Consider the following 70,439-nt stretch of genomic DNA (forward strand, 5'->3'; position numbering starts at 1 on the left):
CGATAAGGGCCAGGTGTGGTGATTCATTCCTATAATCCCAGCGCTTTGGGAGGCTGAGGCAGGAGCATAGTGTGAGGCCGGGAATCAGACCTGCCTGGACTGATAGTGAGACCTCATTTCCACAAAAAATTGAAAAATTACCCAGGCATGACAGTGCATGTCTATAGGTCCAGCTACTTGGGAGGGTGAGGTGGGAGGATCACTTGAGCCCAGGAGTCTGAGGCTGCAGTGAGTTATGATCATCCCATTGCTCTTCAGCTTGGGTAACAGATGGAGACCCTGTCTCTAAAAACAAAAACAAAGAAATGATAAATGTTTGAGGCAGTAAATATACTATAATAATTACCCTGATTTGATCATTACATGTTGTACACATGTATGAAAATATCACAATGTACCCCATAAATATGTATAATTACTGTGTGTCAATTAAAAACAATAATAAAATGGATTGTTTGTTTGTTTGTTTGTTTGAGATGGAGTCTCATTCTGTTGCCCAGCCTGGAGTGCAGTGGCACCATCTCAGCTCACTGCAAGCTCCACCTCCCCAGTTCACACCATTCTCCTGTCTCAGCCTCCTGAGTAGCTGAGACTACAGGTGCCCACCACCACGCCCGGCTAATTTTTTTTTTTGTATTTTTAGTAGAGACAGGGTTTCACCGTAGTAGCCAGGATGCTCTCGATCTCCTGACCTCATGAGCTGCCCGCCTCGGCCTCCCAAAGTGCTGGGATTACAGGCATGAGCCACCGCATCCAGCCATAAAACGGATTTTTAAAAAAGCATTTGAATCTGTTTAACAAACTTGAAATAAACTAGAGCCGGGCGCTGTGGCTCACGCCTGTAATCCCAGCACTTTGGGAGGCCGAGGCGGGCGGATCACGAGGTCAGGAGATCGAGACCATCCTGGCTAACACGGTGAAACCCCGTCTCTACTAAAAATACAAAAAATTAGCCTGGCGTGGTGGCGGGCGCCTGTAATCCCAGCTACTCCGGAGGCTGAGGCAGGAGAATGGTGTGAACCCGGGAGGTGGAGCTTGTAGTGAGCCGAGATCGCGCCACTGCACTCCAGCCTGGGCGACAGGGCGAGACTGTCTCAAAAAGAAAGAAAAGAAAGAAAGAAAGAAAGGAGAGAGAGAGAGAGAGAGAGAGAGAGAGAGAGAGAGAGAGAGAGAGAGAGAGAGAGAGAAAGAAACTAGAGACAAAGGGCTGCCCCAGTAGTTGTACAGATTGTAGTCTCTGAGAGGGGCACTTGAGAAAGGACAAGAATTGGGCTGAACTAAAGCTCAGGAGCCATTTGCCAAGCCCTGTGACCTCACTCACAAATTGCAACAGCCTGGAGGAAGTGGTAACTTTTTTCTAATTGGTGCGCTTAAGTCTTTTTGCAATTTGTCAGCCCCAAAGTGTTATTTTTTTTTTAAATGTATACAAAATTTCATATGTGCTAGTGATAGCCCTAGGACACAGAATTCATTTGGCACTTAGCATAGGAAGAGAGTTAAAAAGTGAAAACCTAATAACCGAGAAATGATCCTGCTGGAGCACAATTAATTGGGGGTTGGGAGCGTGGAACTAGTAGCGGAAGAAAAAGGAAAGCATATTAGGGGGATTTCCTGGATGTATTACTGTTTTTTGTTTTGTTTTGAGAGGGAGTCTGGCTCTTTCACCTAGATTGGAGTATTGCACAATCTGAGTTCACCGCAATCTCTGCCTCCCAGGTTCAAGCAATTCTCCGGCTTCCTGAGTAGCAGAGATGACAGGTGTGCGCCACCACGCCAGGCTAATTTTTGAATTTTTAGTAGGGACGGGGTTTCACCATGTTAGCCAGGCTGGTCTCAAACTCCTGACCTCAAGTGATCCGCCTGCTTGGGCCAACCAAAGTCCTGGGATTACAGGCGTGAGCCACCACACCCAGCCTATGTTACTGTTTTAAAGGAACATTTCAAAGTGTAAGCATTGTCACTGAAGCCGATCTGTGGAGTCTGAAGGTTATACAATTCTGGTGGTCCCTCTATAAGAAAAAAATAGATATATGTAATTATGAATGCAAGTTTGCCAGGGCCCTGACAGCAACTTGGAATGGGCCAGTGCAAGTAAAGGACCTGAAACTTAATTAGCTTCACGGTAAATCTGTCCCCTGGTTAGAAAGTCCGGTTCTTTAAAGTAAATGTCTAAACAGGATGTGGTGGTGCACACCTGTAACTACTCAGAAGGCTAAAGCGGGAGGATCTTTTGATCCCTAGAGTTCAGGAGTTTGAGACCAGCCTGAGGAATGTAAGGAGACCAACCCACCCACCTCCAATATTTTATTTTATTTTTCAAAAAGAGGATGCCGAAAGAAAACAAGTATTTGAGTCAATGATACTGTTTACTGGCATTTTCATGGTAATTAAGGACCAAAGCCACCTTTTTTTAAATGGAGTCTCACTCTGTCCCCCAGGCTGGAGTCCAATGGCGCGATCTTGGCTCACCTCAACTCCGCCTCCCAGGTTCAAGCAATTCTCCTGCCTCAGCCTCCGGAGTAGCTGGGATTCCAGGAACGTGCTACCACGCCCGGCTGTTTTTTTGTATTTTTAGTTGAGACGGAGTTTTGCCATGTCGGCCAGGCTGGTCTCAAACTCCTGACCTCCTCACCGTGAGCCTGCGGTGGCTCAGGCCTGTAATCCCAGCACTTTGGGAAGCTGAGGCGGGCGGGTCACTTGAGGTCGGGAGATGGAGACCACCCTAGCTAACAGAGTGAAACCCCGTCTCTACTAAAAATACAAAAAATTAGCCGGGCGTGGTGGCGCATGCCTGTAATCCCAGCTACTTGGGAGGGTGAAGCAGGAGAATCGCTTGAACCAGGGAGGCGGAGGTTACGGTGAGCCGGTATCTTGCCAGTGCACTCCAGCATGAGCAACAAGAGCGAAACTCCGTCTCAAAACATTAAAAAAATATATATATTAGCCGGGCGTGGTGGCTGGCGCCTGTAATCCCAGCTATTTGGGAAGCTGAGGCACGAGAATCGCTTAACCCCAGGAGGCAGAGGCTGCAGTGAGCTGAGGTCGCGCCACTGCACTCCAGCCTGGGCTGTATAGAGTGAGACTCTGTCTCAAAAAAAAAAATAAATAAATAAAAATAAGATATGAAGGAAGGGAGGAAGGGAGGGAGGGAAATTGTTTATAAACAAATAAGTTTGGCCGGGCACGGTGGCTCAAGCCTGTAATCCCAGCACTTTGGGAGGCCGAGACGGGCGGATCACGAGGTCAGGAGATCGAGACCATCCTGGCTAACACAGTGAAACCCCGTCTCTACTAAAAAATACAAAAAACTAGCCGGGCGAGGTGGCGGGCGTCTGTGTTCCCAGCTACTCGGGAGGCTGAGGCAGGAGAATGGCTTAAACCCGGAAGGCAGAGCTTGCAGTGAGCTGAGATCTGGCCACTGCACTCCAGCCTGGGCGACAGAGCCAGACTCCTTCTCAAAAAACAAAAACAAAAACAAGTAAGTTTGGGTTTTCTTGTTTTTGATGATACCAGCTCTATCATCTATCTACAACTTTTCCCTTTTTAAACAAAAGTTACGGCCGGGCGCGGTGGCTCAAGCCTGTAATCCCAGCACTTTGGGAGGCCGAGACGGGCGGATCACGAGGTCAGGAGATCGAGACCATCCTGGTTAACACGGTGAAACCCCGTCTCTACTAAAAAACTACAAAAAAAATTAGCCGGGCGCGGTGGTGGGTGCCTGTAGTTCCAGCTACTCGGGAGGCTGAGGCAGGAGAATGGCGTGAACCCAGGAGGCGGAGCTTGCAGTGAGCTGAGATCCGGCCACTGCACTCCAGCCCGGGCGACAGAGCGAGACTCTGTCTCAAAAAAACAAACAAACAAACAAACAAAAGTTACTAACTAACCTCATGGTCTGTCTTACTCCCTAAATTTAATTTTAACTGACTCACCTATTTCCTAAAGTAAAATTACCACTAAAACAGCAATGATTATCCACTATAGGAGATACTACAAGGTGGAATTATTATAAATTAGGTGTGTCAAGTTCTAGTGTACTTGTTAAAATACTAGTCTCCTGGACATGGGAAAAGAGGTATTTTCATGCACTGTTATCAATTGGTGAACTCTAATATTTAATAAATATTAAATAAACCCAGCTTTTGACTCAGTGCTTCTGGAATACACAGCAGAGAGATACAGACAAGGGTTCCCTCCTTCCTCACAGCCACACCTCCTGCCCCCTCTCTCCATTCGGTCAGACAGGAAACAGTGTTACATATGAATCAATGCTGGTTTATTTTCTGTAGATGCAGATTAATGACTTTGGAAGACTCACTGCCTCTGGGTAAACTAAAGGACTCATTAATTCAGCTCATTTTATTCAATTAAAACTTTTTTTTTTTTTTTGAGACGGAGTCTCCCTCTGTTGCCCAGGCTGGAGTGCAGTGGCCGGATCTCAGCTCACTGCAAGCTCCGCCTCCCGGGTTCACGCCATTCTCCTGCCTCAGCCTCCCGAGTAGCTGGGACTACAGGAGCCTGTCACCTCGACCGGCTAGTTTTTTGTATTTTTTAGTAGAGATGGTGTTTCACCGTGTTAGCCAGGATGGTCTCAATCTCCTGACCTCGTGATCCACCCGTCTCGGCCTCCCAAAGTGCTGGGATTACAGGCTTGAGCCACCGCGCCCGGCCAATTAAAACTTTTTTTACAAAAAAAAAAGCAAAACGAAAAAGCTGGGTTTAGGGGTGTTGGCCTTTAATCCCAGCTACTCAGGAGGCTAAAGCGGGAGGATCACGTGAGACCAGGAGTTTCACCTGGGACAAGCAGTTTCACCTGGGACCAGCCTGGGCAATATAGGGAGACCTCTTAAAAAAAATAAAAATAAGGAAAAGGAAAAATGAAAGAAAACCCAGCCACAATACCCCTACATCTCTCAAATTCATTCCTCTCCAAATTTCTCTCTCTCTCTCTTTTTTTTGGTCCTCTTTTTTTTGAAACAGGGTCTCACTATGTCACCCAGACTGGAGTACAGTGGCATGATCTCGGCTCACTGCAAACTCCACCTCTTGGACTCAAGCCATACTCCCACTTCAGCCTCTGGAGGAGCTGGCACCCTTGCGTGCGCCACCATGCCTGGTAAGTTTTGTATTTTTGGTAGAAATGGGGTTTCACTATATTGCCTGAGCTCAAGCGATTCTCCTCCCTCCCAAAGTGCCGGGATTACTGACATAAGCCACCGGAGCCACCACGCCCCGCTCTTCTGATCCCAACATGTGCTCTGCCAGACACTGTGTTCTCCAGACACGCCCACAACCCTCTAAGTAAAAGCTATTATTTTCATCAGCCTCATTTTACAGATGAGAAAAGAAAGAGACTTAAAGTTATTGCCCAGGTCACACAGCTAGTGAAGGGGAGATTGGGGTTTAAATCCTGTCTGGCTAGCTGCTAAAGCCTTACATTTAAAAATCAGTCAGTCTGGCCTGGATTTGGTGTCTGTGCTTTTTGTTTTATTTCTTATTTTTATTTTTATTTTTTTGAGATAGAGTCTCGCTCTGTTGCCCAGGCTGGAGCGCAGTGGCCGGATCTCGGCCCACTACAAACCCCGCCTCCCGGATTCATGCCATTCTCCTGCCTCAGCCTCCCGAGTAGCTGGGACTACAGGCGCCCACTACCACGCCCGACTAATTTTTTGTATTTTTAACAGAGACGGGGGGGTTTCACCGTGTTAGCCAGGATGGCCTCGATCTCCTGACCTCGTGATCCGCGCGCCTCGGCCTCTCAAAGTGCTGGGATTACAGGCGTGAGCCACTGCGCCCGGCTATGTTTTATTTTTATTTTTTATTTTGAGATGGAGTCTCACACTGTCGCCCAGGCTGGAGTACAATGGCGCAATCTCTGCTCACTGTAACCTCCGCCTCCTGGGCTCAAGCAATTCTCTTGCCTCAGCCTCCCGAGTAGCTGGGATTACAGACATGTGCCACCACGCCCAGCTAATTTTTGTATTTTTAGTAGAGACGGGGCTTCACCATATGGGCCAGGCTGGTCTTGAACTCCTGACCTCGTGATCCACCTGCCTTGGCCTCCCAAAGTGCTGGGATTACAGGCGTGAGCCACCATGCCTGGCCCTGGGGTCTGTGCTCTTAAACACAGTCCATACTTCCTCTCCAGTCTCAAGGCTGCTCAGTAGCCTCCTAACTCACATCTGTGCTGTCTCTGATCATCCCCACTTCTTTCTCATTGAAGTTGAAAGGGCTTTACAAAATGCTCATCAGAGTCAGCCCATCCTTACCCACACCTTGAATATTTCAGTAGCTTCCCCGTGGTCCTCAACCTAAAGATCAGAAGGCCTACCTATCCCACTCAGCTCACACTTAACCCCTCCCTCTCTGAGCTCCAGCCCCACTGCTCTTCTTTCAGTCCCTGACCATGCTGAGCTGTCTCAGGAGTGGGGTGCCTTCTTCCCAGAGCTCATCCTTCCCTTCCCCTATTCATTAGTTCAGTTCCCCACCTCCTCTAGATCTGATACTTTTCTGACTTCAAAACCCCTGTTGCAGGGCAGGGCAAGGGGCTCATGCCTATAATACAAGAACTTTGGGAGGCCAAGGAGGGAGGCTCACTTAAACCTAGGGATTTGAGACCAGCCTGGGCAACAGTGAGATCTCATCTCTATAAACAAAACAAAATAAAAACCTCTATTGTAGGCTGTCATACACAGGGAATTATCCTGCTTTGCAAGGGTCATAATTGAACAGTTTGCATTTGTTTTGATTATACATATAAATAAAATATATTTTGAAAGCATGTGAGCCGGGCGTGGTGGCTCATGCCTGTAATCCCAGCACTTTGGGAGGCTGAGGCAGACGGAACATCTGAGGCCAGGAGTTCAAGTGCTTGGTTAACATGGGGAAACCCCATCTCCACTAAAAATACAAAAATTAGATGGGTGTGGTGGCATGAGCCAGTTGTCCCAGCTACTCTGGAGGCTGAGGCATGAGAATCGCTTAAATACAGGAGGTGGAGGCTGCACTCCAGCCTGGGTGACAAAGTGAGACTTCCTCTCGGAAAAAAAAAATAAAAAAAAGCACTTAATACATTTTTATTCAATAAGTGAATGGGAGATTCGGTTGTTCAATTATGAATACTTTTTGAAATCAAAATAGAAGTGTAGGCACTGGAATTATAACATTAAAAATAGCAGTAAAGTTTTTCTTTTGACTACCAAATATTTGTAGGAAATTTTACACACAAAATTAGTTATTTCTCAGAAAACACAATAAACTTGCAGTTATTCCTACTTTACATTTGAGAAACCAATGCACAAATAGGTTGTACTCTGCTCCAAACTGCCTATAAATTACAACTCCAACAAACCTGACAAAAAGATATTTGACTTTTTTTTTTTTTTTTTTTTCTTTTTCATGAGGAGAGGGGACAGGGTCTGGCTCTATTGCCCAGGCTAGGGTACAGTGGCATGATCACAGCTCACTGCAGTCTCAAATTCCTGGGTTCAAGTGATCCTCCTACCTTAGCCTCCTGATGGAACTACAGGCACGTGCCACCACACCCAGCTAATTTCTTTTTCTATTTTTTGTAGAGACAGGATTTCACTAAATTGCCCAGGCTGGTCTTAAACTCCCGGGTTCTGGCAATCCTTCTACCTCAGCCCCCCTAAATGCTGAGATTACAGGCAGGAGCCGACCATATTTGGCTTTTTGCTTATTTCCAGAACTCAGTAATATTATTTCCAAACATTTTAAATTAAATTGTACTAATTTATTTTATGTATAGGATGTCAGCTAACCCATGTTTTAAATGGTTGGTGCAATTCTTTTAGAATTGTGTTCCCAGAAATAGTAGTGGACCCAATAATTTATAAATGATTAATCCCAGTATACAATCCATCTGTTCATACCAAATTAGTTTGTACCTTGCCCAGAATTAGATGTTTCAGTGCCTCAGTTTATATTTAATTCAGAACTCCAATTATTCTGTTTGTTTGTTTGTTTTGAGACGGAGTGTCCCTCTGTCACCCAAGCTGGAGTGTGGGGGCACCATCTCGACTCACTGCAACCTCTGCCTCTCCGGCTCAAGCAATTCTCCTGCCTCAGCCTCCTCAATAGCTGGGATTACAGGCACGCACCACCATGCCCGGCTAATTTTTGTATTTTTAGTAGAGAAGGGGTTCTGCATTGTTGGCCAGGCTGGTCTCAAACTCCTGAACTCAAGTGACTTGCCCACCTCAGCCGCCCAAAGTGCTGGGATTACAGAGTGAGCCACCACGCCCAGCCCAGAACTCCAATTATTCTGAATGTTACATTCAATTACACTGAGAAAAGAAAGATGATTCAATTATACACTCTATACACAAACCTTAACTAGTAAGTCATACTGGTGGTTATCAAAGGCTGTAGTAAAGAATTGTTAAATCAAAGCCCTAATATCTCCCAGATGACCTCAACTCACCTGGTTTCCTCTTTGCCACCTTGGGGGTTGCCCAGTCCACAACCTGCACTTCCTTCTCCATTCCTAGGCTCCGTTTAGTTACTTTCTCTGTCCGTGGATTTCTAGCCTGTGAGCAGATTACTAACACCATTTGGATTAAAGATGGTCTCTTATTTATCATTTTAGGACAAGCGAAAAAAATACAACAAAGTAAACCAAAGAACGAAGGAGACTTTGGACCCTGACAAGGGAGGGTTTCAGTCGCACAGCCACTGCTTCCTTCACTTCACATCTCTTGACAACCTGACAGGGAACATTGATCTGAGGAAGGATTTTTCAAATTATTTTAAGGAGAAAAACTTGAACTTCTTTGGGAGTCAGTAGGTTAGGGGTTCACTTACTGTGCTATTGGAAAAGTTACCAATAAAATTTTATACCAAACTTTAGTCATATATAAAATGGGGAACAATAATGACTGAGTTTTAAACCCTCAATTTGAGATATAAAAAAATACTTGGGCTGGGAGTGGTGGCTCACGCCTGTAATCCCAACACTTTGGGAGGACAAGGCTGGAGAATCACTTGAGGGCAGGAGTTCGAGACCAGCCTGGTCAAAATAGCGAGATCCCCACCCACACCCAACTTGCCCTCTACAAAATAAATAAATAACAAATATTCTATAGACTTTAAGAGCTACTATTATTAGTTCGTTGGCAGATGAAATGATGCTGGGTATTAGTACAGAGAAACCTGGAATTTTAGTTGAGTGAGTAACTTAGGAAATGGAATGTATTTGGTACGAGAAAATAGCTTTCTTCAAGCCGCCAGTCTGGTCCCTGAAGTCTACTGTTTACACAAGTCCCATTATTAAATCCCTTCACACATCCTGCTCAAGTCTCTGGCCACATTTTTTTTTTCTCTCTCTGTAGAATCGTTCTGAAGGAGTCCTGAATCTCCCAAAGTCTCCGGAACCATACTTTGGATAATTACATTTAAAGTGCACAGAAAAGGGCCAGGAATGGTATTAGTAATTCAACCCAGACAAAGGTCACCCCATGAATAAGAAAGAATGCAATTTTAGCATTTACAAATTGTGGGGGAGGGAACAGACGGGGAGAAGAAAATAAGAGGTGAGGAGGGGAGAAAAAGGGTCTTCGGGCGGCAGGAAGTGGGAGGAGACTTTGCAAACAGCAATCTTAGGGCTGGGGCCATTTTGGAAGCATTTGCGAGGCTCCGCTTCTACAAGTATGGAGAAGGCAAAAGGCAAGGAGGTCAGTACAGTTTTAGTGGATTTGTTTTCTGTCTTCGTCTTCGTGTTTCTGTCTTCCCTGGGCACTCTTGATTTTTCTATTGAGGAGAAAAGAATGCGCCTTCGAATTTTCTCCTCTTGACTTTTTTTTTTTTTTTTTTAAGAGTAAAGCCCAAGAACATGATTGCAGCCTGGTATATTGGAGTGAGGAGACAAGAAATGAGGTTTTCTAGGGTTAGTTGAGGAGGTTGAGGGTGTCAAAAGATAGGGGGAAAGAAAGAGGCCGGGCGCGGTGGCTCACGCCTGTAATCCCAGCACTTTGGGCGGCCGAGGCGGACGGATCACCTGAGGTCGGGAGTTCGAGACCAGCCTGACCACCATGGAGAAACCCCGTCTCTACTAAAAATACAAAATTAGCTGGGTGTGGTGGCGCACACCTGTAATCCCAGCTACTCGGGAGGCTGAAGCAGGAGAATCGCTTGAACCCGGGAGGCGGAGGTTGTGGTTTGCCGAGAAGGCGCCATTGCACCCCCAGCTTGGGCAACAAGAGCGAAACTCCATCCCAAAAGAAAAAGTTAAAAAATCAGGCTTTCAGGTTAGTTTTGGAACAGGGTCTCTCACTTTGTCTCCCGGGCTGGAGTGCAGTGGCACCATCACTGCTCACTGCAACCTCGACCTCCCAGGCTCAAGCGATCCTCCCACCTCGGCCTTCCAAAGTGCTGCTGGGACCACAGGCGCGCGCTGCTGCTGCCCGCCGGTTTTTCTGTTTTGAAGAGGTGCTTTGTCCTGTCAGAAAGAATTAACCGAATATCGGGGCTAGAGGGAAATGGTAACAGGAGAAAAGGGTGGTAGGAAGAAGTAATTGAGATTATTATTTTTTTTAATGAATCGAGTTTCACTCTGTCGCCCAGGCTGGAGTGCAGTAGCCGATCTCGGCTCACTGCAGCCTCTGCCTCCCGGTTCAAGCGATTCTCCTGACTCAGCCTGGGACTGCAGGCGCGCACCACCACGCCCAGGTAGTTTTGGTATTTTTGGTAGTGATTGAGTTTCGATATGTTGACCAGGCTGGTCTCGAACTCCTGACCTCCATTAGCCCACCTCGGCCTCCCCAAAGTGCTGGGATTACAGGTTTGAGCCACGGAGCCCAGCCTTGATATTTAAATTTTAATTTATATCTAACGTACTCTTAATCTGTGTGTCTTTATGTTACCTCTGATCCTCAGCTTCTGTGTCTGAGAAGTAAATTGTTGCCAGATTGCTATGAGAATTAAATGAATGAAAATAAGGAAGGCCAAGACCAGGCACAGTGGCACATGCCTGTAATCCCAGCACTTTGGGAGGCCGAGGTGGGCGGATCACTTGAGGCCAGGAGTTTGAGACCAGCCTGGCCAGCATGGTGAAACCACGAAAACCAGCTGGGCGTCATGGCGAGCGCCAGTAATTCCAGCTAGTCGGGAGGCTGAGGCAGAGAACTGCTTGAACCCGGGAGGTGGAGGTTGCAGTGAGCTGAGATTGTGCCACTGCGCTCCAGCCTGGACGACAGAGCGAGACTCCTCTCAAATAAAAAGAATATAGGGAGCCCTTGGGCGCTGTGGCTCACGCCTTTAATCCCAACACCTCATCTCTACGAAACATTAGCCAGGCGTGGTGGTACCTGTAGTCCCAGCTACTCAGGAGACTGAGGCAAAGGATCACTTGAGGAGGTAGAGATTGGAGTGAGTTACCGTCCTGCCACTGCATTCCAGCCTGGGTGAAAGAGCAAGCCCTTTTCTTTAATAAATGATTTATTTTTTTTGATACGGAGTCTCGCTCTGTCGCCCAGGCTGGAGTGCAGTGGCTGGATCTCAGCTCACTGAAAGCTCCGCCTCCCGGGTTCACGCCATTCTCCTGCCTCAGCCTCTCGAGTAGCTGGGACTACAGGCGTCCGCCACCTCGCCCGGCTAGTTTTTTTGTATTTTTTTAAGTAGAGACGGGGTTTCACCGTGTTAGCCAGGATGGTCTCGATCTCCTGACCTCGTGATCCGCCCGTCTCGGCCTCCCAAAGTGCTGGGATTACAAGCTTGAGCCACCGCGCCCGGCTAATAAATAAATATTTTTTAAAAAAGAATGAAAATAAGGAACATATCAAAGCGAATGCCTGGTATGAGACAGGGGATCAATATATCTTACTGTCTCTGGATTAAACAACTTTTCTCCACTCCCACTTTGCTTCCTTTGATTCAATTAACCAATATTTATGAGTGCCTATGATGAAAAGGAAAGAAATGCTATCCTCATGGAGCTTATAGTCAAGAGGAGTGTCAATCATTAATCAAATCACACAAACAAATTTAATTGCAATTAACAAGTAGTAGAAATGAGACAGTATGTAGTAGATTTGTCTGAAAGGACTAGAAGGGGTTCCCAGGTTAAATAACACTTAAAAGAGGAAGATTTTTAAGGTATAAGATTTTGAAGTGTAAATAGAAGTAGGGTGGAGGTTGGGGCTGAGGAATGTGTAACAACTTTGGAAAGGAAAGGAAAGGAATTACGCGGCTGGAGCTTGGGTAGGGAGAGCAGTGTGAAATAGAAGGTAAGAGTCTGGTAGGTAATGTTAAAGACAATTATTTTTATGCTGAGAGCAATAAACCACTGAAAGGATGTGTCACTCTGCCAACAGTGTTAGAAAATAATTTATTTGGAAGGGGTCAAGAATGAAGGATTGGGGGAAAAAAATTCTTCAGGTGAGAGATGATGGAATACAGTAGGTGAGTTAAGGGCCTTTCTTTTTTTTTTTTTTTTTTTGAGACAGTCTCATTCTGTCACCCAGGTTGGAGTGCAGCGATGCAGCCTCTACCTACCTCCCTGGCTCAAGTGATTCTCCTACCTCAGTCTCTTGAGTAGCTCGGGCTACAGGCATGTACCACCATGCTCAGCTAATCTTGTTTCCTTTTTGTAGAGGCAAGGTTTCACTTGTTGTTGCTCAGGCTGGTATCCAACTACTGGACTCAAGCGATCCTCTTGCCTTGTCCTCCTAAAGCACTTGGATTACAGGCGTGAGCCACAACGCCTGGCCTGCATGACAGTGTGTATTAAGATGATACCCAGAGGAGAATCCACACTGCCAGTGGAGTCCAGTGACTGCCTTGGTGCCTTAGAAGTGAGTTATCTTGAGGCAGGTAGTGTATGTGTGGTTTGGACACTGGAGGAATGACTGACCAGCTCCTCTGTTCCCAGTAGACCTCCACAGAGAAGTCGAGGGAAGAGGATCAGCAAACTTCTAATCAACCAAACATGATTGCTTTGCCAGGAACATCAGCAAAGGGAACCAAAGAAAAAAAGTCTGTCAAAGGCAATAAAGGTAAGAGGTCTTCAAATCCTCAAATTCCACTTTCTCAGGTCTTAGAAGCCAGAGGAATTTTTCTGAAGAAGAAAAGCCAGGGAAGAAATTTCCGTCATATATTTTGCAAATCCTACAGTTCATGGGAGTCTAGCTTAAACTGCACCTTCCTGAAGCATCTTTTGGTCACCATTGCCCTAACCGATCCCTTCCTATCTTCAGACTTCCACAGCATATTTGGTTCTGTTGATCATTTTTTCCTTCACTTGCTACTTGGAGTTAAGAATTTCAATGTGCAATGATTTGGGAACAGACAGCTGTAAATTTGAAGACCCATTCTTGAAACCGGACTACCTATTCTAAAAATAAGTTTGAACAATATCTACCTTTATTCGGGTGTGGGAATGGAGTGTTAAAATTTACATAGAATAATTAAGTGAAGTACTTACACTATGCCTAAGAAGTAATGGCCGGGCGCGGTGGCTCAAGCCTGTAATCCCAGCACTTTGGGAGGCCGAGACGGGCGGATCACGAGGTCAGGAGATCGAGACCATCCTGGCTAACACAGTGAAACCCCGTCTCTACTAAAAAATACAAAAAAAAAAAAACTAGCCGGGCGAGGTGGCGGGCAACTGTAGTCCCAGCTACTCGGGAGGCTGAGGCAGGAGAATGGCGTAAACCCGGGAGGCGGAGCTTGCAATGGGCCGAGATCCGGCCACTGCGCTCCAGCCTGGGCGACAGAGCAAGACTCTGTCTCAAAAAAAAAAAAAAAAAAAGAAGTAATATGTACACAGTAAACCCTACTAACTCTAAGTGTCATTACAGGCTGTGTCTTTTTTTTTGAGACACCAAGACAGGGTGTTGGTCTGTCATCCAGGCTAGAGTGTGGTGGCACCATCTCAGTTCCCTGCAACCTCTGCCTCCCTGGTTCAAGCGATTGTCCTGTCTTAGCCTCCCAAGTTAGCTAGGATTGCAGGCGTGTGCCACCATGCCTGGCTGATTTTTGTATTTTTAGTAGAGACGGGATTTTACCATATTGGCCAGGCTGGTTGTGAACTCTTGGCCTCAAGTGACCCATCTGCCTTGGCCTCCTAAAGTGCTGGGATTACAGGTGTAAGCCACCAGACCCAGCCTTAGACATTTTTTTGGCATGATCCTGGCCCACTAAAACCTCTGCCTCCCGGATTCAAACAGTTATCCAGCCTCAGCCTCCCAAGTAACTGAGATTACAGGCATGTGCCATCATGCCCAGCGAATTTTTTTTTTTTTTTTAGTAGAGACAGCATTTCACCATGTTGGCCATGCTGGTCTCAAACTCCTGACCTCAGGTTATCCCCCCACCTCGGCCTCCCAAAGTGCTGGGATTACAGTGTGAGCCACTGTGCCTAGCCAAATATCTTTACTGAATGAAGACAAGGTATGTGAGGTGCAGAAGCAGGATGAACAGAAACACAGCTCAGCTAAGGAAGCATACCTGCTATGAAACCAGAGTGCTGCCCTGACTAGGGTGGGCTGGCAGAATTAGGAATATTAGTGGTTGCCTGTGTAGTATTGTCAGGTGTTGAGTTTGCTCTGTGTGTAGAGGACACCACTGAGTATGATCTCAAGTCTAAGACAGCGGTAATTCCCCTCGGGTGGAAGTGCCATCTCTGGTGCCACCACCTGGGTTCTGTGGATTAAGGGGTTCACAAAGGTATGATCTCAAGTCTAAGACAGTGATAATTCCCCTGGGATGGAAGTGGCATCTCCGGTGCCACCACCTGGGTTCTGTGGACTAAAGGGTTCACAAAGGAGCACGTGTACCTGAGTAGTGGGGAGATTGAGGAATAAAACTGGGATTTAGAAGTGGTAAGTCCTAGGTTTGAGAGGGATTGAACTATTAATAACTAAAACTGATTTTAGGCCGGGCGCGGTGGCTTAGGCCTGTAATCCTAGCACTTTGGGAGGCCTAGGTGGGCAGATCACAAGTTCAGGAGTTCGAGACCAGCTTGGCCAACATGGTGAAACTTCACCTCCACTAAAAATAGAAAAAAAATTAGCCGGGCGTGGTGGTGGGCATCTGTAATCCCAGCTTCTCAGGAGGCTGAGGCAGGAGAATCGCTTGAACCCAGGAGGCGGAGGTTACAGGGAGCCAAGATTGCGCCACTGCGCTCCAGCCGGGCGACAAAGCAAGACTCTCAGAAAAAAAAAAAAAAACAGTGATTTTACTTTTGAAATTCTGAAAAGGTACACAAAGTTAATTACTACTAATTTGATTCCATTCTCCTTCAGTGCTCTGTCCTAAGAAGAAGGCAGAGTGCAGTGACAACCCCAGACCTCAGAGGAAGATACCAATCCCTCCATTACCCTCTAAACTGCCACCTGTTAATCTGATTCACCGGGACATTCTGCGGGCCTGGTGCCAACAATTGAAGCTGAGCTCCAAAGGCCAGGTGAGGGCCTAGGCTGGGGATGGTACTGCTGGGAGGAAGGGTAGGAACCTTACTTGCCTTACTAACTCAGTTTTCTGTTGTCTTAGAAATTGGATGCATATAAGCGCCTGTGTGCCTTTGCCTACCCAAATCAAAAGGTAACTTTTTAAAGGATGTACGTTTCAGTGCTTATCCTAATTACCTATTGTAGCCTCAAAAGTGAGTAAAGGAGCTGTCTTAGCCTCCGCTTGTCCCTCCACCCCTAGTTCTAAGAAAGAACAGTATTTTCCATGCCTGCTTTCCTTTTTTTTTTTTTGAGATGGAGTCTCACACTGTCACCCAGACTGGAGTGCTGTGGCACCATCTCAGCTCACTGCAACCTCCACCTCCCGAATTCAAGCAATTCTCCTGCCTCAGCCTCCTAAGTAGCTGAGATTACAAGCACCCGCCACCACGCCCAGCTAATTTTTTGTATTTTTAGTAGAGGTGGGGTTTCACTATTTTGGTCAGGCTGGTCTTGAACTCCTGACCTCGTGGTCTGCCCACCTCGGCCTCCCAAGGTGCTGGGATTACAGGTGTGAGCCACCGTGCCTGGCCTTCCATCCCTACTTCTCACCAAGTCTGCAAAGAATAATAAAAATGAGGCAGCCCAGCCTGGCCAACATGGTGAAATCCTGTCTCTACTAAAAATACAAAAATTAGCCAGGTGTGGTGGTGCATGTGTGTAATCCCAGCTATTCAGGAGGCTGAGGCAGTAGAATTGCTTGAAACCAGGAGGCAGAGGTTGCCGTGAGCTGAGATGCACCATTGCACTCCAGCCTGGGCACAAGAGTGAAACGCTGTCTCAAAAATAAAAAGAGGCAGCACTTAAATTTTTTTAATTGACAAAAATTGTATATTTTTATCATGTACAGCACATGGCTTTGAAATACGTATACATTGTGGAATGGCTAACTCAAGCTAATTAATACATACATCACTTTACATACTATATTATTATTATTATTATTATAATTATTGAGACAGAATTTCGCTCCATGCATCCGCTGCCTCCTGGATTCAGATGATTCTCCCGCCTTAGCCTCCCGAGTAGCTGAGATTACAGGTATGCGCCACCACACCTGGCTAATTTGGATTTTTAATAGAGACGGCATTTCTCCATGTTGGTCAGGCTGGTCTCAAACTCCCGACCTCAGGTGATCTGCCCACCTCAGCCTCCCAAAGTGCTGGGATTACAGGCGTGAGCCCCACCGTGCCCAGGTTTTCTTTCTTTCTTTTTTTTTTTTTTTTAAGACAAAGTTTCGCTCTTGTTGCTCAGGCTGGAGTGCAGTGCGCAATCTCAGCTCACTGCAACCTCCACCTCCTGGGTTCAAGCGATTCTCCTGCCTCAGCCTCCAGAGTAGCTGGGATTACAGCACCTGCCACCACGCCTGGCTGATGTTTGTATTTTTAGTAGAGACAGGGTTTCACCATGTTGGCCAGGCTGGTCTAGAACTCCTGACCTCGTGATCCGCTCACCTCGGTCTCCCAAAGTGCTGGGATTACAGGCGTGAGCCACTGTGCCCGGCCAGCAATTTTCTTTCTTTCTTTTTTTTTTAAAGACAGAGTCTCCCTCTGTCACCTAGGCTGGAGTGCAGGCTCACTGCAACTTCCGCCTCCCTGGTTCAAGTGATACCCCAGTCTCAGCCCCCTGAGTAGCTGGGATTGCAGGCATGAACCACCACGCCTGGATAATTTTTGTATTTTTAGTAGAGATGCGGTTTCACCACGTTGGCCAGGGCTGTTCTTGAACTCCTGACCTCAAGTGTTTCACCAACCTTGGCCTCCCAAAGTGCTGGGATTACAGACCTGAGCCATGTGCAGCCAACTGTGCAATTTTCAAGAAGACAGTACATTGTAATTAACTATGTATAGTTACCAAGTTGTACAGTGGATCTCTTGAACCTAGACCTCCTGTCTAAGTGAAACTTTGCATTTGATCAAGAACTTCTTAACTCTGAGGCCATTTATTTTTGTTAGAATTTTAATCTTTATTTTTATCTTTATTATCTAACCCTTTCTGTAGGATTTTCCTAGCACAGCAAAAGAGGCCAAAATCCGGAAATCATTGAAAAAAAAATTAAAGGTGGAAAAAGGGGAAACGTCCCTGCAAAGTTCTGAGACACATCCTCCTGAAGTGGCCCTTCCCCCTGCGGAGGGGCCGCCTGCCCTGGAAGATTCCACTGCTCTCCTTGAGGGAGTTAATACAGTTGTGGTGACAACTTCTGCCCCAGAGGCTTTGCTGGCCTCCTGGGCGAGAATTTCGGCCAGGGCGAGGACGCCAGAGGCAGTGGAATCTCCACAAGAGGCCTGTGGTAAGCCCAACACGAAGAGCTTATTCTGGTCCAGTGGGGAAATAAGCTTAGTAGAGATTAATGCCTGATATATTTTTAGGGTATATCAAAATGCCTTTGAGGGCCGGCGATTCCTGGACCCTGCCCACAGAGTTTCTAATTCAGGTCTAGGACAGGACCTGAGCATTTGCATTTCTTTCTTTTTTTTTTTGAGTCAGAGTTTCGTTCTTGTTGCCCAGGCTAGAGTGCAGTGGTGCGATCTTGGCTCACCACAACCTCAACCTCCCGGGTTCCAGCAATTCGCCTGCTTCAGCCTTCCTGAGTAGCTGGGATTACAGGCAGGCGCAACCATGCCCGGCTAATTTTGTATTTTTAGTAGAGACGGGTTTTCTCCATGTTGGTCAGGCTGGTCTCAAACTCCTGACCTCAGATGATCCGCCTGCCTCGGCCTCCCAGAATGCTGGGATTACAGGTGTGAGCCACTGCACCCAGCGAGAGTTTGCATTTCTCAGTTTTCCGGGCAGCAGTAAGGATGCTGGTCTGGGGACCACAGTTTGAGAACCACTGCTTTAAATGATTGATGGCATCAGAAGAGGATAGCAGTTTGGTTTTCTTTCTTTCCCCTTTAAGCAATTTAAAAGTAAGATCTAAAATTAATTGCCTGCAGCTGAGCCCCAGAATGGCATTAATAAGTTATTTAAAATATTTCCCAGTGTTTTCATTGTAAAATGGGCGATACCTAGCTTATATGTTGTAAGAATTACAGAAAATACAACAAAAGAAGACAATAAACTGTTTAGCACAATCCAATGTGTGTTCAGAGCTGGGGCCCCTGAGCTTGTTTCATGAAGCCCTTTCCAGACACTCTGGGTTAGTCTTTCTACCATCTGCCCACCTACAACTATACTACTTCCAACTAGATTTATTTATTTGTTTGTTTGTTTGTTTATTTGAGACGGAGTCTTGCTCTGTCGCCCAGGCTGTAGTACAGTGGTGTGATCATGGCTCACTGCGAGCTCCGCCTCCCAGGTTCACGCCATTCTCCTGCCTCATTCTCCCAAGTAGCTGGGACTACAGGCGCCCGCCGCCACGCCCGGCTAATTTGTATTTTTAGTAGAGACGGGGTTTCACAGTGTTAGCCAGGATGGTCTCGATATCCTGACCTCATGATCCGCCCGCCTTGGCCTCCCAAACTGCTGGGATTACAGGCATGAGCCACCGTGCCCCGCCTAGATTTTTAAGTTTTAACAGGAACTGTCTTGTATGCTTTTCTAAAGGAGAACAGAATAGAGAAGAGGTTAAGTTAGGATTTCAGGGTTCACGTCTTGGAGTTGGTCAATCAAGGGTGATGGGCCATAATGCAGCCTTACATCGGTATGTCATCCTGGTGTGTGGGTGCCTGTCTCTCTCCTTCGCCAGGTGTCAGGTGGTGTGTGGTCCATGGGAAAAGTCTCCCTGCAGACACAGATGGTTGGGTTCACCTGCAGTTTCATGCTGGTCAAGCCTGGGTTCCAGAAAAGCAAGAAGGGAGAGTGAGTGCACTCTTCTTGCTTCCTGCCTCCAATTTTCCACCCCCGCATCTTGAAGACAATATGTTGTGCCCCAAATGTGTTCACAGGTAATTACCTGATGCTTTTCTACAAACTAAAAGTGGGTGCTGGATTTTCAATTGCAGAAAGTCAAGATACACATTAATCTTATATAGCCATGTATTTCAAGCTCAAATTGTCAGTAAAGAGTTTCAAGAAAATCATTACTCAGTTAAGTTTATCCCCAGGAAACAGAAAGCATTTCTGTGTCAGGGTTTAACGCTTCTACCTGGAGACACAGAATTCTGGGAGCAACAAACATTGTATAATTACTATATTCAAAGTGTATGCCCTACACAGAAATAATGACTAGTAGAAAAGCTCTTCCTTTAAGTAGCCTACAGTCTAAACAGGGATGGTGCACATACAAACACCTGGAATAACGTGAATATCAAAGAAGAGATTCCTTAAGTTAAGGGAAGAATTGACTAGATCGGTAATTTCTCAGCCAGGGAAACATAGCAAGACCATCTCCCACAGGAGGAAGTGTGTGAATGTGTGATTGGCTTTTCCTTTGGGATATCCTGCTTTTTGCTGTATTTTGATAATCTCTCTATGCCAAGCAAGTTGAATAGAAGTGAGGAGGTCACTTTGGGTAGTCCTTTAATGACATACTTGGGTTTTTGGGAAAGTGATGCAAAGAGCCCCTCCAAGGTCTCTTGTCCATGGTTCGCACAAGTCGGGGAACATATTTCAGAGGCATGCTAACTTGGCTAATGATCTTCATTCTCGAATGACAGCGTCATAGGCTTGTTACCTATGATCCTAAAGTTGTAAGGGCAATTTCAACAGCATTCCAGCAACGGGTTTCTTGGCTATTTTTGATATTTCTTGATTCTTAACTTTTTGAAAACAAACATTTTATTTGCTTTATAGGAACAAGGTCTTAATAAAAAGCCTCCAATGGGAATAGAATATCAGGAAAAAGGCCACATCTATGGTAATTAATGGCAGAAAGTCTGGAGAGTCGGATTCCGCGGGGCTGCTGACAGGTGAACTCTGGTTCTCTGCACACCTGTTTATGGACCATGCAGACTGGTGGGGTGGCAGATGTTAGCCTAAGAGCCCTAGCAGTGCCTGTTGCTTTGTGAGTGGAGATAGAGACTCTCAGATTTAAAAACGGAAAAACATTTCGCAAATTACCATAAATTGTAGCTAATATATAGAAAAACTCATTCGTACTACTTTTCTAAAATAGACATGACTTCAGCAGCAGCTCTGTTTTGTTTTGTCTTTTGAGACAGTGTCTCACTCTGTTGCCCAGGCTGGAGTGCACTTGTTCAATCTCAGTTCAGTGCAATCTCTGCCTCCTGAGTTCAAGTGATTCTCCTGCCTCAGCCTCCTGAGTAGCTGGGATTACAGGCACCAGCCACCACACCCAGCTTTTTTTTTTTTTTTTTTTTTTTTAAGTAGAGATGGGGTTTCCCTATGTTGGCCAGGTTAGTCTCGAACTCCTGGACTCAAGTGATCACCCGCCTCGGCCTTCCAAAATACTGGGATTATGGGCATGAGCCACTGTGCCTGATCTTCAACAGGTCTTTTAAGTGAGAAGTTCTTCAGCTGAGCATTGTGAAGGAGTTGAGTAAAACTCAACTGGCTCTTGTGCTCAATTTTCTTTTCCTCTGAACACTGACTACTTTAGGAGCTGCTTCATTCCAATTGCAATTTCATAAAACATAAAGTATTTTAAGGCAAATAAAGGCTGTTAATTCTCTCCTTCCCTCAAACACATGATTTTTAATATTCGAAACAATATTTTTCAAAGTTCTCTTAACCTGAGATTTCTGTGGTTTGACTCCAGGATCAAAACACAAGGACTTTGTATTATTTCACTTATAATTGTTTTGTATATTTCTGGTGTTAAAAATGTTTAAGGTTGCTTTCCACTCATAAATACATAATATGTTGAACTTAAAATGTGTTTATTAACCGATTCTCCATAAATAAAAATAAGATGTGTATATAAAATAATTCATCTGTTGTATTTAGGGAACCGTATTCGTTGCATGCAAATTTTATTGTTAGTGTTCTTAAAAGTAGGAGTAGGCCGGGCACGGTGGCTCAAGCCTGTAATCCCAGCACTTTGGGAGGCCGAGACGGGCGGATCACGAGGTTGGGAGATCGAGACCATCCTGGCTAACACGGTGAAACCCCGTCTCTACTAAAAAAATACAAAAAACTAGGGTGAGGTGGTGGGCGCCTGTAGTCCCAGCTACTCGGGAGGCTGAGGCAGTAGAATGGCGTGAACCCGGGAGGCGGAGCTTGCAGTGAGCTGAGATCCGGCCACTGCACTCCAGCCTGGGCGACAGAGCGAGACTCCGTCTCAAAAAAAAAAAAAAAAAAGTAGGAGTAAACCAAAATGTGTGATTTTTCTTTTGTATGACTCATTTGTTTGTTCTTTATTAGTTGGCGGTATGGGTCGGATCATTTGTTTTTAAAACTACTTAGGTATGATTGACATACAAAAACTGTACATATTTAATGTATCCTATTGAGTGTAATTAATTTTTAATTTTTTTGTGTACTTCCTAAATTTATAGTCCTGTGAGTCTGGGAACAGATCTGTTTTTCACTTGTCCTGATTTAATGACAGTTTCCAACATTGTTTTGTTATTACAAGTACGGAATTTCTATTATTTTTATTTTATTTTATTTTGCACCTTTAATGAAGATACTAAAAATAATGCACTGGAAGGAGTGGCAGAGTTGGAAAATTTGTAACCATCATAATTCAGATGTAATAGGTTTGGGAAAGAATCCTCAAAAATGTTAAAGCAAAGGAGGAAAGTTTGTTGAGAAGCAAGATGTTCTTCTCTCCTGGACCCCATTGGTTGTTGGTGGTCAGAATTGTTCAGTGTAATAAATAATAAGACATTTTTTTCTTATACTATGTGTATTGTTCGTTTTAATTTTGTTTCCTTTTTAAACTTCTATCCTGCTTTCTTTGGATGGGTCAAGTTTCTATTCCGTTTCCTTCCTTTCTATTAATTTGGAAATTTCCTTTGCTTTATTATTCTGCTGGTAGATACCTCCCTGGTTCTAACATATTTCAATAAACTTAAATTTCTCTCTATACAAAATAAATTAATAATTGGAGTCTACCAGTAAGACAGTTTATTTACTCATCCTTCTTGCCCCGGCAAGATAAAATTTTAAAGTTACATAACTCACCACATCACCCTAATTTTCACAGGCCTCCCCCAAAGTTCCTATCACCACATTCAGTCCCCCACTCCCTGTCTGCCGGCTATACTCCCAGAATACTAAGAGGAAGACAGTTGGAGCTATAAACTCCCTGAGTCTCAGATGAGTTCCCTGGCAGAGGCATGACATCTTGCTGTTTTGTGGGGGAGCTGAGAGAAGAGGTTTGTATTCCCAATATCCCATCTGGATGTTAAGGTAACATTTGTACAAATAGGTCTGTGCCCACGTTGTAACTGGTGTGGGAAACCTGGAGCCAGCCTTCCAAATTTCTCTTGGCACCAAAGGGACATGGCAGCTTCCAAGGGTAAATGTTGGTCAGGGCCTCTGACAACATTGCTGATGGAAATAAAATTTCTGTATTTTGGCATGATGGAGTTTATGGACACAAAAATTGGAGTTTAGCTACAGCCACCTAAACCAAGGATTCCAACTTAGCACCACCAAGAATGTTACAAACTAAAATGTCTTTTCTGATAAACGATGGGAAGTACACAATATCATTGCCAAAAAGATAATGTAAATCTAATCATGAGGGAACAATTAGTCCAGATTACACCTGTTGTCTCAGGCTAATTGAGTCTACCTTGCTTTGAATGACACTTAGACATAGCCATTTGTGAAGGGCCACAGAGGCCAGGGGCAGTGGCTCATACCTGTAATCCCAACACTTGGGAGACTGAGGCTGGCAGATGACTTGAGCCCAGGAGTTCGAGACCAGCCTGGGCAACACGTTGAAACCCTTTCACCAAAATACAAAAATTAGCCAGCTGTGGTGGCCTGTGGCTAGTAGTCCTAGCTACTGGGGTGGCCAAAATGGCAGGATTGCTTGAGCTGGAGGTCGAGGCTGTAGTGAGCCGTGATTGCACCACTGCCCTTCCAGCCTGGGCAACAGAGCAGAGACCCTGCCTCAAGAAAAAAAAAAAAAAGTCTGGAAAGAAAAGTAACAAAAGGACAATCTCTGTATTCAAATAAAGTTAAAATTGGCCGGGTGTGGTGGCTCACGCCTGTAATCCCAGCACTTTGAAAGGCCAGGCGGGTGGATCACCTGAGGTCAGGAAGAGTTTGAGACCAGCCTGAGCAACATGGTGAAACCCTGTCTCTATTAAAAATACAAAATTAGGCCAGGCACAGTGGCTAACGCCTGTAATCTCAGTATTTTGGGAGGCCGAGGGGGGCAGACCACCTGAGGTTGGGAGTTTGAGGACAGCCTGACCAACATGGAGAAACCCTGTCTCTACTAAAAACACAAAAATTAGCTGGGTGTGGTGGCACATGCCTGTAATTCCAGCTACTCGGGAGGCAGAGGTTGTGGTGAGCCAAGATCACGCCATTGCACTCCATCCTGGGCAACAAAAGCAAAACTCCACCTCAAAAGCAAAAAACAAAAAACATTAGCTGGGCGTGGTAGCACATGCCTATAATCCCAGCTACTTAGGAGGCTGAGGCAGGAGAATCGCTTGAACCTAGGAGGTGAAGGTTGCAGTGAGCCAAGATTGTGCCTCTGCACTCCAGCCTGGACAATAGAGTGAGACTCCGTCCCACACACACACAAAAAGGGCCAGGTGCAGTGGCACACACCTGTAATCCCAGTAATTTGGGAGGCCCAGGGGGTCGGATCACCTGAGATCCAGAGTTTGAGACCAGCCTAGCCAACATGGTGAAACTCTGTCTCTACCAAAAATACAAACTAGCCGGGTATGGTGGCACACACCGGTAATCCCAGCTACTTGGGAGGTTGAGGCAGGAGACTTGCTTGAACCCAGGAGGTGGAGGTTGCAGTTAGCCAAGATCCCACCATTGCACTCTAGCCTGGGCAAAAAAAAAAAAAAAGGTTAAGTTTTCCATAAAATGTGAGTGATTCTCATTTAGTTCCCAAACCAGGAGCATCCATATTAGTGTGGAACTTTGAAATGCATGTTACTTCATCTCAGACCTACTGAATGACACAGGGTGTGGTTCAGCAATGTGTTATCACGAATCCTGCAGAAGAGTATAAGAATTGCTAATCTTGGTGATAAAAAGCAAAACAGGTTTTCTAAAGGGTGGAAGTAATGGGAATTGACTGGAAGAGCCCCAAAGGAATTTTTCTAGTTATAGAAATATTTTCTATATTGATTGGAGGAATTGGCTAATCATTTATTTTTCATCTTATTCTATTTTATTTTATTTTATTTTATTTTATTTTTGAGATAGAGTTTCACTCCTGTTGCCCAGGCTGGAGTGCAATGGTGTGATCTTGGCTCACCACAACCTCTGCCTTCCAGGTTCAAGTGATTCTCCTGCCTCAGCCTCCTGAGTAGCTGGGATTACAGGTATGTGCCACCACCCCTTGCTAATTTTTTGTAGTTTTAGTAGAGACAGTTTCTCCATGTTGGTCAGGCTGGTCTCGAACTGTCAACCTCAGGTGATCCACCCACCTCGGCCTCCCAAAGTGCTAGGATTACAGGCGTGAGCCACCACACCCAGCCTGGCTACTCATTTTTTAAAGCTCATTACAGTGTACACTCAAGATCTGTGCATTTCACTCTAAATTTTATCTCAAAGGAGAAAAAATGGTTAGTTTGGAAATTAAAGAGGAAATAGTTTGTGTCACATAACTGTACCCCTAATATTTCTGTACACGTCAGAGCTAGAGATTGAGAGAAGTCTTGTTTATCTCCTTGGTAGACGACAAGGAGGAGGACCACAATACATCAGGGGGTTTATAACACCAAGGAGGGTTCTAAAGAGGTACACAGACTGGACAAGAATTCCTCACCATTCCAGAACTCATGCAGCTCTAAGTAGAATGCAAACGTTAAGAACTTTCTACATTCTGCTCTTCCTTCAAACTCCTGTTTCAGGCCAGGCTCATGCCTGTAATGATTCTCCTTCCTCAGCCTCCCAAGTAGCTGCGATTACAGGCACCTGCCACCACACGCAGCTAATTTTTTGTATTTTTAGTAGAGATGGGGTTTCACTGTGTTAGCCAGGATGGTCTCGATCTCCTGACCTCATAATCTGTCCGCTTTGGCCTCCCAAAGTGCTGGGATCACAGGCATGAGCCACCAAACCTGGCCTTTTTCGTTTTGAAACGGAGTCTCACTCTGTTGCCCTGGCCTGGCTGGAGTGCAGTGGCGAGGTCTTGGCTCATCACAACCTCAGCCTCCCAGGTTCAAGCCATTCTCCTGTCTCAGCCTCCTGAGTAGCTGGGATTACAGGCATGCACCACCGGGCCCGGCTTTTTTTTTTTTTTTTCTTGAGACGGAGTCTTGCTCTGTTGCCCAAGCTGGAGTGCAATGGCATGATCTTGGCTCACCACAACCTCCGCCTCCCGGGATCAAGTGATTCTCCTGACTCCAGCCTCCCGAGTTGCTGGGACTACAGGTGTGCACCACTAGCCCCAGCTAATTCTTGTATTTTTAGTAGAGATGGGGTTTCACTATGTTGGCCAGGCTGGTCTCGAACTCCTGACCTTGTCATCCGCCAGCCTCAGCCTCCCAAAGTGTTGGGATTACAGGCCTGAGCCACCACGCCCAGCTAGTTTTTGTATTTTTAGTAGAAATGGGGTGCCACCTTCTTGGCCAGGCTGGTCTTGAACTCCTGACCTCGTGATCCATCCACCTCGGCCTGAAGTGCTGGGATTACAGGCTTTAGCCACCGCGCCCGGCCCCACTGATCTATTTTTCACTTTAATTATTTGGCTTTTCTGGGATGTTGTAAAAATGTAATGAGTCTGAGTTATGCATCTGAGTTATTTAATTTAACGTAATGTATTTGAGACTGATACATGTTTTTGCATGTATCATTAGTTTGCTCCTTTTCATTAATTAATAGTGCTATTCCATTTTGTGGGAGTACCACGGTTTGTGAACCATTCACCACTTGAGGGATATTTAGTTATTTTTAGGTTTTCATGATTACAAATAAGTCTTCTATAAACCTCTTTATGTAATTTTTTGTTTGAATATTGAAGTTTCACTCATTTGGGCTAAATACTCAAGGAAGGAGATTGCTGGACCATATATTAAGTGTACGTTTAGCTTGACAAGACACTGCCAAACTGTTTTCCAAACTGACTGTGCCATACTGTATTTTCACCGAAATATATGAGATGCGACCAGGCGCGGTCGCTCATGCCTATAATCCCAGCACTTTGGGAGGCCGAGGCAGGTGGATCACCTGAGGTCAAGAGTTCAAGACCAGCCTGACCAACATGGAGAAATCCTGTCTCTACTAAAAATGCAAAATTAGCCAGTCGTAGTGGCGCATGCCTGTAATCCCAGCTACTAAGGAGGCTGAGGCAGGAGAATCGCTTGAACCTGGGAGATGGAGGTTGCGGTGAACTGAGATCACACCATTGCATTCCAGCCTAGGCAAGAAAAATGAAACTCCACGTCCAAAAAAAAAAACTCAAACCAGAATTGCTCCACTTTTATCTATTATATATTGGTGTTCCACAAACATCTATTTTTGTAGAACATATTTCTCTGATTTAAAAGAATAAAAGTGTTAGCTGGGTGTGTTGGCATAAGCCTGTTGTCCCAGCTCTTGGGGAGGCTGAGGCAAGAGAATCACTTGAGCCCAGGAGTGAGAGGCTGCAGTGAGCCCTGATCATACCATTGTACCCCAGCCTGAGCAACAGAGTGAGATCCTGTATCAAAATAAACAAATAAATAAAAGCGATTTTGAAAAAAGATAAGATTAAATTTAAAAAATAAAAACGATTTTGAAAGCACTTATCTAAATAAGAAATACAATGCATTTATATTTATCTTACAATATAGAAAATAAAATATATATTTGAAAAAAGTAATGCATTTTAATTTCAGAACTATTGTCTATTATTGGAATAAATAACAGAAAAAAAGTATTCAGAAAAGATTTTTTTGAAGGTTGTTTTTAATAGTTTGGCGTCCTGTTAGTGGCTACTTTTTAGCTTTGAAGTACACGTACACTAATTCCTAAACTAAAATTGGTGCTGTTTTAGAGTTATTTTGGGGACCTAATTAGGAGCCTTCTATGAACTGGACACTACTGAGCCCCATGGGAATAAGGATGTGTCTGAGAACTTCAGATTGCCACAGTCTAGTAGAAATAGTCACATCTGTCTGTGAAAAGTATTTACACCAAATCCTTTAGCAGCAGCACAGAAACAGACATCTGCTATACAATGGAGTTGGGTGAAAGGGGTGGAAATGTGGAGGTTCAGGTAATATTAATAACCCTAGCATTGGCTGGGTGTGGTGGCTCACACCTGTAATCCCAGCACTTTGGGAGGCCGAGGCAGGCGGATCACCTGAGGTCAGGAGTTCGAGACCAGCCTAGCCAGCATGGTGAAACCCCATCTCTACTTAAAATACAAAAATTAGTTGGGCGTGGTGACAGGCGCCTGTAATCCCAGCTACTCAGGAAGGTGAGGCGGGAGAATCGCTTGAACGCGGGAGGCGGAGGTTGTGGTGAGCCAAGATCACACCAATGCACTCCAGCCTGGGCAACACACTGAGACTCCGTCTCAAAAAATAAAAAAATAAATAGGCCGGGCGCGGTGGCTCAGGCTTGTAATCTCAGCACTTTGGGAGGCCAAGGCGGGCGTATGACCAGGTTAGGAGCTTGAGGCCAGCCTGGCCAACACGGTGGAACCCCGTCTCTACCAAAAATACAAATATTAGCTGAGTATGGTGGCAGGCGCCTGTAACCCCAGCTATTCGGGAGGCTGAGGCACAAGAATCACTTGAACCCGGGTGTGGAGTTTGCAGTGAGCCGAGATCATGTCACTGTACTCCAGCCTGGGCGACAGAGCTAGACTCAGTCTCGAGAAAACAACAACAACAAAACCTTTAGCATTGATTGAGCTTCTCTTATGAGCCAGATAGAGTGCAAGGCTCTGGGAGACCAAAGGTGATTGAAACCTACCTGGCCATTGCTGTCATAGAACCTGCTAATTGAGGAGATGAAATTACCCTAAGATTCCAAATATGTACAGAATTACAGATTCCAAATATGTACAGAATTACAGATTCCAATGATTTTTCTTAAAAGGACTAGAGTGAGAGAATGACAAGAGGAATCGCTTTTAGGGTTACTCTTAAGAAATGCATTTAAGCGGCGGGGCGCAGTGGCTCAAGCCTGTAATCCCAGCACTTCGGGAGGCCGAGACGGGCGGATCACAAGGTCAGGAGATCGAGACCATCCTGGCTAACACGCGAAACCCCGTCTCTACTAAAAATACAAAAAATTAGCCGGGCGAGGTGGCGGCGCCTGTGGTCCCAGCTACTGGGGAGGCTGAGACAGGAGAATGGCGGGAACCCGGGAGGCGGAGCTTGCAGTGAGCTGAGATCTGGCCACTGCACTCCAGCCTGGGCGACAGAGCGAGACTCCGTCTCAAAAAAAAAAAAAAAAAAAAAAAAGAAATGCATTTAAGCTTGGCTGGGCGCGGTGGCTCACACCTGTAATCCCAGCACTTTGGGAGGCCGAGGCGGGCGGATCACGAGGTCAGGAGATCGAGACCATCCTGGCTAACACGGTGAAACCTCGTCTCTACTAAAAACACAAAAAAGCCGGGCGTAGTGGCGGGCGCCTGTAGTCCCAGCTACTCGGGAGGCTGAGGCAGGAGAATGGCGTGAACCCTGAAGGCGGAGCTTGCAGTGAGCCGAGATCGGGCCACTGCACTCCAGCCTGGGCGACACAGAGAGACTCCGTCTCAAAAAATAAAACAAAAAATAAAATGAAAAATAAGAAGTGCATTTAAGCTTAAAGAATGAGGCGTCAGATGAGTGAAGAGGGACAGAAATAACATTTTTCTTAAAAACTTAAAATAGCAGGCTGGGTGTGGTGGCTCACACCTGTAATCCTTACACTTTGGGAGACCTACGGGGGAGACTGCTTGAGCCCAGGAGAGACAAGCTTGGGCAACATAGTGCGACCCCGTCTCTACAAAAAAGTAAATTTAGACAGGCGTGGTGGCACATGCCTGTAGCCATGGCTACTCAGGAGGCTGAGGTGGGAGGATCTCTTGAGCCCAGCAGGTAAAGGCTGTAGTGAGCTGTGGTCGCACCACTGTACTCCAGCCTGGGCAACAGAAACTAGAACAGACTAAAGGGTAAAACAAGTAAAACTGGCAAAATTCAAATAGGAAACTATAGGAAATTCACACAATTATTTCAACAGTAACAACAACAACAACAACAAATTGTAAGAAGTAAGAAGTGGAAGCTGCATGTGATGGCATGTGCCTGTAATCCCAGCTACTCAGGAGGCTGAGGCAGGAGGATTGCTTGAGCCCAGGAGTTCAAGCCCAGCCTGTGTAACATAATGAAACCCTGTCTCCATATAATGAATAAATAAATAAAAACAGATGTAGATAACTTATAAAGAAAAATTTAAGACATATTTCAATTTATCACAGAGCTTGATTGGACGCTGATTCAAACAGATTGCTCAAAAAAGAAAATGAGGGAAGAGAAAAACATATAAGATAAATGGAGTTTTTTTTTGGAGATCCACCACCTGGGTTCAAGCAATTCTCCTGCCTCAGCCCCCACCAGTAGCTGGAACTACAGGCGCGTGCCACCATGCGTCGCTAATTTTTGAATTTTCAGTACAGACGGGGTTTCTCCATGTTGGCTGGCTGGTCTCAAACTCCTGACCTCAGGTGATCCACCCGCCTTGGCCTCCCAAAGTGCTGGGATTACAGGTGTGAGCCATAGTGCCCGGCCAGATAATTGGAGTTTTGAATACTGCTGGATATTTGAACATAACATATATTTGAATACTTTGATAATATTAAATAGTGATTTTTAAAATTATGTTTAGATGTAAAAAGGATATCGTAGTTATAATAGGAACAAAGTTTTTCCCCCCCCGGATTTATTTATTTATTTATTGAGACAGCCTCACTGCAGCCTCCGGCTCCTGGGCTGATGAGATCCTCTGACCTCAGCCCCCTGAGTAGCTAGGACCACAGTCATGTCCCACCACATCCACATGCCCAGTTATTTTATTTTTATTTTCATTTTTTTTTTTTTTTTTTTGGTAACAGTGAGATCTCACTATGTTGCCCAGGCTGGTCTCATACTCTCAGGTTCAAGTGTTCCTGCCACCTCAGCCTCCTGACGTGCTGAGATTACAGGTGTGAACCATGGCACCGGCCTTTTCCCTGAATTTATGAATGAAATCATAGGCGATCTGGATTTTCTTCAAAATAACCCATGGAGAAGGAATGGACGGCAATTGAGATGAAACCAGACTGGCTGTAAGTAAATTATTGTTGTCTACTTTTGTACATGTTTGAACTTTCCCATACTAAAACATTCTCAAAAAGCTGGGCAAAAAAACCCAGGAAAACAAATAAGATGACCTTTGTTTTCGTTTTTGTGACAGTCTCTCTCTGTCGCCCAGGCTGGAGTGCAGTGGCTTGATCCTGGCTCACTGCAACCTTCACCTCCTCAGATGTTCCGTCTGCCTCAGCCTCCCAAAGTGCTGGGATTACAGGCGTGAGCCAACGCGCCCGGCCTAAAATGATTATATTGCAAAAAATGCAATGAAGGGCCGGGCGCGGTGGCTCAAGCCTGTAATCCCAGCACTTTGGGAGGCCGAGGCGGGTGGATCACGAGGTCAGGAGATCGAGACCATCCTGGCTAACATGGTGAAACCCCGTCTCTACTAAAAATACAAAAAACTAGCCGGGCGTGGTGGCGGGCGCCTGTAGTCCCAGCTACTCGGAGGCTGAGGCGGGAGAATGGCGTGAACCCGGGAGGCGGAGCTTGCAGTGAGCCGAGATCGCGCCACTGCACTCCAGCCTGGGCGACAGAGCGAGACTCCGTCTCAAAAAAAAAAAAAAAAAAAAAAAAAAAATGCAATGAAGAAAAGAAAACATGGTAATGAAATGGTCTTTCCACTCGAAATCCTGTCCCTACCTAAGGCATTAGGATCAGCTCAGGCCATTAGGTCAGCTTTCCTCTAAATTGCCCATTAAAAGCAACAGGGGCCACACCCAACCGGGTAGGCGGAATGCTTTTCTGGCTGCATCTTAGAGGGCTGCATTCAGGTTCCATCCTGGAAGGGAGGAGCCGGAATTCCAATCATTATCTGCCGTTGACTGCCTGTCTCCAAAGCCCTTTGTTTATATCCTGATTTAGCTAACGCTTCCAGACTTCAGGAGTTGAAGAATCATCCAGAGGGCTGGGCGTGGCGGTGCAGGCCTGTAGTCCCACCCACTCCGAAGGCTGCGGAGGGAGGATCACTCGAGTCTGGGAACTCAGGCAGGAATTCAAGACTAGCCTGGGCAACGCAGTGAGGCCCCCTACCCACATCCTCTCTGTCCCCGCAATCACCTTCCGCCCCAGGTCTCATCTCTACAAAACATTTAAATGTTGGCGGACTGGAGTGTGGGGGGAGGGGCAGGGGTGGGACGCCATGGGCTGAGGTGGGAAGATCGCTTGAGTCCAGGAGGTCGAGGCTGCAGTGAGCTATGATCGCGCCCCCGCACTCCAGCCTGGGCTACAGAGCCTGTCTAAAAAATAAAAAAAGAAAAAATTACCTGGAGGGCTTGTGGAAGCACAGATTCCTCAGCTCCTCAGCCACACCCTCCAGGATCTGATTCAGGATGTCTCCGGTGGTGGGGTGGGGCCTCAATTTATTTTTCCAATCAGTTCCTCAATAAACTAAAGCTGAGCCTTTTCAGGCTACACTTTTTTTCTTTTTTAAAATTATTTACTTTTTTTTTTCCATAGAGACGAAGTCTCACTATATTGCCCAGGCTGGTCTCGAACTTCTGGACTCAAGTGATCCTCCTTCCTCGGCCTCCCAAAGGCCTCCCAAAGGATGACAGGCGTAAGCCACCACGCCAGGTCCAGACTATATTTTGAATGTATTATACTACTAACTTAAATGGACCATGGTCACCCTGGGTTCTGAGATTAATGGACCAAATCATTTTCCCAGGGACAGAGAAAGCCCATTGTAAAGGTACTTGGTTGTCAGTGCTGCCATATTATTTGTGAATGAAATTTCTTTTAGTTGCTCTGGCTTCTTAGAGTGACCTCTGAGAACATCTGCGTCATATTTTGCCACATTCTGCGTCCAACATTAGGCTCCAGTAATTCCTAAGTGCATCCGTTCCGTCTGCCTTCATTACTCCACCACTTGCCTTAGTGTTTTGGTTCTTGTTGCTATTCTGAACAATCAAATCCTTCTCCTCTAACCAGCTCAATATTATTGCAGGCTTAATATTTGTATTTAGAACTAGATTGAAGAGATTATGTTATCCAACCCCCACAGTTTAAATCTGGGGTCTTTCAGTGAGTAACATACCCACAGGCATAAATGAGGTATAAAATACCTGCCTAAAATGCTCTGAATCTTTTTTCCATTCCCTTCATAATAAGTAATTTATTACCAATATCGTCCTATAACTGTTCTCAAACATTCTGTTCATTCCATTGGAACTTGTCAACAGGTGTTTGTCATTTTCAGTTTTCTTTCAAGTTTCACCTATTTTTTTTCTTCTTTCTTTCCTTCTTTCACTTTTTGAGACAGTCTCGCGAAGCTGGAGAGCAGTGGCGCGATCTCGGATCGCTGTAGCCTGCGTCTCCTGGGCTCAAGCAGTCCTCCCACCACCCCCTCCCGAGTAGGTGGGATTACAGGCGCGCTACAACGCCCGCCTAATTTTTGTGTTTTTTCGTAGAGACGGGGGTCTCGCCATGTTTCTCAGGCTGATCTCGAACTCCTGGACTCAAGCGATCCGTCCCCCCCGGGCCTCCCAAAGTGCTGGGATTACAGGCATGAGCCATCGCGCCCCGCCTAATTTTTAAAAAAACATCACCACCGAATGGACAAGACAGGGTATAAAATTGATAAAATTATCCCATTACCAGAAAATGAGGGGGGGGGGGGGGAAAGAGGAGGAAAGGAAAACAGAGCTCAACTGGGTAACAGGAAGTAGAAGGAGACATTTGCTTATAAAAGGAGAAAGCAGGTTAAGAGAAGTAAACTACCATATCCTTAACATTGCTGTCCTTGCCTACCCCAGGGTGTTGCTGAAAATGTCAGACGCAAATTTGGATAGCAGCAAGAAGGTAAGTTTTGTTCTAATAGAATTACTTTTCTCACAGTCCCTTTTCAGAGTCTTTCTAGGTCTCCCTTATGTTTCTGTTTTGCCACAAATCTTTATTCCTGGATGTAAGAAACCTCCATCTTGAAACCTCCTCCTCTTTGCAAATGGATTGTTAGTTTTCTTTCATGTGATTATGCTTTTATGTGCATTTGGATGAGAGTAAAAAGAAGTAAGATTTTCTCCGCCAAGTCCAAAGGAAAGTATTTCTCTGGTAGGAAAGACGAGAAGTGCTATAGCTGGACAAGATAAAAATGGTAAATACATAAATATGGCATGGATAATAATATTAGAGAAAACATAATTAAAAATAAAAAATATATTTTTTTAAAAACTAAAGTAAAAAGAAAGTGAAGGCGGTAATGTGGATAAAGTCATAAAGTGACCAATTGGTTACTTTCTCTTGGAGTAGGAAATATGTACTCCCAGTGGCCTTAGTACCAAATGAGTTTCCAGATTAGGCTTGGGTAGTCCTGGCCCTATGAGAAACTAGAGAAGGTATCATAGTGTATTTATAGGCGCCACTGTTCCAGTCCTCTGGCTAAAGGACTGAATTGGCCAATATTAGCTATATAATTATGGGGAAGTCACATAGCTGCTTTGAGCCCCTGCTTTTCTCTGTAATAGAGTAACGTTCCTAAATAATGTCAGTGTTATTTTGAAGTAAACTAAGAGTAATGGGAAGTCATTGAAGAGGTTAAATAGGAGACAGGAGTGTGGCATCAGCACTAGAAGAGAATATTGCAATAGTACTGGAATGGAGTTTATTCACCCTTGGATTTGAGAAGAAAAGCTAACTTCAGAACCATACTGAAACCTGTGTTACTCTATGGCATTGCTCATTTAGTTTTCTCATTTGTAAAGCAGGAAAATTAATAAATTACTACAAGTATACCATGAGAATTAAATTTGAGAAATACAGAAAGCACCTAGCACAGTGCCTGTGTACTGTAGAGAACCAGTAAATGTTAGTTTCTTTCTGTCTACCTGCTTTCCTACTTTATCTTTCATTCATCAGATCATAAAAACAACATTGAATGCCTCCTCTGTGTTGGGTGCTGTGTTTCTGTGAAGGCAACAGAGAGTAAAACAGATACCCTCCCCTCAGGTCTTGGAGCTGAAATGAGCCCAGTGGGGCTGGAGCTCAGAAAGCTCGGAGGTCATGAGCTGGAGAGGCAGGCAGGGACCAGACTGTTGGAGAATTTGTAAGCTACACAGCTCTGTGAGCTAATTTGAGTTTTGTCATTAACCAGAATAACAATGACAAACCATTGAAGAATTTTTGACAAGCATGGAACAATCGGTGCAGAAATAGCAGAGTTACAGTGGATTTGGGGATAACAGGAGGTTATTGCTTGTGCTGTGAAATTTGATATGGGAATTGGGAATCTGGGGAATCATGTGATAGAAGATGGAAAGCCAGGAACACATTCCATACAGATTTAGGAGTTAATGAAAGTATTTTGTGTTTTGACTGATGAGGAGGAAGGCCCTGAGGGAAATAATTCTCTAAACCCAAGCCCTACCCTTCTATTTTCTCTTTCATTAACACCTACATGTAAATTGACTTTGGCCCATTTTTTCCCCCCATATTTCCTTTATTTAATAAAGGGTCTGCTAATCAACATCACATTCAAGGAATCTCAGTAATTCTTTTCTCCATCTACCTACTTACTGTCTTCTCAGGTCCTTATTCATTAGTTGTGCCTTGAAAGCAAGCAGTTCAGTTGTACTGCATCAAATGAGAATCAGTGACTGACTTCTCTTTCCAGAATTTCTTTGAGGAGGAAGTAGATGATGAGGAAAGTGTGATTTTGACACTGGTGCCGGTTAAAGATGACGCAAATATGGAACAAATGGAACCAAGTGTTTCTTCAACTTCTGATGTCAAACTGGAGAAGCCTAAGAAATACACTCAAGGTATGGGGACAGGGATTGCTCAGTTAGTTCCGCCTACAACTCTGGGAAGCCTAGGAAGCAGTAAGGTTTGTCTTTCCTATCCTCTGATTATACAACACCCAGCTTAAATCTCACCTTGTTACTCTGTTAAGAAATTTTGCAAACTCTCATACTTCTCGCTTGCTGAGCCTGTTGTACTGCCATACTTTTATTTATTGGAGATGGAGTCTCACTGTGTCACCCAGGTTGGAGTGCAGTGGCGCAATCTTGGCTCACTGCAACCTCCACCTGCCGAGTTCAAGCGATTCTCCTGCCTCAACCTTCCAAGTCGCTGGGATTACAGGCGTGGGCCACCAAGCCCGGCTAATTTTTGTATTTTTAGTAGGGAGGGGCTTTCACCATGTTGGCCAGGCTGGCCTTGAATTCCTGACCTCAGGTAATCTGCCCGCCTCAGCCTCCCAAAGTGCTGTGATTACAGGCATGAGCCACCACACTTGGCCTGTTCTGCCTTATTTTTAAGACACAAAATAAGCATGGGGAGCGCTTTGGGCAAAGAGTGCTCTTCTGGACCAGCTCAACATGAGTTCACATTCCCAACACATGAAGCTCAATCTCCTCTTCTGTAAAAACGAGATTAATACATATTTGCTTCCCACGAAGATTAAATAATTTTGAAAAATGTCTGGTATTTTGCTTAGCAAGTAATTATGAATCAAATATATATATATATATATATATATATATATATATATATAGTAGCTCTTAAAATCATGACCCTTCGTATCTGTGCTCAGTGTCTCAGTGCTTCCTATAAAAGCATCAAATAAGTATTTTCTTTCTTTCTTTTTTTTTTTTTTTTTTTTTTTTTGAGACGGAGTCTTGCTCTGTAGCCCGGGCTGGAGTACAGTGGCCGGATCTCAGCTCACTGCAAGCTCCGCCTCCCGGGTTTATGCCATTCTCCTGCCTCAGCCTCCGGAGTAGCTGGGACTACAGGCGCCCGCCACCTCGCCCGGCTAGTTTTTTTGTATTTTTAGTAGAGACGGGGTTTCACGGTGTTAGCCAGGATGGTCTCGATCTCTTGACCTCGTGATCCACCCGTCTCGGCCTCCCAAAGTGCTGGGATTACAGGCTTGAGCCACCGCGCCCGGCCATTTTCATTCTTTTTTTTCAAAAAATTTTTCTGGAGATGGAGTTTCATTCTTGTTGCCCAGGCTGGAGTGCAATGGTGTGGTCTTGGCTCACTGCAACCTCTGCCTCCTGGGTTTAAGCGATTCTCCTGCCTCAGCCTCCCTAGTACCTGGGATTACAGGCACTCACCACCACGCCCAGCTAATTTTTGTATTTTTAGTAGAGACAGTGTTTCACTATGTTGGCCAGGCTGGTCTCGAACACTTGACCTTGTGATCCACCTGCCTCGGCCTCCCAAAGTGCTGGGATTACAGGCATGAGCCACTGCGCCCATGGCTTGTTTTGTTTTGTTTTGAGACAGGGTCTCGCTCTGTCACCCAGGCTGGAGTGCAGTGGTGCGATCTCAGCTCACTGCAACTTCCACCTCCCGGGTTCAAGTGATTACATGCCTCAGCCTCCTGAGTAGCCGGGACTACAGGCATGTGCCACCGTGCCTGGATAATGTTTGTATTTTTTGTAGAGACAGGGTTTCTCCATGTTGGCCAGGTTGGTCTTGAACTCCTGGCCTCAAGTAATCAGCCCTCCTCGGCCTCCCAAAGCACTGGGATTGTAGGTGTAAGCCATCATGCCCGGCCTCAAACCTATGTTTGGATTCTAAATTCCGTGTTTCTTTTATGCTACATATAGCAGCCTGTTATTTTCTGTTGCCCTCAACAACCAACTGAATAGAACATTATGTTGGCTTTATCCTCCAAAATGTCTAGATTTTGGAGCACAAAATATCAGCTCTCCCTATAGAAAACAAAGAAACCACCACGTTGTCTATCCCCAGTCAACAATGGTCCACATCATTCTGTCAGCCTGAATCATTTTTCTCTACAGCTCCCCATCTCACCTCACTCTGCTTAGCTCTAACACATCATTATTTACTTCATCTTGAAATCCTCATTATTGACCCAGAAGATAAAATCCTTCTGAAAATACTTATTTGGGCTGGTCACAGGGGCTCACGCCTGTAATCCCAGCACTTTGGGAGGCCAAGGCGGGTAGATCACCTGAGGTCAGGAGTTTGAGGCCAGCCTGGCCAGTATAGTGAAACATTGTCTCTACTAAAAATACGAAAATTAGCTGGGCATGGTGTTGCGTGCCAGTAGTCCCACCTACTCGGGAGGCTGAGGCAGGAGAATTGCTTGAACCTGGGAGGCGGAGGTTGCAGTGAGTTGAGATTGCGCCACTGCACTCCAGCCTGGGCAACAGAGCGAGACTCCATCTCAAAGAAAAACCAACAACAACAAAACAAAGAACAAAAAGAAAACATAGGTTTGAGTCCCAAGTCTGCTGTTGTAATGGGCAAGTCTTTAAATACCTGAATCTGTTACCTCATTTTTTTTTTTTTTTTTTTGAGATAGAGTCTCACTGTGTTTCCCAGGCTGGAGTGCAGTGGCGTGATCTCAGCTCACTGCCGCCTCCGCCTCCTGGGTTCAAGCAATTCTCCTGCCTCAGCCTCCTGAGTAGCTGGGACTACAGGTGTGCACCACCATGCCCAGCTAATTTTTCTGTTTTTTGTAGAGATGGGGTTTTACCATGTTGGCCAGGCTGGTTTCTATCTCCTGACCTCAAGTGATTTGGGCGAATCACTTGTGATTCACATCAGCCTCCCAAAGTTCTGGGATTATAGGTGTGAGCCTGTTACCCGGCCTTGTTAGCTCATTTTTAATGTGAGAAATAAAATTTGATATGTATATATGCAAATTGCATTGTGAAAAATGTGAAAAGATATTTGTAAAATTTTAAAAGAATCTTGCCAACTTTAAATTATTACTACTTTGGTTCCATTCTTTTCTTAGGTCATCTACTTCAAACAAATGAACAATTTACAGCTCCGCAAAAAGCTAGATGCAAAACACCAGCCCCTCCCTTGCCAACCATTTTGCCTCCCATTAATAAGGTGTGTCGGGACACCTTGCGGGACTGGTGTCAACAACTCGGTTTGAGTACTAATGGCAAGGTTAGTACACTTGGGTGAATGTCTGCTGCCGGGAATAACTGTGGGAATCTTTGTTAACTTTTAACTTTATTTCTCTCTTCATTTCCTAAGAAAATCGAAGTTTATCTGAGGCTCCATAGGCATGCTTACCCTGGACAACAGCAAGTGAGTAATGAGTGTGTTGATGGTGTGAAGGTGGGTTCTGATCATGATTTTTCCGGTCCCTACCCAGGCACCATTTCTATATGTTGTACCTCTAAGGCAGGGTTTCTTAATTGTGGCATTATTGACATTTCGGAACAAATAAGTTTTTGTTTGTTTTGGGGCCTGCTCTGTACCTTGTCGGATGTTTTGCAGCATCCCCAGCCTCTACCAACTGGATGTCAGTAGCAACCTTTCCTCCCCCTGCACAGGTTCAACAACCAAAAATTTCTCCCAGTGGAGAATTTGCGGTTTATGGGAACTAATATTCCTAAACCCTTTCCACAATGACATACTTGTTCAGGTCAGTACAAAGAATAATAAAATTGGCCGGTCACGCCTGTAATCCCAGCACTTTGGGAGGCCAAGGTGGGTGGATTACCTGAGGTCGGGAGTTTGAGACCAGCCTGACCAACATGGGGAAACCCTATCTCTACTAAAAATACAAAATTAGCCAGACGTGGTGGCACATGCCTATAATCCCAGCTACTAGGGAGACTGAGGCAGGAGAATCGCTTGAACCTGGGAGGCAGAGGTTGCGGTGAGCCAAGATCGTGCCGTTGCACTCCAGCCTGGGCAATAAGAGCGAAGCTCCGTCTCAAAAATAAAAATAAAAAAAAGAATAATAAAATTGACCCAAAAGTCCTTACAGCCCTAGCGGTTTACTGAATACTCATCATGAATTTCACTTGCAGGATATGCCTGAAATGTCACAAGAGACCAGATTACAGCGATGTTCGAGGAAACGCAAGGCAGTGACCAAGAGAACAAGGCTTCAGAAATGTTATGAGGTGAATGAGAGAGCGGAAGAGACTAATACAGTTGAAGTGATAACTTCAGCACCAGGAGCCATGTTGGCATCATGGGCAAGAATTGCTGCAAGAGCTGTTCAGCCTAAGGCTTTGAATTCATGTTCCATTCCTGTTTCTGTTGAGGCCTTTTTGATGCAAGCCTCTGGTAAGATCAACCTTAAAGTGTGAGTCCCACTCCAGAGGACGAGGTTAACTTTTAGTAGTCCAAGACCGAAACGTGGTCAAAGGGAAGGCGTTTGCTAAAATATCTGAAGATTAGAAATTGGATTCACATAGGACATCTCTCTTTCATCCGTTATATTGATGGATAGTCATGTTTTGTCTGGATGGGTCTCTAAGTCAGGTGACTAAGTAGTGGCCCTTTTCCATCACTAAGCAGAATTCCAAGGTGGGAAGAAAGCATAGCCCGATAATCTTGGACCACAGTCTGAGGTCTTCCCCTTTTCTTTCTCTCTTCCTTAAGGCATGTATGACATAGTGAGTAAGAGGAATGTGTTGGTTCAAATTCTTGCTTTACCATTTCCTAGATATGTGACATTGGCAAGTTACTTACTTTAAGCCTTAATATCCTGTTTGTTTGTTTGTTTGTTTTTTGAGATGGAGTTTGACTCTTGTTGCCCAGGCTGGAGTGCAACGGTGCGATCTTGGCTCACTGCAACCTCTGCCTCCCAGGTTCAAGCAATTCTGCCTCAGCCTCCCAAGTAGCTGGGATTACAGGCACCCACCTCCATGCCCAGCTAATTTTTTGTATTTTTAGTAGAGACGGGGTTTCACTATGTTGGCCAGGCTGGTCTCAAACTCCTGACCTCAGGCGATCCACCGGCCTTGGTCTCCCAAAGTGCTGGGATTACCGGCGTGAACCACCGCTCCCGGCCAAGTATTCTGTTCTATACAATGAAGATATACCTATGTCATAGAATCGTAGTGGCTGAGCGTGGTGGCTCACTACAGGCCCAGCACTTTGGAAGGCCGAGGTGGGAGAATTGCTAGAGCTCATGAGTTAGAGACCAGCCTGGGTAACATGGCGAAATCCCCTCTCTACAAAAAATACAAAAAAAAAAAAAAAAGCCGGGCATGGTGGTGTGTGCCTGTAGTCCCAGCTTCTCAGGAGGCTGGGGTGGGAGAGTGGCTTGAGCCCAGAAGGTGGAGGTTGCAGTGAGCTGAGATTGTGTCATGGCACTCTGGCCTGACAGACAGATCCAGACCCTGTCTTTTTTAAAAAAAAAATGTTAGCCAGTTGCACTGGCTCATGCCTGTAATCTCAGCACTTTGAGAGGCCAAGTAACGTGAATCACCTGAGGTCAGGAGTTTAAGATTGGCCTGGCCAACATGATGAAACTGTGTCTCTACTAAAAATACAAAAATTAGCCGGGTGTGGTGGCAGGTGGCTGTAATCCCAGCTACTCGGGAGGCTGAGGCAGGAGAATCGCTTGAAGCCAGGAGGTGGAGGTTGCAGTGAGCTGAGATGGCACTACTGCATTCCAGCCTGGGCAACGAGCAAAACTCCATCTCAAAAAAAAAAAAAAAAAAAAAAAGTCGTGACATTTATATGAGACACAGAACTTGGCGTGTTGAGAGCAGGCAATAATAATTAAACGGTTTGGGGTCCTTGTCCTCTAAGAAGTCTTTTTTGCTTTTTGAGACACAGTTTCAAAGACACCACCCCCAGCTAATTTTTGTATTTTTAGTAGAGATGGGTTTCACTGTGTTAGCCAGGATGGTCTGGATCTCCTGATCTTGTGATCTGCCCGCCTCGGCCTTCCAAAGTGCTGGGATTATAGGCATGAGCCACTGCCATGTTGGTCAGGCTGGAGTGCAGTGGCACTATCTTGGCTGACGGCAACCTCTGCCTCCCATGGTCAAGCGATTCTTGTGCCTCAGCCTCCTGAGTAGCTGGGATTACAGGCACGTGCCATCATGCCCCTCTAATTTTTGTATTATTATTATTATTATTTTTTGAGACGGAGTCTTGCTCTGTCACCCAGGCTGGAGTGCAGTGGCGCTATCTCAGCTCACTGCAAGCTCCGCCTCCGGGGCCCACGCCATTCTCCTGCCTCAGCCTCCCAAGTAGCTGGGACCACAGGTGCCCGCCACCATGCCTGGCTAATTTTTTGTATTTTTAGTAGAGACGGGGTTTCACCGTGTTAGCCAGGATGGTCTCGATCTTCTGACCTTGTGATCCGCCTGCCTCAGCCTCCCAAAATGCTGGGATTACAGGCGTGAGCCACCGCGCCTGGCCTAATATTTGTATTATTGGTAGAGATTGGGTTTCACCATGTTGGCCAGGCTGGTCTCGAACTCCTGACCTCAAGTGATCCACCCTTCCAAAGTGTTGGGATAACAGGCGTGAGTCATTGCACCCGACCCTCTAAGAAATCGGGGTTTTTTTTGTTTTTTTGTTTGAGATGGAGTTTCACTCTTGTTGCCCAGGCTAGAGTGCAATGGCATGATCTTGGCTCACTGCAACCTCTGCCTCCCAGGTTCAAGCGATTCTCCTGCCTCAGCCTCCTGAGTAACTGGGATTACAGTCATGTGCCACCACGCCTGGCTAATTTTTTTTTTTTCCCAGTAGAGACGAGGTTTCTCCATGTTAGTCAGGCTGGTCTTGAACTCCCAACCTCAGGTGATCCGTCTGCCTCGGCCTCCTAAAGTGCTGGGATTATAGGCATGAGCCACTGCACCCAGTGCCCTCTAAGAAATCTTGAGGAGGGCCGGGTATGGGGGCTCACACCTGTAATCCCAGCACTTTGGGAGGCTGAGGCGGGTGGATCACTGGAGGTCAGGAGTTCAAGACCAGCCTGACCAACGTGGAGAAACCCTGTCTGTACTAAAAATACAAAAAAGTTAGCCGGTGTGGTGGCGCATGGCTATAATCCCAGCTACTTGGGAGGCTGAGGCAGGAGAATCGCTTGAACCTGGGAGGCGGAGGTTGCAGTGAGCCGAGATTATGCCATTGTACTCCAGCCTGGACAACAGGAGCGAAACTCCATCTCAAAAAAAAACAAAAAAGGCCGGGCGCGGTGGCTCAAGCCTGTAATCCCAGCACTTTGGGAGGCCGAGATGGGCGGATCACGAGGTCAGGAGATCGAGCCCATCCTGGCTAACACGGTGAAACCCCGTCTCTACTAAAAAGTACAAAAAACTAGCCGGGCGAGGTGGTGGGTGCCTGGGAGGCTGAGGCAGGAGAATGGCGTGAACCCAGGAGGCAGAGCTTGCAGTGAGCTGAGATCCGGCCACTGCACTCCAGCCTGGGCGACAGAGCGAGACTCCGTCTCAAAAAAAAAAAAAAAACAAAAAAAAAAAAACAAAAAAAAGAAATCTTGAGGATAACTTAACTCCACTTTTCCCCAACTCCTGCTCTTCTTTTCTTGCTATTGCTTTTATTTCCAGGGTCTGCTATCTGAAGTCACCTTCCGTTTTGGCTTGAATCCTTTTCTTCCTCCCCCATCTTCCAATTTCCAGAACTATTCTAGATCCTATTTTACTCCGGCTAACTAGTATGGTAGGCCATATTATTCGTCATACAAGGAAACCAACCAGAAGGAAGACCTAAAGCCAAAACTGGCGTATCCTCTGCTCTTCAAGCTACGTTCCTTTATGTGGGGACAGTGGACACCTTTTAATAATTTGTAAAAAAGGCATTGTCTAGCCATAAAGCTGCGTGCCTGGGGGCACTGCCTTCCCAAAGATGACACCTCTAATTTTTATTAATATGCTGTATGAGTTACTATTATCCCACAGTGACTTATCATTTTATATTTCTCTTCATTCTGCAATTGTTAAGCATCTGCTATGGTCCAGAGGTATGTCTAGCTGCTAGGTATATACTGTGTAAACACACACGTGTTCTCTTGTTTTACAGTCTAACTGGGGAGCTATCACGGTACATATACTGCTTATTTACAGATATTTAAGTTCACTGTGACTGCTCCTTTCCCTCAATTTCAGATGTTCCATAAGTGTACCACTTATTTTCTTGCAAATATCCCATCTCCCTAATTAAATTGTTCCGTACACTTTTAAACAGATACTTGTCTGTTTCCTGTAGCTGAGGCAGTACAATGCAGTGGTTAGATAAATGAGCTGTAAGTCATTCAGAATGCTGACTTTCTCTCAATTTCAGACGTTCCATAAGGGTACCGCTTGTTTTCTTGCAAATATTGCATCTCCCTACTGAAATTGTTCCTTACACTTTCCTTTTTTTTTTTTTTGAGATGGAGTTTCACTCTTGTTGCCCAGGCTGGAGTGCAATGGTGCCATCTCAGCTCACTGCAACCTCTGCTTCCCCAGGTTCAGGCGATTTTTCTGCCTCAGCCTCCTGAGTAGCTGGGATTACAGGTGCGCTCCACCACACCCAGTTAATTTTGTATTTTTAGTAGAGATGGAGTTTTGCCATGTTGGTCAGGCTGGTCTCGAACTCCTGACCTCGGGTGATCCACCCACCTAGGCCTCCCAAAGTGCTGGGATTACAGGCGTGAGCCACCACGCCCAGCCTGTTCATTACACTTTTATTTATTTATTTATTTATTTATTTATCTTTATTTATTTTTTTGAGACGGGTCTTGCTCTGTTGCCTAGGCTGGAGTACAGTGGTGCAATCTCGGCTCACTGCAACCTCCGCCTCCCGAGTTCACGCCATTCTCCTGCCTCAGCCTCCTGAGTAGCTGGGACTATGGGCGCCTGCCACCACGCCTGGCTAATTTTTGTATTTTTAGTAGAGATGGGTTTTACTGTGTTAGCTGGGATGGTCTCGATTTCCTGACCTCATGATCTGCCCACCTCGGCTTCCCAGAGTGCTGGGATTACAGACGTGAGCCACCGTGCCCAGCCTCCTTACACTTTTAAACAGACGCTTGTCTGTTTCCTATAGCTGAGGAAGTACAATGTAGTGGTTACATAAATGGCCTATAAGTCAGTCAGAATACCTGGATCCATGACTTGGCTCTGGGTAACGTATGATATTTAACACCATAAGCTTCACTTATCTCACCTGTGAATAAGAAATAATAAGAAAAGCAAATAGAAGGTAAATATTAATAGTGAACTTAATAGTAAATGTATTAATACATGTAAACCACCTAGCAAAATACTGGACACAAAGCAAGCATTTCAAAATGGCAACCATTATTATTTATTTATTTATTTATTTATTTATTTATTTATTTTTTGAGATGGAGCTTTGCTCTCGTCACCCAGGCTGGAGTGCAGTGGTGTGATCTCGGCTCACCACAACCTCCGCCTTCTGGGTTCAAGCGATTATCGTGCCTCAGCCTCCCGAGTAGCTGGGATTACAGGCATGCACCACCACACCTAGCTAATTTTGTATTTTTAGTAGAGATGAGGTTTCTCCATGTTGGTCAGGCTGCTCTCGAACTCCCGATCTCAGGTGATCCTCCTGCCTCAGCCTCCCAAAGTGCTAGGATTACAGGTGTGAGCCACCGTGCCCAGCTGGCAACAGTTATTATTCTTTGTGTTATGTAACTTGTGAAATTAGATCATAGTGTCATGTGGTGTACATTTTCATGCATCTCATTCAATTGATTTGTGAGCAGAATATAAAAGCAAATTCAAGAGTGACTTGCTGAGAGGTGTTGGGGTGCTATCTTGATTTTTGCTGTCTATGTTTGTTTTTCCTTTCCAGGTGTCAGGTGGTGTGTGGTCCATGGCAGACTTCTCTCGGCAGACACAAAGGGTTGGGTACGCCTGCAGTTTCATGCAGGTCAGGCCTGGGTGCCTACCACTCGCAGGAGGATGATTTCTCTCTTCTTGTTACCTGCCTGCATTTTCCCATCCCCAGGCATAGAAGATAATATGTTATGCCCCGACTGTGCTAAGAGGTAACCCTTATGTATCTTGTTAAGCATGGTACACGGAAAAGTAGGTGTATAAGCCGGGCGCGGTGGCTCACGCCTGTAATCCCAGCACTGTGGGAGGCCGAGGCGGGCGGATCACGAGGTCAGGAGATCCAGACCATCCTGGCTAACATGGTGAAACCCCGTCTCTACTAAAAATACAAAAAATTAGTCGGGTGTGGTGGCGGGTGCCTATATTCCGAGCTTCTCGGGAGGCTGAGGCAGGAGAATGGCGTGAACTTGGGAGGCGCAGCTTGCAGTGAGCCGAGATCATGCCACTGCACTCTAGTCTGGGATTATAGGCGTGAGCCACCGCGCCCGGCCCAGAAGTGCATTCTTTATTTTATTGGTCATTTTAAAGGGATTGGTATGGAATGATTTATCTTACTGTAGCAAGTTTTCACAGTTCTTTTCTACTTGCCTTACAGGAATAAGAAGATGATGAGAAGATTAATGACAGTAGAGAAGTAGCAGCAACCTGTTTGAATACAATGTAAGAGACCAGAATATGCCACCTCAAAATAAGTATTATTTTGATTTGAAGGCAGTTGAAAAGAGTCACATACAAGAGAAACTCTGCCTTCCCACTATTCACTAAAAAGCAGGACATAAATGTATCAAGGTCCCTTGTCCGCTGTCTACCAGGAAGCACAAATGGTGGCACACCTGTAGATGACTTGTATCCCAATCATTGCTGTGCTGTGTCCTGACCATCCTTGGTACCTCCCGATGCCTTGAGTACTGACTTACTAAATATTTAGCTGTACAGAATACAATTTGGTTTTGTTTTAATTAATATAAATGAAAACTTGAGTGAAAAGTATAGAGTTCCCATGTATTCCCATGTACACGGTGCTTCACACCCCCTCCAGTTTCCTCTGTTACTAACTTGTGTTAGTGTGCTACATTTTTTACAATTGATGAGGCAGGGCTGGGCATGGTGGTGGTCACCTGTAGTCTCAGCTCCCTGGGAAGCTAAGTCAGGAGGATCACTTGCACCCAGGAGGAATTCAAGGTTGTAGTGCTCTGTGATCACACCTGTGAATTGCCATTGCACTCCAGCCTTCCCAACATAGTCTCAAAAAAAAAAAAAAAAAAAAAATTCATGCCTGTAATCCCAGCACTTTGGGAGGCTGAGGCGGGCAGATCACCTGAGGTCGGAAGTTTAAGACTAGCCTGAGCAACATGGAGAAACCCCATCTCTACTAAAAATACAAAATTAGCTGGGTGTGGTGGCGCATGCCTGTAATCCCAGCTACTCCGGAGGCTGAGGCATGAGAACTGCTTGAATCCAGGAGGCAGAGGTTGCGGTCAGCTGAGATCGTGCCATTGCATTCCAGCCTGGGCAACAAGAGCCAAAATCTGTCTCAAAGAAAAAACAACAAAAAAAAACAACAAAAAAACCCACTAACGAGTCAATATTGATACATTATTCTTTTTACTTTATCTTTATCTTTTTTTTTTTTTTTTTTTTGAGGTGGGGTCTCGTTCTTGTCACCCAGGCTGGAGTACAATGATGAGATCTTGGCTCACTGCAACCCCTGCCTCCCAGGTTCAATCGATTCTCCTGCCTCAGCCTCCCAAGTAGCTGGGATTACAGGTGCACACCACCACACCCAGCTAGTTTTGTGTTTTTTTTTGAGACAGTCTCACTTTGTTGCCCAGGCTGGAGTGCAATGGGGTGATCTCAGCTGACTGCAGCCTCCACCTCCCGGGTACAAGCAATTCTGCTTCAGCCTCCTGAGTAGCTGGGATTACAAGCATGTGCCACCACACCTGGCTAATTTTTTTGTATTTTTAGTAGAGACGGGGTTTTACCATATTGGCCAGGCTTGTCTTTTTTTTTTTTTTTTGAGACGGAGTCTCGCTCTGTCGCCCAGGCTGGAGTGTAGTGGCCGGATCTCAGCTCACTGCAAGCTCCGCCTCCCGGGTTCATGCCATTCTCCTGCCTCAGCCTCCCGAGGAGTAGCTGGGACTACAGGCGCCTGGCACCTCGCCCGGCTAGTTTTTTTGTATTTTTTAGTAGAGACGGGGTTTCACCGTGTTAGCCAGGATGGTCTCGATCTCCTGACCTCATGATCCGCCTGTCTCGGCCTCCCAAAGTGCTGGGATTACAGGCTTGAGCCACCGCGCCCGGCCTGGCCAGGCTTGTCTTAAACTCCTAATCTTGGGATCCACCTGCCTCGGCGTCCCAAAGTGCTGGGATTACAGGCGTGAGCCACCACACGCGACCCCCAGCCATTTTTTTTTTTTTATTTGTATGTTTAGTAGAGTCGGTTTCACCATTTTGGCCAGGCTGGTCTCGAACTCCTGACCTCAGGTGATCCACCTGCCTCAGCCTCCCAGTGCTGGGATTATAGGCGTGAGCCACCGTGCCCGGCCTCTTTTTCTTCTTTTTAAATTTGTTTATTTTTGAGATAGGATCTGCCTCTGTCACCCAGGCTGGAGTGCAGTGACACGATCTCAGCTCACTGCAACCTCCACCTTCCGTGTTCAAGCCATCCTCTCACCTCAGCATCCCAAGATACACTGGCTGGCTATTTTTTTTTAACTTTTGGTAGAGGCCGGGTTTCACCATGTTGCTCAGGCAAACAGCCTGGTTCAAGACCATTGAACTCCTGAGCTCAAGCAATCCATCCTCCTCAGCCTTCCAAAGTGCAGGGATTACAGGCATGAGCCACTGTGCCTGGTTATTTTATTATTGTTTTTTTTTTTTAATTTTGTTTTTAGAGAGTCTTACTCTATCACCGGGCTGGAGTGCAGTGGCGCCGATCTTAGCTCACTGCAACCTCCGCCTCCAGGTTCAAGTGATTCTCCTGCCTCAGCCTCCTGAGTAGCTGGGATTACAGGGGTCCGCCACTAGGCCCAGCTAATTTTTTGTATTTTTCTAGTAGAGATGGGGTTTCGCCATGTTGACCAGGCTGGTCTTGAGCTCCTGACTTTGTGATTCACCCGCCATAGCTTCCAGAAGGGCTGGGATTACAGGTGTGAGCTACCATGCCCGGCTCTTTTATTATTTTTTTATAGAGATGGGGTCTCACCATGTTTCCCAGGCTGGTCAAACTGCTGGGCTCCAGCAGTCCTCCCACCTCAGGCTCCCCGAGTTCTGGGATTACAGACGGGAACCTCTACACCCAGTGGATACCTTATTATTAACTAAACTCTATAGTTCATATTAGGTTTTATTATTCATGTTGTACATTCTATGGTTTTGACAAATGTAAAATGACATTTATCTAACATAGTATCATACAGAATAATTTCACTACCTTAGAAATGTACCAATTCATCCCTCCCCCCAGGCCCATACACTGAAAACCACAGATCTTTTATTGTTGCCATAGCATTGCCTTTTTTTTTTTTTTTTTTTTTTTTGACTCAGTCACCCAGGCTGGAGTACAATGGTGCAATCGTAGCTCATTGCAGCCTTGAACTCCTAGGCTCAAGGGATCCTCCTGGCCCAGCCTTCACAGACACTGGGACTACAGGTGTGTGCCACTGTACCCAGCTAGTTTTGTTTTTTAATTTTTGGTAGAGACGGGTCTCACTGTGTTGGCGAGACTGGTCTCAAACTTCTGGCCTCAAGCCATCCTTCTGCCTTAGCCTCCCACAGTGCTGGGATTATAGGCATGAGCCAGTGTGCCTGGCCCATCATAGCTTTGCCATTTCCAGAATGTTGTGTATAGTTGAAATTATACAGTGTGTAGCGTTTTCATATTGGCTTTCACATAGCAATATGTAGTGAAGATTTCCTCCATGTGTTGTCATGGCCTGATAGCTCATTTCTGCCAAACTGTAAAAGTGGCTGTAGCATTTTACATTCCTACCAGCAATGAATGAGAGCTCTTGTTGCACCATATCCTTGTTAGTATTTCATATTGTTTGGATTTTAGCATTCTAATAGATGTGCCATAGTATTTTTGTTTTGTTTTGTTTTTGTTTTTGTTTTTGTTTTTGTTTTGAGACAGAGTCTCCCAGAGAGTGAAGTTGCCCAGGCTGGAGTGCAGTGGTGTGATCTCAGCTCACTGCAACCTTTGCCTCCTGGGTTCAAGCGATTCTCCTGCCTCAGCCTCCCGAGTAGCTGGGACCACAGGCACACACACTACCATGCCTGGCTAATTTTTGTATTTTTAGTAGAGATGGGGTCTCGCCATGTTGGCCAGGCTGGTCTAAAACTTCTGACCTCAGGTGATCTGCCCACCTTGGCATCTGAAACTGCTGGGATTACAGGCATGAGCCACTGTGCCCAGCCAGTATCACATTGTTTTAATTTGGAATTCCCTAATGATATGAAGTAGAGCATCTCTTTTTATGTTTATTTGTCATCTGTATATCTTCCTTGATGTGGTGTTTTTTCAGGTCTTTTGTACAATGTTTTTTTTTTTTTTTTTTTTTTTTTTTTGAGACGGAGTCTCGCTCTGCCGCCCAGGCTGGAGTGCAGTGGCCGGATCTCAGCTCACTGCAGGCTCCGCCTCCCGGGTTCACGCAATTCTCCTGCCTCAGCCTCCCCAGTAGCTGGGACTACAGGCGCCCGCCACCTCGCCCGGCTAGTTTTTTTTTTTTTTTTGTATTTTTTTTAGTAGAGACGGGGTTTCACCGTGTCAGCCAGGATGGTCTCGATCTCCTGACCTCGTGATCCGCCCGCCTCGGCCTCCCAAAGTGCTGGGATTACAGGCTTGAGCCACCGCGCCCGGCCTAATTTTTCTATTCTTAGTAGAGACAGTGTTTCTCCGTGTTGGTCAGGCTGGTCTCAAAACTCCTGAGCTCAGGTGATCCATCTGCCTCAGCCTCCCACAGTCCTGGGATTACAAGCATGAGCCACTACGCCCGGCTTTCTTTCCTTCTCTTTAAATGTCACTTTACTCCCTTTTTGTTTGTAAGGTCTCCGAAGAGAAGTCCAATGTAATTCTTACCTTTGTTGCTTTGCAATTAAGGTGTTTTTTTCTCTTCAAGATTTTCTATGTGTCTTTGTTTTTCTGCAGTTTGAGTATGATATGCCTAGGTGCTGAATTTTTGGTGTTTATCTTACTTCCTGTCTCTGAGCTTCCTGGATCTGTGGTTTTGTATGTCATTAATTTTGGGATATTTTCAGTCATTGCTTCACAACTTTCTATTCCTTTCTCTCTTCTGGTATTTTCATTACATGTTGAAGCCTTTTTGTAATTGCCTCACAATTCTTGGATATTCAGTTCTGTCTTTTTAAAAAAATTTTTCATTTTGCTTTTTCAGTTTTGGAGGTTTCTATTGATACTTTTTTAAGCCCTCTGATTCTTTTGTTGGCAGTCCAGCTGTAGATGAGTCCATGAAGGCAGTTTTCATTTCTGTCAGTACTTTCTTCTAATTTCTATCATTTTATTTTGATTCTTAGAATTTCCATCTTCCCACTTGCATTACTCATTTGTTTTGTATCTTGTCCACTTTTTCTGTTAGAGCCCTTAGCATATTAATCAACACTGTTTTAAATTCCTGGTCTGGTAATTCCGATGTCTCTGTCATATCTTAGTCTGGATTTGAGGCTTCCTTTGTCTTCAAATCATGCTTTTTGTCTCTTTATATATATATATGTGTGTGTGTGTGTATATACACATATATACACGTATATATACACACACACACATATATATGCTGTTTGTCTCTTTATATATCTATATATAAATATATTGTATCTATATATATAGATATATACATATATGTATATGTTTATAAATCAGACTTGTATAAAAGAAAACCAGGGGCCTAGCATGGTGGTTCACACCTGTAATCCCAGCACTTTGGGAGACCGAGGTGGGTGGATCATTTGAGGTCAGGAGTTTGAGACCAGCCTGGCCAACATGGTGAGACCTCTGCCTCTACTAAAAATACAAAAATTAGCTAGGCATGGTGGCGGGCACCTGTATTTTTAGTAGAGACGATTGTACTTTTAGTAGAGATGAGGTTTCCCCATGTTGGCCAGGCTGGTCTCGAACTCCTGACCTCAGGTGATCTGCCTGCCTCAGCCTCCCACAGTGTTGGGATTACAGGCGTGAGCCATTGCACCCGGCCAATAATTTGTTCTTACTCCAAAAAGAAAATTATACAAATACCAAATGGAAACAATCTTAATTTTGTTACTTAAAATATTAATGTGAACAATTATTTAATTATTATAACGGATCAACGAATGGAGTTCTCAATTTGAATGGAATTTGGCAATAGCTTTCAAAACCTATGACATTTGTATCAAAACTAATAAACAGTTTTTTGGTTTTTTTTTTTGAGATGGAGTTTCGCTCTTGTTGCCCAGGCTGGTGTACAATGGTTCATTCTTGACTCACCGCAACCTCTGCCTCCTGGGTTCAAGCAGTTCTCTTGCCTCAGCCTCCCAAGTAACTGGGATTACAGGCATGCGCCACCACACCCAACTAATTTTGTATTTTTAGTAGAGACAGGGTTTCACCATATTGGCCAGGCTGTTCTTGAACTCCTGACCTCGTGATCTGCCCACCTCGGCTTCCCAAAGTGCTGAGATTACAGGCGTGAGCCACTGCGCCTGGCCAATAAACAGTTTTTTTTACAGAACCTTCTCAATTAAGGCTGATTTAGTAATTTTATCCTCTTAGTTTTCAGCTCTGTGCAGAAAGGGAAGGAGGACAGTTTAGGAAGATGTTATGGTCCAAGTAAGCACTTAAGCTCACCCTTTGCACTTAACTGCTTACATTTAGAACTCTGAGAGCTTGAGAATATGTGTGCTTGTGACCTGCAGTATATTCTGTGGAATTAAAACGAAGCTGTCCTGAACTCAGCCTATTGATGGCTAATGGCACAGTTGCCCAGTAGGCAGACTGTTTTAGAATGAGCCCAAACTTAAGGGAGAATAGAACAGAAAAATTTCCACATTATACGTCACGTGGAAGCCATCCCAGTTGAGTGCTTAGTTAGGCTTTCAGGTCAAAATAAAGGTAGAGCAAAATGCTGTAACATCTGTCTTCTGAAAGTATCACTAATCAATGGTCTTCTAGTAAAAACATGTCTTGTCTAAAGACTGGCCTGAAGACCAACACAGGAATGGAAAACATGATATCATTAGTCTTTGAAATAACTAAGAAGGGGTCTAATTCAGTAACACAAAGGAAACCAATTCTGACTATACACTATTGTCTAGTATTTCCATCTGCCATTCTTTCTCTATTAAAAGTTACATTTGTTCCATTTCTTTTCCTATTGTAGTGCACAAAACACCCAACTCTTTTGACCCCAAACTCTGCGTATAGCTCAAAGCTGCTCTTAAATATACCATTTCAAATTTGCTTCTAGGTACTAAAGGAGGGATGTACTTTCAGACCATGTAACCTATTATGAAGGAATGGAAGAGGAGACAATATGAATGAATCCTCGTGATCTACAAAACAAAATCATAGTGACTAGGACTCCACAGTGAAGATGGTTGACTAGTGACCCAGCCCCATCTAAAGAACCCCTTTCTGTAAGTCTGAAAACCCATTAAAATAAAGTCACTGCAATTGGCCTGGTATTCATTCAGTGTGTGTTAAGGATCCATCAAGAAATCAGACTGTCTCTGATGTTACAAACTGACTGTTGTTGGGGACACACAAATGAGAAGGACTGTAGACAGGACAGATAAGGGAGAGGTGCCAGACTCGAGCAAGGAAGGGATAAGAGTAAATGGGTCTGTCTAGACTTAACCCTAGAGACCAGGGTGAGAAGAAAAATGGTCTACATCTGTTAGTGGTTTCTATGTGCCAGGGGCTGGGTTAGAAGTGGGTAAAGAAAAAATAGAAAATGGCCCCGGCCCTTATATAATGTAAAGGATGGTAAAGAAGACTGATACTATACAGTGTACCTACGGAGATCCAACATTTACACAGAAAGAGACAAGCAGCCAAAAAGAAGCAGTACTAGAGGGGTGCTTCTATCATTGTGTGGTAAGGGAAAGACTTTCTAAATAAAGTCACATCTGAACTCGAAAAAGGAGCCATTCAGAAAACAGATTCAGTGAGACTAATAATTTGCCTAAGCAAAGAGAAAAAATACTTTTAGAATCCAGAATTTAAGTTGTCCTGATTCCAAGAAATCATAAGTTCTCTTTAATTGTTAACAGTTTCCTAGAAAGCAAATTTCTTGAGGCCAGAGGCTACACATAGAGAGAGAGAGATGGAGTCTGCTCCGTCGCCCAGGCTGGAGAGCAGTGACTCAATCTCGGCTTACTGCAACTTCTACCTCCCAGGTTCGAGCAATTCTGTCTCAGCCTCCAGAGTAGCTGGGACTACAGGCGCCTGCCACCACGCCCAGCTAATTTTTGTATTTTTAGTAGAAATGGGGTTTTACCTTGTTGGTCAAGCTGGTCTCGAACTGACCTCAGGTGATCCACCCGCCTTGGCCTCCCAAAATGTTGAGATTACAGGCATGAGCCACCACACCCAGCCCAGAGGCTATAGTTTTATCACGCTATCTTAAATCTAGCATAGTAAGACATTTGATCAATTATTATTGCATTGATGCATTTGAAATATTTAGCTTTTTATAGATTAAAAAGTAGAACATTAAAGGTTATATAACAATCATATTCTAGAAGAGATCTGCTTTCAAATCTGATGAACATACTAGACAATTTGGGTTAGGAAGACAACGAATGAAAGTACAGGTAAGAGAATTAGGGATAAATTTTACATCATCAGGGTTATGTTGGAGAGAACACATTACATAAAATAACTAAAACATTGAAAGAAAAAATAAAATATGAGAATGCTTTTCATAATTTTATTTGAAGATTGGGAGTGTATATGTGCATAATGAAATAATGTAATTCAAAATTCTTGAGTTGTAGAAAGGGTATACTGTTTCTCCTTATCTCCTTCCTTCAGGATATGAGGATTTAAGGTTTTTTTTGTGTGTGTATCCCATCGAAGTATATGCATGTTTAGAAAAATTTACTTCAATCTTTCATTCTTTTTTTTTTTTTTTTTTTTTTGAGACAGAGTCTCGCTCTGTCGCCCAGGCTGGAGTGCAGTGGCCGGATCTCAGCTCACTGCAAGCTCTGCCTCCTGGGTTTACGCCATTCTCCTGCCTCAGCCTCCTGAGTAGCTGGGACTACAGGCGCCCACCACCTCGCCCGGCTAGTTTTTTGTATTTTTTTTAGTAGAGACGGGGTTTCACCGTGTTAGCCAGGATAGTCTCGATCTCCTGACCTCATGATCCGACCGTCTCGGCCTCCCAAAGTGCTGGGATTACAGGCTTGAGCCACCGTGCCCGGCCTCAATCTTTCGTTCTTATGAAAATGATGCAGTAAATAATACTGTGTTTTTGCACTACCATGAGTCTATTTTTTTTTTTGAGACGGAGTTTTGCTCTTGTTCCCCAAGTTGGAGTGCGATGGTGTGCTCTTGGCTCACTGTAACCTCCGCCTCCCGGGTTCAAGTGATTCAACTGCCTCAGCCTCCTGAGTAGCTGGGATTACAGGCACGCACCACTATGCCCAGCTAATTTTTGTATTTTTAGTAGAGATGGGGTTTCTCCATGTTAGGCTGGTCTCGAACTCCTGACCTCAGGTGATCTGCCTGCGTCAGCTTCCCAAAGTGCTGGGATTACAAGCGTGAGCCACTGTACCCAGCCGAGTCTATTTTTATTATAAATTCCAAGAAATGAAATTGCTAAGCAAAATACAGATATCAGTCATTGAAACTTTTTATGGCTAGGTGTGGAGGCTCGCGCCTGTAATCCCAACACTTTGAGAGGCTGGGGTTGGAGCATTGCTTGAGGCCAAGGGTTCAATATCAGCCTGGGCAATGTAGCAAGACCCCAATCTCTACAAAAGATAAAAAAATTAGCCGGGCGTGATAGTGTGTGCCTGTAGTCCCAGCTACTTGGGAGGCTGAGGCAGGAAGACCACTTGTGCCCAGGAGGTCGACACTATAGTGAGCCATGATCATACCACTGCACTCCAACCCGAGCAACAGACAGAAAAATTTTTGCCAAATTGCCCTCCATAGAGGTTAGTTCAGTGTGTATTCCTATGCATCCCATGATGATTAAGAAGGCCTATTTCTAGCCTGGTAGGGTGGCTCACGCCTGTAATTCCAGCACTTTGGGAGGCCGAGGTGGGTGGATCACGAGGTCAGGAGTTCGAGACCAGCCTGACCAACATCATGAAACCCTGTCTCTACTAAAAATGCAAAAATTAGCCAGGCGTGGTGGTGCACACCTGTAATCCCAGCTACTCGGGAGGCTGAGGCAAGAGAATCACTTGAACCCGGGAGGCAGAGGTTGCAATGAGCTGAGATTGCGCCACTGCATTCCAGCTTGGGCGACAGAGCAAGACTCTGTCTCAAAAAAAAAGAAAAAGAAGGCTTGTTTCTTCACAATCTCATCAAATGAGTATAAAATAAAGTTGTATGCATTGTTATTCTAATTATTGGAAATGGCACATTTGTATAAGATTTTTTCCTTTAAAATAAACTTTACTTTTTTATTGCAGTTTTAGATTTACAAAAATATTGTGAAAATAGTACAGAGTTTTCATATGCCCTGTGCCCAATTTCCCTTATTAACATCTTACATTAGTATGATAGATTTATTACAATTAATGAACCAATGTTGATATATTATCTGCGGTTCATACTTTATTCAGATATCTTTAGTTTTTACCTGCACTTTTTCTCTTCCAGGATCTCAGCAACATTAATTGTTGCTAAGGTTTGAACGTGTCCCTTCCAAAATTCAGGTGTTGCCAAATTGATGCCAATGTGATTGTATGAAGAGGTGGGGCCTTTGAGGGGCGATTAGGCCATGAGGTCCCCCCACTCTGCATCGTGACTGGGGCGAAGGCTTTATAACAGAGACTTCTTGGTTCATATCCAAGTCATGACCCCAAAACTATATAAATAAATAATTTAAAAACATTTATTTATTTCATTTATATTATTAAGAGACAGGATCTCACTCTGTCACCAGGCTGGAGTGCAGTGGCATGATCATAGTTCACTGCATCCTGGGGCTCAAGTGTTCCTCCCACCTTGGCCTCCCAGAGTGCTGGGATTACAGGGGTGAGCAACTGCACCTGCTCCAACAGCATTTTAAATAATCCCTCTTTTCTACTCCGAGTTGAAATGCTACTTTTATCATATTCAGAATGCATCTGTGTGTTTGGGTCTATATCTGGGCTTTCTATTCTGTTCTGTTGATTTGTGTGAATATTCATTCGTTGGCATTCTTTTAATATAAATATGTAATTAATTTTAGGCTGGGTGCAGTGTCTTATGCCTGTAATCCCAGCACTTTGGGAAGCTGAGGTGAGCAGATCACCTGAGGTCAGGAGTTCATGGCCAGCCTGACCGACATGGAGAAACCCCGTCTCTACTAAAAATACAAAATTAGCCGGGGGTGGTGGCGCATGGCTGTAATCCCCGCTACTTGGGAGGCTGAGGCAGGAGAATCGCTTGAACCCAGGAGGCAGAGAACACGTGGTGAGCCGAGAACGCGCCATTGCACTGCAGCCTGGGCAACAAAAGCGAAACTCTGTCTCAAAATAATAATAATAACAAGAATAATTAATTTAAGTATCTAATAGGGCTATTTTCTTTTACTGCTCTATTTAAAAAAATATCTTCCCCAGCTATTACTTAGTCCATTTTTACATATAAACTTTGAAATCAAATTGTTACCTCCCAGGAGAAAAAAAATTCTTTGGGAGTTCTTATTGGGTCAACATCAAAATAATAGATAAACTTGGAGAGATTTGACATGTTTAGGTCTTGGAGTCTTCCTTCCAAGAACATGTTATACCTTCCTATGTTTTTCTAATTGTCATTTATGATTTTTAGAAGTATTCTATGAATGTATTTATGTAAATTGTTACATAAAAAATTTTTTGCAGTATATAGATATGTATATGTATGTATGTAAATACATATGCACACATATACATAGATATTTATTTCTTCCTTTATCTTGTAACTGGTTATTTTATTTTACTTCTTTTTTTTTTTTTTTGTCTTTTTGGGACAGAGTCTTGCTCTGTCACCCAGGCTGGAGTGCAGTGGCGCAATCTCGGCTCACTACAACCTCTGCCTACTGGGTTCAAGCAATTCTCCTGCCTCAGCCTCCTGTGTGGCTGGGATTACAGACATGCACCACCACGCCTGGCTAACTTTTGTATTTTTAGTAGAGACAGGGTTTCACCATGTTGGTCAGGCTGGTCTCCAATGCTTGATCTCGTGATCTGCCCACCTCAGCCTCCCAAAGTGCTAGAATTACAGGTGTGAGCCACTGTGCCAGGCCTATTTCATTTTTTAGAGATGGGGTCTGGCTCTGTCACCCCGGCTGGAGTGGAATGATGTAGTCATAGCTCACTGTAGCCTGAATTCCTGGGCTCAAACAATCCTGTCTCAGCCTCCCAAGTAGCTAGGACTACAGGAATGCACCACCATACCTAGCTAATTTTTGTATTTTTTGTTATACTGATGGGGTCTCACTTGTGTTTCCAAGGCTGGTCTCAGACTCCTAGCCTCAAATGATCTTCCCTCCTTGGCTTCCCACAGTGTTAGGAATACAGGCGTGAGCCACCATACCTGGCTGGTTTTTTAAATTATATTTTTAAATAAAATACATTTGAAACTAAATAATGGTTAATAGATTTATAATGAGAACGTGTTCTAAAATTTTTCATGGGAATATTGTAGCAACTAATTTAATCAAATTCAGAAAAATGACATATCAATTGGTAAATACATTGATTAGGATAAATGGAGTAAGACAGTAAAATAAGCCAGAATATCGATAATATAGTGGGGTTTTTTTGTTGTTGTTTTTTGTTGTTGTTTTTCTTTTGAGACGAAGTCTCGCTCTGTTGTCCAGGCTGGAGTGCAGTGGCATGATCTCAGCTCACTGCAACCTCTGCCTCCTGGGTTCAAGCGATTCTCCTGCCTTAGCCCAAGTAGCTGGGATTACTGGCGCCCACCACCATGCCTGGCTAATTTTTGTATTTTAGTAGAGACCTGGTTTCACCATGTTGGCTAGGCTGGTTTTGAACTCTCGACAGGTAGTCCGCCCACCTCGGCCTCCCAAAGTGCTAGGATTACAGGCGTGAGCCACCGTACCCGGCCTTAAATAATGTAGTTTTTAAAAATGGTGATGAAGGCCGGGTGCGGAGGCTTACGCCTGTAATCCCAGCACTTTGGGAGGCCAAGGCGGGCAGATCACCTGAGGTCAGGAATTCAAGACCAGCCTGACCAACATGGAGAAACCCCGCTCTACTAAAAATACAAAATTAGCCAGTTGTGGTTTTGCATGCCTGTAATCCCAGCTACTCGGGAGGCTGAGGCAGGAGAATCACTTGAACCTCGGAGCCAGGGGTTTCCGTGAGCTGAGATCGCACCGTTGCCTTCCAGCCTGGGCAACAAAGAACGAAACTCCATCTCAAAAAAAAAAAAAAAAAAAAAAAAAAATTGGTGATGAACAGTGTAAACATCAAGTTTATCGTAATGCATAGTGATTTACCCTCCTCTTCCAACATTAATGTTGTCACTTCTCTTCAATTTATTTCATCAGTGTTTTATAGTTTTTCTCGTAGATATCTTTAACTTCTTTGGTTAAATTTATTCCTAGGTGTTTTATCATTTTGTCACTTCTTAGGCACACTCCCATCATCACCATCTCCACTTGCTCCCAGGATTGAATGGATGCAGTTTTTGACATAACTATACGTATTAGTCAGGGTTCCCCAGGGAAACAATAGGACATATGTAAATATGCAAAAAGAGATTTATTATGGGAATTGGCTCACACAATAATGGTGACCAAGAAGTCCCACAGTGTGCTGTCTGCCAGCTGAAGAACCAGAATATCTGGTGTGACTCAATCTCCATTCTCAGGCTGGAGAGCCAAGGGAATGGATGGTGTAACTCCCAGTCTGGAAAAGGTAGCGGGAAGGCGAGAGGGCAAGAAAAAAATTGATGTCCCAGCTCAAGAAGAGAAAGAATTTGCCCTCTTTCCACCTGTGTGTTCTACTTGGACCTTCATAAGATTGTATCATATCCATGCGTCCTTTTACTTAGGCTACTGATTGAAATGTCAGTCATAGGTGTGGTGAGGTAGAATTTATTTTTTTTAACCTGAGCTCATTTATTTTATTCAATTAAAAAATCTGAAGTTACAAAGAAGCAACTCCTCAGATCCCCTCACTTCAGTGCACATCTGCCCTAATTCAACACTCACATTTTAAAGTAAAGCTAGAGGGCTCTTCTCAAAAGTGGAATCTGGTCTTGTCATTCTCCATCCCAATCCACCCCTTGCTAAAATCCTTCAACGCTTTCCCATTGTTCTCAGCCAAGGGGATCCCCCCCGTACAAGGCCTTTAAGGGCCTGGTCTTCATCTCCTGTATCTCCAGTGTCTCATCCTGTCTATTCTTTGCTCTCCGGCCTTCAGCTAAACTGGCTTTCTTTTTATTCCTTTGTATTAACCAGCCTTCTCTTTACTTCCAATGGCTGAGTTAATATAAAAGAATCTTTATATTAGGAAAAGGGTTAGGAAAGGAATCTTCCTAACCTTTTTGCTTAGTTAAAAGTTATTTGTAGTTCAGACCTTAAATATCAATTTCTCAGAGAAAGAATCACAGTCCACCAATGTTCTTTTTTTTTTTTTTTGAGACGGAGTCTCGCTTTGTCCCCCAGGCTGGAGTGCAGTGGCACGATCTTGGCTCACTGCAAGCTCCGCCTCCTGGGTTCACGCCATTCTCCTGCCTCAGCCTCCCGAGTAGCTGGGACTACAGGCGCCCGCCACAGCGCCTGGCTAATTTTTTGTATTTTTAGTAGAGACGGAGTTTCACCGTGTTAGCCAGGATGGTCTCGATCTCCTGACCTTGTGATCCACCCGTCTCGGCCTCCCAAAGTGCTGGGATTACAGGCGTGAGCCACCGCGCCCGGCCTCCACCAATTTTCTTTCTTTTTTTTTTTTTTTTTTTTTTGAGACGGAGTCTCGCTCTGTCGCCCAGGCTGGAGTGCAGTGGCCGGATCTCAGCTCACTGCAAGCTCCGCCTCCCGGGTTCGGGCCATTCTCCTGTCTCAGCCTCCTGAGTAGCTGGGACTACAGGCGCCCGCCACCTCGCCCGGCTAGTTTTTTTTGTATTTTTTAGTAGAGACGGGGTTTCACCGTGTTAGCCAGGATGGTCTCGACCTTCTGACCTTGTGATCCGCCCGTCTCGGCCTCCCAAAGTGCTGGGATTACAGGCTTGAGCCACCGCGCCCGGCCCCACCAATTTTCTTAATCCATTCTTAATGCTCTCCTGCCTCCCAAGAGGGTCAAGAATAGATTGTTATTAATTAGAAAAAAGTAGATGACTGTTTGATAAAATTATCAATCACTTAAGTGGCTACTGAGTTTAGGCTTCTTTTTTTTTTTTTTTTTTTGAGACAGAGTCTCACTCTGTCGCCCAGGCTGGACTGCAATGGCGGGATCTCGGCTCACTGCAACCTCCACCTCCAGAGTTCAAGCGATTTTCGTGCCTCAGCCTCCCAAGTATCTGGGATTCCAGGCATGCACCACCACACCTGGCTAATTTTTGTATTTTTAGTAGAGACAGAGTTTCAGCATGTTGGCCAGGCTGGTCTCAAACTCCGTACCTCAGGTGACCCCCCACCTAGGCATCCCAAAGTGCTGGGATTATAGGCGTGAGCTACCACAGTTGGCCAAGTTTAGGCATAAAGTAAATAACTGACATGGGTCAAAATTTAGCCACATTTAGCTTTACAGAAAAATTCTCCCAGACCAAGGTTGTTTACTTATTCTAAATTTAGTACTCTAGTTGGTTCTAGAAGAAAAAGGTTGTTGGCCGGGCGCGGTGGCTCAAGCCTGTAATCCCAGCACTTTGGGAGGCTGAGACGGGCGGATCACGAGGTCAGGAGATCGAGACCATCCTGGCTAACACAATGAAACCCCGTCTCCACTAAAAATACAAAAAAAAAAAAAAATTAGCCGGGCGTGGTGGCGGCGCCTGTAGTCCCAGCTACTCGGGAGGCTGAGGCAGGAGAATGGCGGGAACCCGGGAGGCGGAGCTTGCAGTGAGCCGAGATCGCGCCACTGCACTCCAGGCTGGGTGACAGAGCGAGACTCCGCCTCAAAAAAAAAAAAAAAAAAAAAAAAGGTTGTTAAGCATATTAATTTTACTACTGATGCCACAAACGTAGTGATTTAAGACAGATTTATTTTACAGTTCTAGAGGATCAAAGGTTTTTTTTGTTGTTTGTTTTTGTTTTTTTTTTTGAGACAGAGTCTCACTCTGTCACCCAGGCTGGAGTACAGTGGCGCAATCTTGGCTCACTGCAACCTCTGCCTCCCAGGTTCAAGCAGTTCTCTACCTCAGCCTGCTAAGTAGCTGGGATTACAGGTGCCCACCACCATGCCAGGCTAATTTTTTTTGTACTTTTAGTGGAGACGGGGTTTCACCATGTTGGCCAGGCTGGTCTTGAACTCCTGACCTCGTGATCCACACGCCTCAGCCTCCCAAAGTGCTGCGATTACAGGTGGAGGACAAAAGTTCTAAATTTAAGGCATCAACAGGCTTCTTGAGGCTCTAAGGGAGCATGTGTTTTTGTGCCTTTTCAAGCTTCTAGACACTGCCTTCATTCCTTGGTGTATGACCCCTTCCTTGCCTCACTCCAGCCTCTGTTAGTCACATTGGCAAAGTTTATTTTGTCACGCAGGGTAACATATTCACAGCTCCAGAGATTAAGACATGAGACATCTTTGGGAGGCTATTATTTTATCTTTCACACCAAGATAAAATCCTTGTCTTCAGACAACTCAGTCTTGGAGGATTTATACAGTGGAGTATCCCTATTCCAAAAACATGAAATCTGAAATGCTTCCAAAATATTAAACTTTTTGGGCACCAACATAATGTTGAAAAGAAATGCTCATTGGATGGCCGGGCACAGTGGCTCACGCCTGTAATCCCAGCACTTTGGGAGGCCGAGGCGGGAGGATCACGAGGTCAGGAGATCAAAACCATCCTGGCTAACACAGTGAAACCCCGTTCTCTACTAAAAATACAAAAAACAGCTGGGCATGGTGGTGGGCGCCTGTAGTTCCAGTTACTCGGGAGGCTGAGGCAGGAGAATGGCATAAACCCGGGAGGCGGAGCTTGCAGTGAGCCGAGATTGTGCCACTGCATCCAGCCTGCGCGACGGAGGGAGACTTTGTCTTACCAAAAACAAAAAACAAAAAACAAAAAACAAAAAGAGAGAAGGAAAGAAAGAAATGCTCATTGGAGCATTTTAGATTAAAATTTTTGGATTAGGGATGCTCAACCAGTAAGTATATAATACAAATATTCCAAAATCAGAAAAAAAAATCTGAAATCAGAAACACTAATTGTCCCAAGGATTTCAAGTAAGGGATATTCGACTTGTATAATACGACAGCCATAGGTGATATGAGAATCCGCAGAAGGTATCAGGCTGTTCTTCGAGTACCAGAATAAGAACGAAAATATCCCAAACGGGACGTCCTGGAACTAAGTAGTGTTTTGGATAAGAAGTTGAGGGTATTTTGTTACAGGGAACTGTGCACACAAAGCATAAAAATGAGAGAAATGTGTTTGGCTGGGCGTGGTGGCTCAAGCCTCTAATCCCAGCACTTTGGGAGGCAGAGGCGGGTGGATCACCTGAGGTCAGGAGTTCAAGATCAGCCTGGCCAACATGGAGAAACCACGTCTCTACTAAAAATACAAAATTTAGCCAGGCATGGTGGTGGGCGCCTGTAGTCCCAGCTACTTCTAGGCTGAGGCAGGAGAATCGCTTGAACCTGGGAAATGGAGCTTGCAGTGAGTGGCGCTTGCGCCCCTGCACTCCAGCCTGGGCAACAGAGCGAGACTGCGTCTCAAAAAAAAAAAAAAGAAAGAAATATGTTCATTTCAGTTCATTTCAGCAACTCTAATAAGACTAGAACCTGATACATAGTGGTAGTGGAAGAGTGAAAAAGATCATAGTTTTTATGTGTGTACTGATTTTTAATTTTATGATTTATACATACTCTTGTATAAAATTTCAGGGGTCCATTGAGCTTTTGAAGAACTGCTATGTATGCGTGATGATGAAATTTGGCTACAAGTACTGCAGGGTTTGGTGATTACAAGGAGTGGACTTGATTTATATCCAAGAGTAGACTAGGAAGAGATAAAAGAAAATCACTTAGGAGGTTATGTTGGAAATCCAAGTGAGGAATAATTTTGGGACTAAACTATGGCAGTAGTAGAGGAGATAAAAATGTGACAAACAAGAAAACTTGAGAAGATAAAAAAAGAAATCACTGGACTTCTGAAATATTGGGTATGTTGTTGAAGGCGAATGTGGCCTTATTCTAGGCTTTTCTGGCTTAAGTGATGTAGGTAGTTGGTGTTACCACTCAGGAGATAGGAAATAGAAACAGAAAGTCAGATTTGGTGAGAAAGTTACTGGTTTAAGTTTAGATCTACTTGATGTAATTTGGTCTGGGGCTCAGAAAAATTCTCTTAGAGAACCTTCTACATATACCAGCAAGTACTGGTAGCTGACACCTTTGTAATGGATGAGGTTGCTTAGAGGGAATATACAGAGAAAAGGTTTAATTTTAGGCAAAAGTCCTAAAGATCCTTGTGTTTCAGCTGGGCGCAGTGGCTCATGCCTCTAATGCTAGCACTTTGGGAGACTGAGGCGGGTGGATCACCTGACGTCAGGAGTTGGAGACCAGTCTGGCCAACATGGTGAAATCCTGTGTCTACTAAAAATACAAAAATTAGCCAGGCGTGGTGGTGCATGCCTGCAATCCCAGCTACTTGTGAGGCTGAGGCAGGAGAATCGCTTGAACCCAGGAGTCGGAGGTTGCAGTGAGCTGAGACTGCGCCACTGTACTCTAGCCTGCACAACAGAGCAAGACTCCATCTCAAAAACAGAAAAAAAGGAATTCCTTGTATTTTAGATGCAGGTGAGCATAGGAGACAGAATATCACTTAGAAATAAGAAGTTGGAATTATGATCAATTGAAAATATGTTTGCCATAATCTATTCAAGTGACTATAACAAAGTACTGTAGTCTGGGTGGCTTATAAACAACAGAAATTTATTTCTCACAGTTCCAGAGGCTGGAAGTTTGAGATGAGGGCCCCAGCATGGGGTCAGGACCCTCTTCCAGGTTGCAGACAGCCAACTTCTTTTATCTTCACATAGTAGAAAGAGAGTGAGCTAGCTCTCCAGCCTCTTCTTTTTTTTTTTTTTTTTTGAGATGGAGTCTCGCTCTGTCACCCAGGCTGGAGTGCAGTGGCGCAATCTCGGCTCACTGCAACCTCCGCCCCCTGGGTTCACGCCATTCTCCTGCCTCAGCCTCCCAAGTAGCTGGGACTATAGGTGCTCGCCACTACGCCTGGCTAATTTTTTGTATTCTTTAATAGAGATGGGGTTTCATTGTGTTAACCAGGATGGTCTCGATCTCCTGACCTGGTAATCTGCCTGCCTCGGCCTCCCAAAGTGCTGGGATTACAGGCGTGAGCCACCACACCCAGCCTCCAGCCTCTTCTTATAAGGGCACTAATCCCAATCATGAGGGCTTCACCCTCATGACCTAATTACCTCCCAAAGGCCCCACCTTCAGAATGAGGATTAGTTCTGGAGGTGGGGCTTCCATCACATTGAGGATTAGATTTCAGCATGTGAACTTTGGAGGGACACAATCATTCAGTCCATATCAGTTGTTGAAGATGTAGAAAAGGGCATCATTTATAAGGTGGTGTCGAATGAGTTGCCTGAGTAAAGACTAAGAGAGGAATTCCTTCCCTTATTATGTTGACTCTTCCTTCCCCACCCTCCACTCTCAGGTGGAGTGACACTGCTCAGAGCTCTCAGAGCTTTCAGGAGGGTTTCCTTATTTAACTGCCACTTTCCAGAAAAAGGGCTTCATGAAATAACCTCTCTAACTCTGCTTTTTTTTTTTTTTTTTTTTTTTGAGATGGAGTTTTGCTCTTGTTACCCAGGCTGGAGTGCAATGGTGTGATCTTGGCTCACCACAACCTCCGTCCCCGGATTCAAGCAATTCTCCTGCCTCAGCCTCCCAGGTAGCTGGGATTACCAGCATGTGCCACCATGCCCGACTAATTTTGTATTTTTAGTAGAGACAGGATTTCTCCATGTTGGTCAGGCTGGTCTCGAACTCCTGACCTCAGGTGATCTGCCTGCCTCGGCCTCCCAAAGTGCTGGGATTACAGGCGTGAGCCACCATGCCTGGCCAACTCTACTCTTCTTTAGCAAAACTTTTAGCAAAATTGTCTTATAGGCCCCTGAGGTTGATTAAAAACCTCCAATCAAGCAGATAAGCAAAAAACAAAATTGGTATCAACCACCAAGAGCCTTTTCTGGTTGGTAAACCTTCAACTAAATAAACTCTAGGTCTGTTTGACCACAGTTGGGTCCCAGTGACAGCTATGTCTTTGTCCTCACATACTCCTCTTCACAGTCTTCCATTGTGCAGAGCCCAGAGGAGAAAAGTAATGATCTGTATAGGATTCTGAACTTCAGGATCCACCAGAAAGTGTTGCTACTTTGAGAGTTGGTTTAAAGTCTCCAGAAGAGACTTTAAAAGAAAATGATTCAGAATGCTTGATTTTCTCCACATGTCATTTAAAAAAGATGTAACTCTTGTGCTTTTTGGCTCTGAAGTAAAAATAAATCAGCAGTCCCTCAAATTAAAATTTTCTTGCATATAGTGTTACATGAGGGGGCAAACAGAAGTTTTCTTCTGTGCTGCTTCATTTCCTTTTTTCTTAGAAGAGAGATGAATTTAGGCGCTGTCTCCTCCAAAGTGACACACGGCCTCATGACGATGAAGCTGAATTTCTAGAAGTAGAGGAACATGTTAAAAGAGAAAAAGAATTCTAAAAATTTATATTTTCACATTCTCTGGCACCATCTGATCAAGCAAAGTTTAAGCTACTTCTCAGTGGCCAAGAAACAGGCCCCTTTAAGTTGGGCAGCTACACTTTATTTAGTTTTATGTAAGATATAAGACATAATGTTTAACTGTCATACAAATAAACAGGATATATATCCCCTTAACATGAGGCAAGATTGGAATTAAGGAAAATTTCTCTTTCCTTTCACCTATAAATTCTGTTCAGAACTGATAAACCTACATCATCCGTTGAAGAAGTAATGACATGTAGGTGAGTCATCTGTTCTTGTTCTTTCTTGTTTAACAAACAAGGAAATAAATTGATGACATTGGTGTGGGTGGATGTTTCATGTGGAAATGGCTTTTTTAGGTTCTATAGCTATCATAAGGCTCAGTGCCCAAAATTTGGCTATTTGATTGAATCCTTAATATTGAAGTTGAATCCTGAATATATGTCCATTTTGGAAATGATGGGAGCAATTTTGGAGTGAAAAAGGGCCTGGTACGATGTAAGGATGTAAGAGGAAACAAACTTTAATAAGTCAACTTAAGAGCTAGGAGTTTGATGAAGTATGGAGAATATGTTGCGTGCAAATGTGATCCAGAAATTCAGACATAACTGAGCCTACTGGGGGGCTGGCAGTGAGCTAATTATTGTTAGCACTCATTATCCTGAAAAGGAACTTAATATAGGATGCTTTTGGTTTAAGGGAAATTTAACGCAGTATTATTCCTCTTAAATTATAAAACCAATATACATCAAGTAGTGAATGTTAAATCATGTTACCACGGAATATAATGAGACCATTTAAAACACTGAGGTAATTCTACAGATAGGAAAGCTATCTGCCCCATATTAAGTGAAAGAGAAACTTCTAAAGTATCTCTAAGATTTGCTTAGCTGTATTTTCTAAATGAATCTTTACGCATATTGCAGACTTTATTAGTTTGCTTTTGCTGCCTAATGAACCACCCCAAAACAGAGCTATTTATTTATTTATTTATTTTTTTATTTTTTTTTTTTGAGACGGAGTCTTGCTGTGTCTCCCAGGCTGGAGTGCAGTGGCGTGATCTCGGCTCACTGCAAGCTCCGCCTCCCGGGTTCACACCATTCTCCCGCCGCAGCCTCCCAAGTAGCTGGAACTACAGGCGCCCGCCACCACACCCGGCTAGTTTTTTGTATTTTTAGTAGAGACGGGGTTTCACCATGTTAGCCAGGATAGTCTCGATCTCCTGACCTCGTGATCCACCCGCCTCGGCCTCCCAAAGTGCTGGGATTACAGGCTTGAGCCACCGCGCCCGGCCAACAGAGCTATTTAAAACAATCCCTGAATAGTTGGCTGTTTAGGATGGGGTTGGTGATTCAGGATGGCCTCACTCATATGCTGGACATAACAGGCTAGGTGGTCAAGGGGGAACCTCATTTGTAGATACGAAGGTTGGTTCCATGTCCGCTAGGCAACGGCCACATAAGTTTCGTGACCAAGCAGACTAGCCCAAGCTCTTTCCCATGGTGGCCAGAGTTCCCTGCAGCAAGAGAAGGCAAGTCTCAATGCACATGCATTTTTCAACCCTCTACTTGAGTCAACATGTGTATTGTCCAACTGACCAAATCTAGTCCCACAGGCAAGCACAGAGTCAGAGAGGGAGGTGGCTACCCAAGGGAGGGAGTTAGAGTGATGTGAATAAACTGACATTATCTACCACACAGAACTCATGTGCATTGATATCTAGTACAATGTTGTAAATGTCCATTTCTTTGCTTTCATTGGTTAAACTCTGGATTTTTATTTATTCATATAAACTACAATTATTTTGTGTAATCAAAATAAGACTGTTGAGTCTAGACAAAGGAACGTTCATACTACTATTATCCAAAGTCAAAGGCTGTTTGATATGGTTTGGATGTTTTCCCCTCTCCAGATCTGATGTTGAAATGTGAACTCCTATGTTGGAGGTGGTCCTAATGGGAGGTGTTTGGGTCAGGGGGGCGTATCCCTCATGAAGGGCTTGGGACTGTCCTTGCGGTAATGAGTGAGTTCCCACTCTATGAATCCACACAAGATCTAAGTGTTTAAAAGAGGCTGGAACCTCCTCCCTCTCTCTCTTGCTCCCTCTCACCTTCTGATACTCTGGCCCCTCATTTGCTTTCCACCATGATTGTAAGCTTCGCCTGGTGACGCCACGCCAGAAGCTGAGCAGATGCTGGTGCCATGCTTGTACAGCCTGCAGAACTGTGAGCTAAATAAACCTCGTTTCTTTATAAATTATCCAGTCTCAGATACTCCCTTATAGCAATGCAAAATGAACTAATACACTGTTTTACCAAGAGACTAATCTGGAACTGAGAATAGGTGCAACAAATATGATTTATCTTTCTTTTTATTTTTTGAGTAAAGAATTCATTCACACAGATCAAAACTTAAGTTACCAAAGGGTGAAAAACCTCCCACCTGTATCTCTTATCCACCTGGTCTCTTCCTCCAAGAGAATTAATGTCAAGAGTCTCCTACATGGCCTTCTAGAGATGTTTTATGTGTATGCATGCAAATATGTGTATGCATCCCCTTTCAAATATGACTTAGATCCCTCCCCAGTGTAGCTTCAATTCAGGATCTCCTGGAAATCAGGAGAAAGAAAGTAAAGTGCCATGTGGTCTGTTTTTTGAAGTGTTACAAATGAACTAACAGGTAACTAAAAAAAAAAAAAAAATTATTGATCCACAGATAAGTATGGTATCAGAGTTGTGATATTATTAATCTATAATATTAAGTGGTTGAACGCAGTGGCTTATTCCTGCAATCCTAGCACTTTGGGAGGCTGAGGCAGGTGGATCACCTGAGGTCAGGAGTTTGGGACCAGCCTGGCCAACATGGCGAAACCCTGTCTCTACTAAAAATACAAAAATGAGCTGGGCGTGGTGGCTTATATCTGTAATCCCAGCTACTCAGGAGGCTGAGTCAGGAGAATCATTTGAACCCAGCAGGCAGAGGTCGCAGTGAGCCAAGACCATGCCAATGCGCTCTTGCCTGAGCTACAGAGTGAGATTCCATCTCAAAATAAATAAATAAATAAATAAATAAATACTAAGCATGCACTAGTCAGAAAAGGAGATTAACAGTTTGGAAATATGCTGACCTTCTGCTGTTTATTGTCTATCGTATGGAGGTAGATTAGTGACTCTATGGCCAATACCATAAATTGTAGAACACTTCTTTTTTTTTTTTTTTTTTTAGAGATGGGGTCTTGCTATGTTGACCAGGCTAGTCTCAAACTCCTGGCCTCAAATGATCCTCCCATCTTGGCCTCCCAAAGTGCTGGGATTACAGGCATGAGCCACCACACCAGACCATAAATTGTATAACATTTCTTGAAAGTGATTTTAGATTTTTTTTAAAGGAGGCTTTCTAAAAAATCCTCAGACACTTTTATGTTAGTAAAATGTATTTTCTGAATCTCTAACTGTAACCACAATTCCATAAAGTTAAGATTTATTCCTGTATTTTAAAGTTGGACTTGTCTTTCAAATGAAACAATATATATGAGGTAATGAAACATACAGTTGTCTACTTGCTGCATTTATCTATTTATTCGTTTCTGTCACTGCATTTAAATGTGTTTCACCGGGACATCTCAAGAGTCTTTTCCAGCTTTGCTATTGGTTTAAGATCAAGCATGCTTAGCAGATAGTAGATATTCAATCAATACTTCTTCAATGAATGAGTAAATGGCTCACACATAAAAAGCATGGGTGGTGTTTAAGAGGGGCTGGATTTCTCAGTCTTCTTTTTTCCCGACAGATACGACTAACAGTGAAAGAAGGAGGTATCATGAAGCTGAGCAATGAAATGTAGCAGTTCATAGAATTCCCACAGGTTACTAAATTCCAGAAAGACAAAACTGTTACTCCTTTTTCCTTCAGCCTCTCTTATTTTATTTTATTATTTTATTTTTAAGTTTTATTTATTTATGTTTTCTTTTTTTTTTTGAGACAGAGTTTCACTCTTGTTGCCCAGGCTGGAGTGCAATGGAGCAAT

The 70,439-nt window shown here is 44.6% G+C and overlaps 2 protein-coding genes across 4 annotated transcripts; both read left to right on the forward strand.

Annotated features, from left to right (window-relative positions):
* Nucleotides 1-9,542: 9,542 nt before the first annotated feature.
* On the forward strand, nucleotides 9,543-20,539 carry DPPA4 (developmental pluripotency associated 4). Its single transcript, XM_028844630.2, has 7 exons — nucleotides 9,543-9,689; nucleotides 12,887-13,007; nucleotides 15,258-15,418; nucleotides 15,505-15,555; nucleotides 17,463-17,751; nucleotides 19,150-19,348; nucleotides 20,196-20,539. Exons 1-7 carry the CDS (start codon nucleotides 9,666-9,668, stop codon nucleotides 20,230-20,232), a joined length of 882 nt encoding a protein of 293 aa, XP_028700463.1. The 5' UTR covers nucleotides 9,543-9,665; the 3' UTR covers nucleotides 20,233-20,539.
* An 11,695-nt stretch (nucleotides 20,540-32,234) lies between these two features.
* On the forward strand, nucleotides 32,235-53,004 carry DPPA2 (developmental pluripotency associated 2). Of its 3 annotated transcripts, none has more exons than XM_077990706.1 (9): nucleotides 32,235-32,353; nucleotides 33,535-33,580; nucleotides 35,388-35,535; nucleotides 38,490-38,650; nucleotides 38,741-38,794; nucleotides 39,526-39,787; nucleotides 45,284-45,479; nucleotides 45,923-45,987; nucleotides 52,788-53,004. In XM_077990706.1, exons 1-8 carry the CDS (start codon nucleotides 32,328-32,330, stop codon nucleotides 45,963-45,965), a joined length of 936 nt encoding a protein of 311 aa, XP_077846832.1. In that variant the 5' UTR covers nucleotides 32,235-32,327; the 3' UTR covers nucleotides 45,966-45,987; nucleotides 52,788-53,004.
* The last annotated feature ends 17,435 nt before the right edge of the window (nucleotides 53,005-70,439 follow it).

The sequence above is a fragment of the Macaca mulatta genome, chromosome 2 (genome assembly GCF_049350105.2).
Source record: "Macaca mulatta isolate MMU2019108-1 chromosome 2, T2T-MMU8v2.0, whole genome shotgun sequence".
NCBI lineage: Eukaryota > Metazoa > Chordata > Mammalia > Primates > Cercopithecidae > Macaca > Macaca mulatta.

Bases quoted from the DNA above. Each gene is read 5' to 3' on its own strand.
- DPPA4 (XM_028844630.2), top strand. From the start codon at position 9,666: ATGGAGAAGGCAAAAGGCAAGGAG. The intron at 13,008-15,257 runs GTAAGAGGTCTT...ATTCTCCTTCAG, and splicing joins GTCTGTCAAAGGCAATAAAG to TGCTCTGTCCTAAGAAGAAG. The intron at 15,419-15,504 runs GTGAGGGCCTAG...CTGTTGTCTTAG, and splicing joins AGCTGAGCTCCAAAGGCCAG to AAATTGGATGCATATAAGCG.
- DPPA2 (XM_077990706.1), top strand. From the start codon at position 32,328: ATGACAGGCGTAAGCCACCACGCCAG. The intron at 32,354-33,534 runs GTCCAGACTATA...TGCCTACCCCAG, and splicing joins GGCGTAAGCCACCACGCCAG to GGTGTTGCTGAAAATGTCAG. The intron at 38,651-38,740 runs GTTAGTACACTT...TCATTTCCTAAG, and splicing joins GTTTGAGTACTAATGGCAAG to AAAATCGAAGTTTATCTGAG.